This window comes from Ochotona curzoniae, unplaced genomic scaffold, assembly GCF_017591425.1.
Source record: "Ochotona curzoniae isolate NIBS_2020 unplaced genomic scaffold, NIBS_Ocur_1.0 contig_2321, whole genome shotgun sequence".
NCBI classification, from domain to species: domain Eukaryota; kingdom Metazoa; phylum Chordata; class Mammalia; order Lagomorpha; family Ochotonidae; genus Ochotona; species Ochotona curzoniae.
This window is the reverse complement of record NW_024465421.1, coordinates 5,447,277-5,516,988: the sequence shown is the minus strand read 5'-3', so window position 1 is coordinate 5,516,988 and position 69,712 is coordinate 5,447,277. Positions and strand designations below refer to the sequence as shown.

The 69,712-nt window shown below is 56.1% G+C and overlaps 1 protein-coding gene across 1 annotated transcript; it reads left to right on the top strand.

The window, feature by feature from the left end:
- Positions 1-36,011: 36,011 nt before the first annotated feature.
- Positions 36,012-62,467, top strand: ELN (elastin). Its single transcript, XM_040973689.1, has 37 exons — positions 36,012-36,122; positions 41,333-41,395; positions 42,257-42,286; positions 42,741-42,773; positions 44,494-44,523; positions 45,516-45,542; positions 45,891-45,983; positions 46,142-46,246; positions 46,326-46,394; positions 47,078-47,125; positions 47,755-47,826; positions 48,097-48,126; positions 48,597-48,668; positions 49,291-49,332; positions 49,480-49,539; positions 49,829-49,879; positions 51,124-51,246; positions 51,333-51,392; positions 51,605-51,724; positions 52,163-52,216; positions 52,593-52,739; positions 52,928-52,969; positions 53,295-53,381; positions 54,482-54,544; positions 55,407-55,550; positions 55,653-55,706; positions 56,217-56,327; positions 56,986-57,024; positions 58,324-58,440; positions 58,563-58,619; positions 58,849-58,935; positions 59,388-59,426; positions 59,547-59,597; positions 60,007-60,051; positions 60,447-60,476; positions 60,711-60,761; positions 61,412-62,467. Exons 1-37 carry the CDS (start codon positions 36,038-36,040, stop codon positions 61,453-61,455), a joined length of 2,475 nt encoding a protein of 824 aa, XP_040829623.1. The 5' UTR covers positions 36,012-36,037; the 3' UTR covers positions 61,456-62,467.
- The last annotated feature ends 7,245 nt before the right edge of the window (positions 62,468-69,712 follow it).

Sequence of the window (69,712 nt, the reverse complement as noted above, 5' to 3'; positions counted from 1 at the left end):
ACAGCCAGGACATGAACCAGCACCCATATGAGATCCCAGCACTTGCAAGGTAAGGATTTTAGCCATTGTGCCATCACATCAGCCCCAAATTAACTAATTTTTAAAAAATAAATGTATCCCTGCCTCACACCACACACAAAAATTAATCACAGATGGGTCATACATGGAATCTTCAAAAGGTTCATGAAGAACATCATTTAAAAAAAAGAACTATGCATGAATTTCAACCCCCCCCCTTTTTTTTTAACCAAAATACACTTATCCTTGAATTCTATTTATCAGTGAACTTCTGGAAGCTTCTTCACAGCCTGAAAGTGAAGTCTAAAACCACAAAATTGAGAGAGGATCTTTATGACATTGGAGCAGGCAAAGATTTATTAATAAATGACATAAAATCAGTAACTACAAGAGGGAAAAAAAAGATCAAGGGAACTTTGTAAAAGTTTGAAACTTCTGCTTCCCCAAAGACGTGACTTGAGGGGAAATGAATTCATGGTACTGCAAGTGAGATCAAAGGGTGTTGAGTAGAGACTTCAGGAGGGAAGGGAAAGCAGTCTGTGTCTTAGCAAGGGCAAGAGTGGCATCACGTACACATTTTTTTTCAAAGAATAGGATTATGCACTCAAGATCCATGCATGTTATTATGGCAAATGATATCTTGCTATTAAAAAAAAGAGGGCACCAGCCTTGAGGTGCAATGGAGAAAACTGTCACATGTGACATCAGCATCCCATGCGGGTTTCCTGTTGCATATCCCACTGGAAGCCACAAGGCCAGGGATGCATGGTGAGACCATGGCTTGGAGCCAGCCTGCTGGGCCAGTGGGACAAAGATGCTGGGAGCAGAGGGTACAGAAAACCTGAGCCAGCATCACATCACACAATCACCAACAACAACCTCCAAAGGCGTGAATTTTGGTCCATTTCACCAAAGAGCAAGACAAAGCTTAAAAGTGCTTGAGGCCGTGCCCTGCTCTCACTTGTTCACCACGCCCCTGGGAGCAGCGTGGACATGACAGGTGGCATTCCTGGGTGATGGGTTCCGTGATCACCCCCCTCCTGAAAAGGTAGTTCTCGCCCACCGACGACCTCAGCTGTCTCTTCCCCAGGCTGGAGCCAGGGCCCTGGGCCAGTCTGACTCCTCTCTGAGGGGCTGGACAGCAGCCCATCACGTGGCCCGTGCTGACAGATTGGGTGTCTCCGGTGCGCCGGCGGCTGCCGCTAAGTGGCTTCCTGGCAGAGAGTCAGGGGTCACCTCATGGCCGACGCTCCGCTCAAAACAGCGCCAGCCCCTTTCGGGGGGTGCCTCCCACGCCTGTCGGCCAGTCTGAGACTATGTTCTCTTGCCTCGAGAATCATGGGAGGGGGTGTCAGGGGGAGCGGGGCGTCCTGTGTTTCTGTGTCTCACAGCTGATGCCATGTATGTGCCCACATATGTCACAATTGTGTCCACACTCTAGATTTCAGGCCCCTGGCACTGGAACCAAGACCTTGAACTTGTGCAAGTTCGTGCAGTGTGTCCCACCAAAGCCCAGCCACGGTTGAGGGGACTGTGGAGTCAAGGGACCTTCACAGGGTCTTCAGAGCCAGCTCCATCCCTGACGACAGGCTGGGGTCCTAGTCAAGTCAGCCTTCCCTTTCCTGGTGGGAGTAATGGAAAAGAGAGCCACACCAGGTCAATGTGGGCCACAGCGCCCCAGGCTCCATAAGGGATGTCCCCTGAGATGCAGGACCCTGGGCACGTGCTTCATTGGCAGGCTCATGAGTTGGCAGCTGGAAGGGGAGGGGTCTTAGCTACACATGATGAGCTGTAGGGTCCCATGGATCAGGATGTGGGCTTGAGATGGATTAGACGGCAGTACAGGTGATGTTGGGCCTGGATAGGAAGGTGGGTTGTGCAGTCAGGCCAGACTGCCCAGAAAGGACCAGCGGCTAGGGCTAGGGGGATGGGGTTGAGAAGAGGAAGCAACAGGAAGTTAGCAGCCATATGGTATATCAGGGTGAAGCAAGTTCAGCAGGTTTCAGGGAGAGAACCTGCCAGAGCCTGACTATGGGAGCGGAGCTGAGCCTGCCCTGGGTGTTGTAAAATGCAGATTCCAAGGCCTACAGCTCTTCCCTGTCCGTTGCATGGATGGTGAGGGAGGAGAGAAGCAGCCCATAGCAGATCAGCCAGGGTCAAGAGCAGTGTGCATAGGGCCAAAGGAGTCTGTTTTCTGAAGGTACCAGAGACCTGGAGCTGCCCACCCCACATCCTGTGTGTGCCAGGCTTCTAGCTCCAGGTCCTGCTGGTGGGCACTCTGGGTGATACTTCTCAGCTAGCAAAACCCCCTCCCTATCTTGACTTCCACCTCTACCCACTAAGCCTAAAGGGTCCTGTGATGCCCGAGCAGGCTGCCTGCCCTTCCCCTGCTGTGCCCCCAGCAGCAACAGCGATAGACACACTGGCTCTTTGTGGCTCTATGGAGGGCGATCCCCAGGTTGGTATGCAGGCGGGGGTCAGAAGCAGCGCCAGCCTTCCATCCGGCTGTGGGAGACGCCCGCCTGGGTTCCTGGGCTCATCAGAAAACCATTAGGAAAAAAGCTTGGCATGAGCAAGGAGGGCTGGTACTGGGGCAGTGAGGGAGAGGGCAGAGTCCAGGCACAAGCAATGCTCCCCACCGGAGGGGTCTGCTCTGGTACCCCGTGAGTTTGCACGTGGGCAAAGTGTCATCAGATTCTCCCAAAGCAAGAATTCCAGCTCAGGGAAGAGGAAGGGTGGGGGCTGCAGGAACAAGACCTCATTGCCCCAGTCTCAGGGCCAAGGGGCTTACAGACTGAAGCCCCAGGGAGCCAGTGCGCTTGGCCTGGGCTGAGCCCCCTCGGTGCCTGGCACAAGCTGAGGTTGGCAGGGCCAGGCCGGTCTCCTCCGGATTGCTCCTGGTGGGGCCGGCCGGCGGGCGCTGGGTGCGGCCGTTCATATCTTCCCCGTTACTTCATCCATGTTGCTTGCCCTGGTCCCTTGTTTATCTCACTGGGAACACGGCCCCGCTGGAAGCCGGGGCCAAGGGAAAGGCCAGCGCCTGGACAGCCTCCAGGAAGCCCAGCCCCACTTGCCCTGCTCTCCCCCAACCCCACGAACACCTAATCCTAAACCAGTCCCCCCGCCTCACTGCACCCCACCCCTCCAGCCTGAGTGTGCCCCAGCACTGCTGGCAGAGACCTGACAGCCCCCTCTGGCCTCGCTGGCTTCCAGGGAGGTGGGGAGTGCTCAAAAGACCCTGGTAAACAATAACAATCAAGGTCATTTCCTAAGGCACTGACCCTATGTTCCCTTCCTCCTCCCCTCCCCCAAGCTGGCCTCTGAGGTTCCTGCTGTGACCTGATATGTTACCATCTCCATGGAACCACTGCTGTGACCCCACCTCTGGATGGTGACCCCACTTCCCTCTGGCTGGCAGCTTGCATCTGGAGTTGTTTAAGTGGCGATCACTCCAGCGCTGGGGTGAAGAGGTGGCTTAGAGGAGACATTCTGGGACAGGTAGCATGGAGAGGGGATGCTGCTGAGTACAGGTGTGTAAGAATTTGCCAAGGTCGGGATCTAGGAGCCCTTGAGGACATGGGAACATTGGAGGGCTAGGGAGGCATGGCTTGAATGGCCCCCCAATTCAACTGCCAGTCAAGCCCGTCTGTCATGGAAGACCACACCCCCACCTTGCTTGGGTGAAGAAGGGTACACAGTGATTGTTAAGGAGACCTGACTGAATCCTTGTCCATAGCAATGAAGCCCAGATGCCCAAGGATCCCGGCATCCTGCAAGGAAGGGGTGGCCTGGTGGCTGCCACAAATAGAAACCAGGGTCCAGAGAAGGTGTGTGACCTGCCAAAGGTGACACAGTGGTGACCGGCAGAGCTGGGACCCAGCCTGGGTGACCAGGGAACCGGCAGGGCATTCTCCAAGGCCTTTGGCTGCCTGAGCGAGAACCTTCTCAGTTGGACCCTTGGGAGGCACCTGGAAGGGCTGGCGGCCCTGGATGGGGGTTGAATGGATTCAGCTTTGGGCCCTCCTCGAGGAACCTCAAGGCCTTCTTGTTCTCTTTCCTCTGTGACTCAGTTTTCCAGTCTGCAAAATGGGGCAGACAGGCCCAGTTCCAGGCCTGGAGCCCGGAGAAGGAATGAGGTCATAGTTATCTGGGGGCTGGAGCATCTTGGAAGGAAAGCAATGGACAAAGACAAGGGCTTATTGTCCCCCTTCCCGGCCCCCCGCCAGCGCCCGCCCCAAGTCCTCAGACAAGACCCACCCGGCCTACAAGGCCCCTGCGGTTGCCATGTGCCAGCAGTGGTGACTCAGTACTCAGTACTCCTGGCCCATGCATCCATCAGTCATCAAAGCTTAGGGGTGCTGCAGGGGGTCGGGGGTGGGGGCAGGCAGGAGATGGTTCCAGGGGAACCCTGGCTTGGGGATGGCACACTCAGACTGAAGTTTGTGGGAGGAGCCCATGTGACTTTGTCATTTACCTTATTGGGGGTAAGGGGGAGTCTTTAGAAGCATAATGTCAGATGGCAAGGGGGATGTCGCTGTCAGCCCAGGTCACAGAAGCCTGCTCCCACATCTCCCCCTTCCCACCCTCATGCTGGCTCACAGCTTGTGGATGGAGTGTGCTACAGTATTCTACAGAGAGAGGGTCTGGGGGTTGGGGGCTGCACCAGGGCACTGGGCAGAAGTAGGGAGATGGGGGGTGGGATCCTCTGCTTGCCCTCCTTATCTCCCCCACCCCTGTGGCCCTCCCCAGCTGTAGAGGACAAAAGTCGAGGTGGGTCCATCCCACTGCTGCCAGGCGTGGCTTCTTCTGGACAGCACAAGAAAGGGGACAAAAGATGGCACGGTCACTTTCACCACGTCATCATGGAGTTTTCCCACCCCAACATGGGGCTCTGGCCTGCATCAGCAAGGCAGGACCAGCCACAATTGGAACAAAACCCATTCCCAAGGTGGATCTGGCCTTCCTCCCCAAGCCTGATGCTCGTCTTCTCCCCATTGAGCCGTGTCCAGCTCAGGAAGTGGTGCCACCCTCCACCTAGCAGCTCAGGTCAGAAACACTGGGAGGCATCCTTGGCACCCCAGCTGCTGGCCACCCACCATCCCCACCGTGGCCAAGACCTATCAATCTGCCCTCCAAAGAAAACCCCACATCTACCTCTCTCACCGCCCCCCACCACAGGGGTCCACATTGCCACCATGCTCACCTGGTTGACAGCACAGCCACCTTCTCATCTTGGCTCTGTCCCATCCAGTCCCTCCTGAACCCACAGACCAGAAGGATCCTCTAGACAGTGATGGGGTTCCACGTTCCACCACCCTGACCCCCAGACCCAACTCCAGAACTTCATTCTGCATCCTCACTATCTTCTACCACATTCACCACCTCGTTGATACCCCTTCTTCTCCTGGATCAGCTCTCGGCTTGTAGTTCCCTGTTGCCTCCCTAGTCCACTTCCAGTCATCATTCCATATTAACCATCCAGGGCAGGACTCAAACACCAGGGCAAATGAGCAGTGGGAATCCCCACAGTAGTGGTTGTACATTAAGCCACCTTTGTCATCTTAGAGATAAACAGGTGGATGGGGAGGGAAGACTTCCTGTCACCACCCATTGTCAAAATGTGGAAACTGAGGCTGGAGAGCTCAGCTGTGCTGTTTGGTTAGGGCCCAGAGAGTAACAGGAACACATTGGGTGGTTCATGTCTGTCATGTGTCACTCTGTTCAATCCTTTGCTACATTTTATCCACCCCTGGAAGTCATCAGTTATAAGGTGGGTTAAAGTCAGACCACTGTACTACAACCTGTGGGGGCCATAGTCAGGTGTGGCAGGTTAAGCTGCCATCTACGACGCCAACATCCCATTTGGGCACCACTTTGGAATCCTCCACTCCCAATCCAGTTTTGCTCCACTTCCAATACAGTTCCCTTCTAACGCGCCTGGGAAAACAGTGGAGGATGGCCCAAGGGCTTGGGTCCCTGTCACTTGTGTGGGAGACCCGAGTGGAGTTCCAGGATCCTGGCTTCAGACTGGCTCAGCTCTGGCCATTGTAACCACTTGGGGAGCGAGCCAGCAGATGGAAGATATCTCTCTCTCTCTCTCCGTTTCTCCTTCTTCTTCTTCTTCTTCTTCTCTCTTCCTCCCCCTCCCTTCCTTTCTTTCTGTAACTCTACTGTCTCAGTTTCCAAGCTGGGAAAATCATGCTTCCAGAGAACTGGTGAAATACAGGATTTGAAAAGCATGCAGTCATTTGGACCCAATAGGAAACAGGACGGTTGGATTGCAGAGTGGGTCCGTGGAGCTCCAGGGAATAAGGCCTGCTCCTGGCCCTGGAAAGTTCAAGGTCACTGGAGGAAATGGGGCCAGGACCATGCCTTGTTGGGGAACATCTTGACTGAAGGAGTCAGGACTTCCATGGTCCCAAGGAGAGATCCCAGTTGGGATGGTGAGGGACAGATGGAATGCAGGTGTCAGCCAGGAAGAGTGGGGAGGAGGGCAGGTGGTCCCAAGAAGCACAGAGAGGCCCAGAACACACCTCTGCTTGTCGGGGGAGCAGCATGAAGCTGCCTGTGTTTGGATCAGAGGTGGGGAGAACAGCCCCCGGGGGTCCTAGGCAAACGAGGAGAGCTAGGGCTTTTTCCCTGTGGCTCCGGCACAGGACTTTCTTTGTGAGTTAGAAGGACCAACCCCAGGGCCACAAGGCCCCTTGCCAGCAACATGGACGGTCACCCGCCACCACCACCACACCCCGGCTGGCTTTCAGGGTAGGCAGCAGGGTGGAGTAGGGGGGGGCCTCCCCCAGCGTGGCTGCAAAGAACCCTGGGGAGCAGGCAGGGTGGAGGGCGGGCGGTGTCCCCAGCTCGGGCCTGGGAACGTCTGGGCTGGCTGGGAGCCGGCCGGCGACTGGTGAAAGGCCCACTTACCGTGACGGATGGGGGCCCTGTCAGGCCACGCCAATTAGGCAAGACGGAGTGCCAGGGCAGAGCTATAAATACCCTGGCCGCCGACTGGGCCAGGAGCGTGAAGCCTGGTGCTGGACAAGCAGCCGAAAATGTTCAGTTCAGACAGGATGGAGTTTTTGGGTTTTCAAAACATGTTCTGCCCTCCACGAAGATTGGGACATGGGGCAGCCACAGGGCTGGGGCCCAGGGCCTGGCGCGAGAGCTGATGAAGTCATTGGTCGGAGGGCGGGGTGGGAGGGGGAGTCCCTGAGCATAGGCCAGTATCCTTGAGGAGCCCCAAGGTCATGTGCGCTGGAAGTCCAGCTGGAGCCCAGCTCTGTACATGCTCTGAGGGGTGCCTGTGTCACACAAGGCTCTCATCATGCTGTCTGGGACTCACTGCCTGGCCAGGAGGCAGTAGCAGGGGAAGGGTCATCCAGCTGGACAGGGCATGGTACCTGCTGGGGCTAAGGGGCAGCTACCCCAGAAACCAGAGACGACCAGCTTTGTGCAAGGGCTCCTGAGGGACAAGGTTGGGGTCACTTTTAAAGGTGACCAGGAGATCCCAGAATGCTTCCAACTGGGACAAAGCTGGTAACAAAGGGAACATTTAAATGAGAAAGGAAAAACCAGGAACCACAGGGTGGTCTCCTGCAGCACCAGCATCCCTTATCATGGCTGAACCACTTCTGGTCCAGCTCCGTGTTAGTGCACTCAGGAAAGATGCAAAGTGCTTAGGCCCCTGCCACCCACATGGGAGACCCAGATGGAGCTCCAGGCCATTGGCTGGCATCCCATATGTACAGCAGTTCATGACCTGGTGGCTCTACTTCCCATCCAGCTCCCTGCTTGTGGCCTGGGAAAGCAGTCGAGGCAGGCCCAAAGCCTTGGGACCCTGCACCCACATGGGAGACCCAGAAGAAGTGCCTGGCTCCTGGCTCTGGATCAGCTCAGCTCCAGTCATTGCAGTTATTTGGGCAGTGAATCGGTGGATGGAAGATCTTTCTCTCTGTCTCTCCTTTCTGTATATTGACTTTGCAATAAAAATAAATAAATAAATCTTACAAAAATAAATAAGGGTGAAGCATTTGCCCTCCCTTCAAGCCAGCCATGGGAAGGGAATAAGGAAAATCCCAGGGTCTTTGGAATTGTATCATAAAATGATAATAATAAAAAGAAGTTTAAAAAAACCCGGAGGGGACACAGACTCCCTGGGGAAAGAAGCAGGAAGGGTGAGGGATTTTTATGGTACATAGGTAGGGAAGGAATGGAGGGGACAGGGCAGGACAGAGGGGACGGGACATGAGCACAGAGTTGCATTCCGTGGTTCTCTTCTCTTGACCCTAAGCAGCCCATCCCTGGGGCAAAGCTGAGGGCATGGGCGAAGGGAGAAAATGGTTCCCTGGGAACAAGTCTACTGAGGTCCCCTGGGTGCCAGGCATCACTCTCAGCCTTAATAGAGATCTCAGAGCCTGGTTGACCCACAAAGGGGCTTGCAAGGGCCTGGAGGCTGGAGCCGGCTGCTCTTACAGGAGACTAAAGGGCAGTTTGGGGACTGAATGGACAGGAGGGACAAGGCTGAAGTCAGCCCTCACTTCCCCAGAGTGTCAGATGATCATGCATCCTTCCATTCTGAACATGGGGACTTGGAGAGCAGGGTTGAGTTTCAGAGCAGCTGACAGCGTGAACCCTAAATCCCTGCTCAGAGCATGACCCCTCCCTTCAAACCCATTCAAGGGCCTGGTGCAGGGTTTCAGGATAAGAGATTGCAGGGACAACAGGGGCCAGAGTGGAGTGGCAGATTGAGAAGTGCTCCAGGCCCCTCTCTAAGCCAGTCTGGCTCTGTCTCAAGCCCTGTTGCCTTCAGGGCCTTCAGCTGTAATGTGTCTAGAGTGTAACAGCCGCTCGAAGAAGCCCACACCACACAGATAGCCAGGCTACGACCCCAACCCCAGCAGGTGTACACACGAACCTGAAAGCAACCTCTGTGTGAGTGGGAGTCTGTGCAGGTGCTTGGGGCCTGGGACAGGTGCATGGGGCCAGGAGCTATAAGGGTGTGAGTGTGTGTGGACAGTAAATCCAAGCACCAGTGATGCAACCATCATGTAGTGGATTGCATCTATTTCTCCATCTTCCAAGACTCGCACCCCTTCCAATGCCTATGACCCCCTTCTGCTCAGCTGGATGCTCCTGTGGCAGTGGGTCTCCCGGGGACCCCTCCTTCCTGCCCCTTTCTCCCTCAGCACCCATCACCCAGCCAAGTAGGACTTACCTTTCCTTATGCAATTTTTAAGGAATTATCATTATGACTAAGAACTTTAGAAATCTCCTTAGGATGTTTAAGGAACATGGACGAAGTCAAGAAAAAAAAATGAATAAATGCTTTTTCAGAGGGCAAAAAAGAATTTGGTTCCTTTCCTACCCACAGGTCTAGAATTTTATTCCTTATTTATATAAGCTTAAAGTTTATAATCTGTCTGGAGAGTGTTTAATGTTGCATATGAAGTGTTGGTTCATTTCCTCTCCCCCTGGGTTGTCCACCCTCCTATTTTCATGGAACTCATGCTTCATCCTGAGGTACATCTTGGAGATTCTTGGTTTTCACGTACAATTGCTGTTATGCCTTCTGTTCTGATGGCGCGTGTTTCTGATTTTGATCCTGTATCACACAATTAAATTATGGTTCCTTTAGATACATTTTATTGAACCATTTACAGTCCAAGAGTTAAAATTATAGGCTGTTATTTTTTGAAAGTGAGAATTAGAGAGAAGGAGAGAAGGGGAGAGATCTTCCATCTACTGATTCATTCTTTTAAGTGGCTGCAACTGCCAACACGGAATCCAAGAGCTTCTTCCAGGTCTCCCATGTAGGTAGAGGATTCCAAGGCTTTGGATCATCCTCTGCTGCTTTCCCAGGTGCATTAGTAGGGAGCTGGATGGGAAGTGGAGCATCTAGGACTTGAACCTGCTGCACCGCAACGCCAGCCCCTGACTGTGGGCTTTGAAGTCGGACTGATGATTTAAGACCTCTGCCACTTGATGAGTATGCAACCATGGGAGGGTTACCTCAAAGGTGCCCACCTGTAAAATGGGTTATGAGGAGGCCTACAAATACTAACTCTCCCCACAAGGTCAGAATGAACTCAGAACTAGATCCCAGAGTCAGGCTAGCAGAGGTGAAATATCAGCCTTACCACAGACAAAAAGGAGCTAGATGCCCGCTGCTAACACTGAACATCAGCGCTGTGTAGAAATGCTGGCCAATGCACTAGTGCAAGAAAAATAAATGAAAGGTGTGGGGATTGGACAAGCATGTCAAGAAGACACAAAGGCTGGCAGGGCGGGGCAGGGAGCATCCCCACACTCCACTCCCCTGTCTTAGGTGGCCCCAAGTTCCTGAACAAGCTGATGCCGGAGCCCCATCCTTCCCTCCACCCCTACCAGGCAAAGCCCACCTCATCAAATGACAAGATGGAGAGAGAGGGCAGCAGTGGCTTCTTCCAGATGCCCTGCAGAGGGGCAGCCTCCTGCTAGGGCCACAGTGGACGCAAGATCGCAGCAGGTGCCAGCGTCATCCTGTCTTAAGTTCTCTCCTCTCTATTCCTGAGATCCTAAAATCAGCATCCTTCCCGGGTCACTTGAAGAGGACATGTAAGATCATCATGTGGAGTTCTGAGAAGAGGGGGACATTATCCCAGCAGGTACTGGACTCCACATCCCATGCCAGGGAACCTGGCTTCCAGACCCAACTCTGTGAACAAACATGAATCCTGAGAGGCAGCAGGTCATGGCCAGCCACTTGGAGGACCAGCTGGAGCTCCTGGCTTCAGCCTGGTCCAACCCCACCTGATGCAGATTTTGGGGAGCAAACCAATGGATAGGAACTTTCTCTATTACCAAGACTGATACATATGATAGATGGTTAGATAGATAGATATGGATAGAGTGATAAACAAATAGAGTAAATGAAAATTATTTTTTAAAAAGACATCCTTACTCACCCAACTCCCCACCACCCCAGCAGGTGGTCCAGGCACGTTATAAGTGATGCCGGAGGAAGAGGGTGGGAAGAAACCCCAAAGCCCAAGCAGTAGGAAGATCTCACAGGAGCCGAGCTGACCCCACAGAGGGGTGAGGGGTTGCAAACAGGAAGGGAGTGGCAAGGTGGGTAGGGAGAGGCCCTGGAGGGAGAGTGGAAAGCACTCAGGGGCTGGGCACACGGGCCCTGTGGGAGCAGAAAGGGAGTGAGGGCGTGTGATGCTGTGCTGCAGCTGCTGGGGAGCTGTTCAACCTGCTGGGCTTAGGCAAGTGGCCTAAATGCAATTTGTATATCTAAAAGATGGTGGGGAGGCGTGGGGTACAGGAAGCAAGGGATCCCTGTGGTGGCAAGGCAGATGAAGCCACCCCTTGGCACTGTACAGGCGCCTGTATGGAAACACTGGTTTGAGTTCTAGCTACTCTGCTTCCCAATCCAGCCCCCAGTAATGTTCCTGGGAAAGCAGTGGAGGATGGTCCCAGCACGTGGGCTTCTACACCTGCATGGGAGACCCAGATGGAGTCCTTGATTCAGTCTGGCCCAATTCTGGCTGTTGTGACCACTTGGGGAGTGAACCAATAGATGGAAAGCACCCCCCCCTTTCTTTCTCTCTCTCACTCTCGCTCTTGTTCTCTCTCTATTGCTCTGCCTTTCAAACAAATAAAGTCTTGGAAAATAAAGGAAAGTACCAGTTTAGAAGAGGACTGGAGTGTCTGGGACAGACCAGGTGGGAGACCAGACACAGGCAGGTGGGTAGTGAGTGGGAGGCAGAGATGATGTGGTGGGGAGGTGACAAGGACAGTGGGGGTGGTACGTGGGTGACCACAGTGAGGAGGCAAGACGGCTGAAGCACAGTCTCAGGGCAGTCTGTGGCCAGGGGAACACGGCAGATGAGGATCACTCAAGGATTCACAGGGGAAGGTTTCTGGAACTGGCAACAGATAGCTGTGGGACAGGTGGCACGGCTCAAGTTTGCCAACTCAATCTGGGGACCAGAAAGGGCTTTGTCCAGAATGGGAGGCAGACAGTCAGGACCACTCCCTCATCCCCAGGGCCCTGTCTCTGGGTTCCGAGTGGAATCACTCAAAGTTCAAGGTGGGCTCTCTGTCTCTCCTCGGCTGCTCACCCTCCTGAGGATCTGTCCCAGCCCAGATTCTGTCTGAGAATTCTCTATTCCCAGGGACAATGGCATCCCTGAATTCTGTTCTCCCTCCAGCCGCACACACCCCTCGCCCCGCCACCAGCTCCCCATCCAGGGTGAGAATTCCGGCCACACATCCCTGTGATGTGGTCACGTTGGAAAAATGTTCATGGAGCACTCACGCTCCTTCGTGTTTCCTGCCTTCCCCAGGGCTGGATTCCTAGAAGACAGGAATTTATGGTGTGAGAGCTCCAGCCCCCGCAGCCCCGTGGCCAAGGTCAACAGCGTGCGGCGGGCAGTGTTGCCAAGCAGGAGGGGGAGCCGCCGCTCGGGATGCTTGTTGCGCACAAAACCAAAATCCTTGTATTAAAAGAAAGAAAGAAAGAAAGAAAAACTCTCCCTAAAGTTCCCAACTTGGGAACTCAAACAAGGTCACAAGGTCACCCTGAAACTCTGGGGTCCCCTCTGCGAAACTGCCTGGAGGCCCTCGGACCCTCCAAAGATCTGCGGCTGAGGCCCACCACCCAGGCTCAGATCTGATCACGAGATGTAATGGGCAGGGCACCCACCTAGGGGAAGTCAAGTCCCACCTTTGCCCCCAAAGCCCCCTTATAGGGGGGCTACATCCCCATGGCTAGCCATTGAACATCCTGACTGCATCCCCTCCCCAACACACATACACGCACTGACTCCTGTCACGCAGGCTCTGAAGTTTCAGGTCTGTTGCAGTAAGATGTGGCCTGGCAATAGCTTCTTGAAGGTCTGGGAGGTTCCATCAGCTAAGGGAGTCAGGGAGATGCTCGGACATCACAGGGGGTTCAGATACAGAGGAAGACAACCCCGACCTGAGCCCAGGTCAGCAGCCTCATGGTCACCCATGCACCTGACCCTGCGTGCACCCAAGAGGGAAGAATGAGGCAGAGGGAGTGGTGGAGGACAGGCTGGGCGAGTGGAGAAGCTGTGGGTCCCCTGAGGACAGAGTGACTGCCATGGCAGGGAGTGGAGAGGAGACGAGGGAAGGACCATGGCCCAAGAGAGCTGTGACCTGAAAAGGTGTCCAGAGTTCATGGGCGGACATGCAGGCAGGGCCGGGAGGGGCCCTCCAGCTCAGCCAGCGGCATGTGCAAAGGCCCCGAGTGTTTAGACCTTGCTAAGACTTTTCATATAAATAAATTCTCAAACCCAAAGTGTGTGGTGGTGGCGGGGGAGAAAAGGAGGAAAAAAAAAAAAAAAAGGCTCTGGCAAACCACACGTCTGGATTTCTTGCTCAGAAAATGAAGCCCTGGCTTGCACAGGAGTGCAAGGCCTCATGCATGCCACATCCCTGCCACTCCAACCCCAAGCGCACCCCACAAGAAGGCCTGTCCCCTTTGCCCATGTCCTTACCCTCCTCACCAACCTCCCCCTCCACCTGCTGCCTCTTCTCTCTGAGACACCTGCTGTTCCTCCCTGCCCCCACCTCCCGGCTTCCCTCCTACCCAGACCCAAGAACCAGCTCCTACTCAGCCTTGATCTCGTGTTTGGGGTTGGGGAGCAGAGGATGGGGGTGCAGCCCATGGCGGAAGAGAGGCTCTGAGTTCTCTGTTCTCTGACTTATATATGCACAGATTTTTAAACCTCTGTTGGCCCCCAAGTGCCCAGCCCTTACAAAGACACACACACACACACACACACACACACACACACACCCCTTATCTTCGGGGAGTCTGGGGACAGCCCAACACCCCCTCAATGCATACCTGAACCAGCAGGCATTTGTCTCCACCTACTTTCAGCTTTTTATCCAAAGGAGGCTTCTCGGGACGCATCCAAGTCACCAGCAGCATTTCCCATGCCGTTTGGCACCATGGTGAGGCGTGACCTGAGGCCAAGCACTTTGACCCCAGGGCAGTTGATCCAATCACCACACAGATGATCACTGAGGACCCCTGAAAGGGTAGTCCATACAGCAGGGAAACGCGGAAATCAGGAGTGGTTCACATGCTGGGGCAGGATGGAGCAGAAGGCTTCTGATTTCATCACACCTCCTGGCCTGGCGCAAGGTTCAAGACACTAGCGAATACTATACTTCCAGAACTTTCCATTCCATTGTTGGGATCCTGATGAATCTTGAGTAACAGAAACTCCAGGAAGTGACATCATCATCCTATGGTCTCGTGTGTCCTCTGGGCCTCCCCACGGGCAGTGTCTCCGGTGTGCTTGGCATGTGCGTGCTTTCCATTCCGTGCAGATCCCCGGGACCACAGCAGGTACAGAGTTTCCTTCTGGGGGTGATGGCCACATCCGGGAGCTGTGTCATGGTCATCATGATGGCCTGACATGGCTAGTGTGCCAAGGGCTTCCATGCTGGTTCATGGGGATGGCAACTTAGCACCTTGGTTTAGATGCCATAGGGGACACCCACATCCCCTATTGGAGTGCCTGTGTTCAAGTCTCAGTTTTGCTCCTAGTTCTAACTTCCTGTTCATGCACACTGCAGGAGCCAGCAGTTGACGGCTGAAGTATTTGAACCCCTGACACCTACCAGGGAGACCTGGGCTGGGTTCCTCGTCCATGGCTGCAGTTCGGTACAAGCCTCATAGCTGCAGGTGAGAGCTCTGTCTGTCTTTCTCTCTCAAATAATTACTGTTTAAAAATCGCAAACCGACATTGGTGGTGCAGCAAGTTAAGCCACTGCCTGTGATGTCGGCATTCCACATCAAAGTTCTGGTTCCAGTCCTGGATGCTCCACTCCTGATCCAGCTCCCTACTCACACACCTGGGAAAGCAGTGAAGGATGGACCAAGTGTCTGGGTCTCTGATGCCCAATGTAGGAGATCCAGATAGGGTTCCAGGCTCTCAGTTTCAGCCCGGCCCCTCCCCAGCAGGTGTGGCCATTTGGGGAATGAACCAGCAGATGGAAGTGCATGCTCTCCCTCTCTCATCTACCTTTCAAATAAAAAAAGAAGTCTTTTTTTTTTTTTAATTCCAAATTCATTCCCTAGTATGTCACTTTGTTGTGGCAAACCTAACTGAACAGAAATTTCTAATTCCAACAGTTTATCTTTAAGGACCCTAATAAGTTTACTATAAACTTTATAGAGCAGACTAAAAATCTACGCACGGCACAGTGAGTTTGGAAGCGAGTGTGCCGGGGTGCTCGTCCGACCAGCATCGGCACTCAGTGCATAGTCACAAGAAGACTAACAGGGCGCCATGAGTGCAAGCACAGAGACCCAGCAGGTGCATGCGGTAAATGGCCCAATGAGAAGTGGAGTCAAGCAAATGACAGCGGTACAGGGAGAGAGGGGTTGCAGATGGGTTTCCTCGAGGAAAGAACCCTTTAACCCAGTTTCTGAGAAACAGAGTCTGCTATCCAGAAAGGCCGCCGCTGCGGGAGCCAGGACAGACTGTGGCCAAGCAGTTGGTGACGGAGAAAAGTCTCCAAGTGCACAGGCCGTGGCCCCCAGCCTTATCCCAGAGGAAGTGGTGTTTCCTTCAGGATACGGCCCACGGCCCTGCCCACCTATGACTCATGGGCCACCCTCCGGCTCCCGGGGCTGGCAGCCTGGCCCGCCCTTCCCGTGGGTACCCAGAAGGGAACAGCAGGCAGTGTCTACCTTACCTCACCCTTGGCCACAGACATGAGGTCAGGGCCGGGAGACAGCAGTGGGTCAGGGAGAGGTCAAAGGCTGCAGCACTTTTTTGCAGGCAAAGAGGGTGGGAAATGAGGCAGACCCACACTGGCCGCCCCCCATACTGGGTTCACAGCCTCAGGCAATGGCTGAGGGAGGGGAATGGCGACAGGTGGCACCCTGGGCTCCTGAGAATCTATTCATGTCCCTTGTTGTTCCAGAACCTTCTCCTAAAGATCCGAAGGCTCCTTAGGGCCAGGTTCTTGCAGCCAAAACCCGTAGGACCCAGAGGAGAAATAACACACAGAGATGTATGCACACACAGGCACACACACAGATACACACATGCACACAGAGATATAGAAACAGATATACACGTGTGCACACATATAAACACAGAGATACATGCATGTATGCATGCGTACACAGATACACGCATAGATACAGATACCAACACAGAGATATACACACAGATATAAATACACAAATATACACATGTATACAGATATAGATACACCCAGAGATGCACACGCAAACACACAGGCAGACACATGTACACACATACAAATATACCTAGACGCACACAAATACACACACAAATACATGAACGCACATATACACACAGTTACACACACGTATGGATACACACATAAGCCTAATTCAGATGTTCACAGAAGCTGGGACTGAAAGATAAGCTGGGGCGGCTCTTTATCTCAGAGGGTGGGACCCCTGCAGTTCCTAGCAGAGTGCTTGGTTCGAATTCCGGCTCTTCTGTTCCTTGTTCCATCTCCCTGCTCATGTGCACCTGACAGGCAGCGGGTGATGGCTCAGGCACATGGGTCCCTGTCACCCCCAAGGAAGAGTCAGATGGAGTTCCAGGCTCATGGAGATCCTGCTGTTAAAGGCAATCGGGCTGAGAACCATCAAACAGAACTCTCTCTTTCTCATTCTCTCTCTCTCTCTGACTTTTAAACACAATGGGAAAATGTTAGAAAATTTGGGGGCAAAAAGTTAAATCTGTAATTGGTCTCTTACTGTATGTATTCTCTACCAACCTGAGAGGATTTATTTACTTCTATTTGAAAGGCAGGTTTTTACAGAGACAGAAGGAAAGAGATCTTTCAGCACTGGCTCACTCCCCAAATGGCCTAAAACGGAATGCCAGGAGCTTCTTCAAGGTCTCCCATGTGGGTGCATGGGCTCAAGGACTCGGGCCATTCTCGGCTGCTTGCCCAGGCCATACACAGGAAGCTGGATGGGAAGTGGAGCAGCCAGAACTCAACTCGGAGTCCACATGGGATACTGACTGGCGTACAGGGTGGAAGATGAACCTGTTATCCCACCAGGCATCATCTACCATCTTTTTGAAGACCAATTGTACACGCGGATTTCAACATCTTTACACCAGAATCAACACGTGTCTTTCCATTTCTTTGCACAGACTTCTTTTTCAAAAGACTATTTTTATACGTCTGAAGGGCAGAGCTAACGGAGAGAGGGGAAGGACAGAGCCCACCTGCTGATTCACTCCCAGATGTCCACAAGGGTCAGAGATGGGCCAGGCTAAAAGCCAGGAGTCAATCCAGGTCTCCCACATGAGTACAGGGGCTCAAGCACTTGGGCCATCCTCCACTGCTTTCCCAGGCCACCAGCAAGAGGCAGGATTGGAAGTGGAGCAACCAGCACTCAAACCACACCCCTACTAGGCTGCTGGTGCTGCAGGTGGCAGATATAGCCACTGTGCCAGAGCAGTGGCGCCTTACACTGGCTTTCTAAAGAGCCTTCGCCCACGTTTCTTACCTCCGCTGCAACAAGGCACACGGGCCGACTTGGCAGTCTAGATCCCAGATGATGTGTGGCGGGCTACATGCCTCCCCCGTCCAGTCTCAGTGAATCAGATGTAACTTTTCACTAGCAGAAAGCGCCCAGGCTGACAGCACCATGATCCCCCTAGCCGACTTGGCCAGGCCTTCCAAGATCCCTTAAAAGCCTTGCCGCCCGAGCCCCCTCTAGCCGCCTGGTCTCTGACTCTTCTCACCACAGATTAGCCCTGCCTGTTTCTGAGCCTGTTGTAAACAGCACTCATGCGGGTGTGGACACTCTCACGTCTCAGGCCCACCAGCGCTGGGGCACACAGCTGACAGTGTATATGAGAGATTCTTTGAGTTTGGGCAGGCTGCACCCTACGCACAAGCCCCACCTGACCCCTGCCCTACTTTCACTGCACCGGCTCCTTGCCATCTCAGGAGGGTGGGGTTCTCTGAGGCTGCACGCTCTGTGCCCTTGACACTGGTCAGTGGGAAAGAGAGGAGAGGCCAGATAGACCAGATAGAATTCCCTGGGGTCTCTCTGGGAACACACAATGGAAGATCAAGTTCAGGAATAGCCCAGCCCCGGGGGATAGCCACAGTCCCCTTGCTGGCAGGGAGAGGAGGTGTCTCCATCCAGGGCCCTGGCAGAAGGATGTTGAGTGGCAAGAGCAGGACAGGTGGGGACAGAGACTCTGCCTTTGACACCCAGACTATCTTCTGGTCTTCTAGTTTTGTCCCACGAAGAATGCAGTTACAGCTCCCTGGACCCCTGCCCGCCCCCCCCCCCCACACACACACACCCTCCTCCCCAAGCCCCAGGTCTGTGCCGGGACTGGGGACGGGCGGGGATTGGGGAATAACTGAGGTCATGTGCCATCATCAAGTGCCCCTCCTCTCCTGTCCCTTTGAATCACACCTGCCTCCTCCCGTGAAGCCCCTGGAGACCCCACCCCTGCCCCCAAGCCCTGTCTCAGCCCCTCAGGGAGCCTCACAGTAGCCAGAACCTGTGTTCTTCCTTGGAGAGAGAGGACAGCCCACCTGGAGGGTCGGGGGAGATGCCCACACCGGGTCACCTGCTCCACGGTCAGGAGCTCCTAAGAAGATCTCAGGCAGCCACTCTCCCTCTACCACCCCAGGAACCCCACCCAGCCACCCACCGATGCCCGCCCTTTCTCTGCCTCCCAAACTGGGTGGTACCCAGGATAGGGTGGCAAGAACAGAGAGGCGTTGGGGAGCGGCCGACTGATTTACGAGGCAAGTGGTGATGGGACCACTTGGCAAGGTGGGCACGAAGGACAGACCCTTGGAGATAAGAGCCCCAGAAGTATGTGGGCCACGTAAACAGTGGTAGGGTGGGGGCAGGGATGTGGCGGCTCCCCATTCCCCATCCCGTACCAGCCAGAAACACTGGAGCCCCAGCAGAATGGACCCTTCTGTGGCCCCTCGTTGTTGCCTCCATGCCCCAGGCTTGGCTGCAGCTCCTGGGAGACCCCCATACCGGCCGCACAGGAGCTCAACCCGGCATGCCTGCCCAGGGCTGTCCTTGACTCCCAGCCTTCCTTCCCTTCCTGGGGCCAGGCTACCCTCAGTCCTGTGCTGCCACCTTCCTAGTGTGTGATTTTTAAGGAAGGCCTCCTGCTGCCTTCCCAGCCACATCCCAGGCCCCGAGCCTGGACTGAGCCCTTGCCTGGCCCTCCTCCTCCTCCTAGGCCTCTCATGGCCCTCTCAAGTGCAGCCTGCTGACCCCCTCTGCACACCCACCAAGGGCACCCAACTCTTCTCACCACCTCTGGGCCTTTGTGCACTCAAGATCTCCGCCACCTCCCCCAGATCCTGCCCTGCTCTGGTTTGCTAGCAAACTCCTATTCAACCTTCAAAACCCATGACATAGGTGCCCTTCTGTCTCCCCAACACAGAGAAGAGGGTTTCTCTGTACTCCTACAGCCTCCCCGACACTCAGCACCTCAGCTGTAGGACTCAGCATCCCCCGCCCCCTGAGTCTGCCCTCCTTATTCTACAAGGCAAAGAGGAATGTTCTAGAAGGCAGAGGCATTAGATAGGTCCCCTTGGGGTTCCCAAGGGACTTTGGGACTTTGGGCTAAGAAGGCCCAGAAAGTTCAAGGTTCAAGCATCCTTTTTTTTCACAGAGGCCTTGCAGGAACAGGAGAAAGATCAGATGACAGCATAATTTCCACCTCAGCTTCCCCCTCCCCCATCAAATGCAGCTGCTACAGCCTACCCACCCCACCCCCAGCCTAGTTCACCAGGGCCCCAGGTGTGTCCCCTGTGCTGTGAGGCACCCTGGGCAGACACGGCTGGTACGCACAACCTCTGCCACCAGCACAGGTCAAGCCAGAGGATAGGCTTGCTGGCACCCAGCAGGGCATCCTGACCAAGCCTGCCCAGCCAGGGCAAGGTCTGTGATGCCCCAGACCAGGGGCTGTATGACCCCTTAGGTAGGATCACAGCAGTTGTTCCCAGGGGAATAGAGAGAGAGAGAGGGGGGCGGGCTGAAGGATCTTGGACAGGAAAAAGAGCCACAAGGCCAGCTGGGGACACAGGCAAGGCCAGCTCTGACCACCCATACAGGGGGGGACGCAGCCAGATTCCCACACATAGCCACACTATGATGTCCCTAACAGGCATGCACCCTCAAGGACCAGGTGCCCATGAGAGCGGAGTTCCTGGCCCCTGCAGACAGCCATGCCGCCCTCCTCACCACCCTGCCCCAGGCTTGCACTGGCTCTGGTTGAAGCCTGCGTTGTCCCCGTAACACATCCCTGGCTGCTCTGGAGTGTGCTGTTGGATCATGGTGAGCAGTAGTCTGCACAGCCAGCCACATGCTTGGGCAGCTGCCAGAGTCCCAGGTCCCTGCTAGCACCACCTGCCTGGGAAATCAGGCCTAGAAACAATTCTAAGACTAGGATTGCTGAGGGTGGAGTACGAAAGAAGGATGTGCAAGATGCCCAAGTTTTGGGTCACAGTTTTGGGTAGCCGGCTGGGACTACAGATCCACCTGCCAGCCACTTCCGGATGTGTCAGCCGTGGAAGGTTCCAGAGAGAGCAACAATAGGTCTGGGTAGGCAGGGAAGATGGGAAGGGGCAGGAGGCTGTCCGAAGCAGAGATAGTCAGGAAACCGGTGCCTCCAGCCCCAATCCAGGCCCCTCACCTGCCCCACAGGGGTTAACCGTAGCTCTCCAGGTCTTGTCTGTTTCCAATTTGCATGCGGTGATGGACACAGCTTCAGGATTTGTACATTTCCTTCCACAGTTCTGGGCTGGCGCCCAGGGCAGGAACCACTGAGAATGTCAAGGCCAGCAGTCCAGGGATGGAGCGTAAGGAGGTCCCCTGAAAGGCTGCACTCCTGCACTGCCTGGATCTCAGGGCAAGGTCACGGGTTAGGTCCCCTTCTATGCAGAGATAGAGATGCTCCAAGCAACAGCCTGGAGCCCAGGAGTAAATCAGAGTCCATGAGACGGCCCCAGGGCACCTGGCCTCGGCCAAATCACATTTCCAAGGCGGCCACTTCACAGGAGGGGCACGCATCATCTGGAGGTCAGAGATTCAGGGTCCTGCCCCTCTCTCTGAGGGCCCCACATCTCTCCACCACGGGGGAACGGGTGCAATCTCTGACCTCCGAATCCAGGATGACAAACCCTCAGCAAACCCCAGGGCCCAGGTGCAGCTGCCCTCGGCTTCAAGGCCTCAGGTGGGAGTTCAGGAGAGAGGCTGGGTGGCCCTCTGGATGTCTCAGCCCTCCAGTTCTGCCCCGTGTCCAGCACGTTTGCCTTGGCCTACTTCACATCCATACTGGTGGAAGCTGGAGGGCCTGGAACTGGTCACATCCGGCCCAGCCGTCTAAACAGGCCCGAGGTCCCGGTGCTCATCGAGCCCAAGGGGAGCCCAAAATAACATGTGAGTCAGTGTGTCCCAGCAGACACCCCCCCACACACACACACACACAAACACACACGGCCAGGTCTCAGGGAAGAGGCTGCAGGAGCCCAGGCAGAAGACCAGTCCAGGTCAGGCAGCCAGCTTGCTCAGGAAGGTGTCCAGCACTGCTCAGGGGGCAGAGTGACCACCAGAGGTAAGGGGGGAGGCCGAGAGAGCAGGGGAAAGAAGGGGTGGTCCTGCTACAGCTGGGATAAGGAGGATGCTCTATGGCCAAGGCCCAGCAGAGGGTGAAGCAGGGGGCTAGGGCAGCCAGAAGGAACCCCAGACCCAACCTCGCCCCAGCAATGGTAGGGTTTGGATTTTGTTGCATTAAGACAGAAGTGGCAGAAACACCCCACCTGGGGAGGGGGCGGCAGAAGCCCCTTTGCAGGGGCAGGAGGAAACCCCAGGTGAGCACCAAGATGATCCCAGCCGCAGCCACACACGTCCTTTCCCACCCATCCCTCCAGGGATGCCCAGGCATCTGACAAAGGGTCAGAGACAAGCCCAAGGCCACTGGCACCCAGCAGTCCCACCTGTGCAGGATTCAGAACTTGGCCTCAACTGGGCCCCAGGGAACTGGAGGTCGTGAGACCTGGGCCTGGCCCAGGCTGCCCAGTCAGTGTCCCCATGTTCCCAGCTGGTGACGCACGTCCATGCCCTTGCCCCCCGACCATCACCACCACCAAGTTGCGATCCTGCCCTTGGTTTCCAGGCTGGGGGCAGGAGGACTGACACCTGAGCCCCCCACCGGCCGGTCTGCCTAATCTCCCAGCTTTCCTGAGAACAGCTCTGCTGATCTTGGCTGGGTGCCTCCACTGAGCCTGGCACGGCCTGGGCTTTGGCACTTACCCGTGAGTGAGTGAGGGCTTGGCGGCAGCCCAGCTGGGGTGGTGGACATGATTAAAACCTAGAACATGGGCCGAGGCGGCCGTGGGCCCAGCTGGGCCCTGGTCAACAGCTCTGTGGCCGGATTCGGCCCCTTCCTGGAGCCCCTCTTGTCCTGTGGAGTTTGGCATGCTACCACCTACCCCCTACCCAGCCTTCCAGGTCCAGGAAACCGGCAAACCCTACCCCTTTGCTGCTGGGGAACAAAGGAGGGCTTTGCTAGAGGGGAAAGGAGCAGAGAGCTGAGAGCAAAGGCCTGTTTGTCCCTCCTGAATCAGGCTGGCAGTCTCCATCACGTCCCTGGTGGAGTGTCAACCCCCAGGTTGGGTTGGGGGGGTCAGGGGGAGGTACAGGGTGGAGTTTTTCCCCCAGCCCCTCTCTCCAAGAGAAAACCTATGTTCCACTCTTTTATCTGCAAAATTCACTGAAGGAACCTTTCCTTTTTTATTTTAAACTTTTATTTATTTGAAAGTCAGTTACAAAGAGAGAAAAGAAAAAAAAATCTTCCATCTGCTGGTTCACTCCCCAAAGGCTTGCAATGCCTGGAGCTGGGCCAGGCCAAAGCCAGCAGTCAAACTTCTTCTGGGTCTTATATGGGTGCGGGGTTCCAAGCACTTGGGCCATCTTCTGCTGCCTTCCCAGACGCACGAGCAGGTAGCTGGGTTGGAAGTGAAGCAGCCAGGACTCAAACCCTCATGCATTGGGGATGCTGGTGTCGAAGGGTGTTGGCTTTACCTGTTATTCCACAGCACCGGACTCGGTGAACTTCTTTCCTGAGTTACCTGGAGAGAAACATTTCAGCCACAGAATCCCGGCATCCTGCTTACTTAGTGTGGGTTTTTAAAAAATTGTACTACCTACTCCAGATTCTGGAGCAAGGGAACCAGTCATCTTGCCAGGTAGAAAATGACCATCCCGTGAAATCACTGAGACAGTAATACTCTATTTTGAATATTGGAGTCAAAAGGAGTAATGCAGCACCCAGGGTAGATTCATCTAGGTCTCACCACTTACGTCCATCTCGATGTCCAGCACAGAGCCAGAAGTATGAGGATACTCCAAGATACTTGTGGAACATGAAATTAAAGGCATGCTTATTTTGTTACCAAAAAAAATTGAAATATATGCCACAATTTTCACACTATGCATTTCTCATAAACTTTTCAGACACCTTGTTAGAGGTATGCATTTCAAAATTTTTGCACCAAAGCATAAACTTCTCTTTTAGTTCCATTCTCCATCAGCTTTCTAATAACCCTATTTTAAATTTTCTTTGTAAATCCTGAGAAGCAGAAAGAACAAGGGCTTCCATCTGCTGGTTCACTCCCCCTCAGATGCTCACAATGGTCACACAACTGGGCTGGGGCCAAACCTGGGAGCTGGGGACTCCACCCAGCTCTCCTATGTGGGTGGCATCCACCCACGCCCACCTGCTGCCTCAGGGCCTGCCTGGAGTCCGAAGCCAGAGCTGGGACTGGAACAAAGGAGCTCAGAGAGGGGACACGGCTGTCATGTCCGCCAGCCTCAATGCCTCCTTCCTCCACTGACTTTCTGAAGCATCCCAGAGAGCAGGTGCTAAAACCTTATTTGCTACGTAAATGAATCAGTGCTCCTAGGTTCAACGACTGGGTTTCCAAACCATCTTTGTGATCATTTGCAAGCTGTGGAGCAGGACATGTCAACTCTATGTCAGATGAACCCTAATGAGGTGAGAGACTTGCAAGTAGACCAAGATCCTCATTTAAAGGCACAACTCCTACTAGATCAAGGTCCTTACACAGTTCCCACTTCTGGTTCCCAGGTAGGCATGACCAATCAACTGTGAGCCTCTCGTCTGCTGAGCCTGGATACACTCTGGCAAGGAACAGATCAGCAGGTTCCTTAGAGATTAGGAACCTCCTCCCACTGCCTCCCACCCACCCACCCACCCACTGCCAGGGTGACAAGGAGCAGGTGCACTTGTCCCACGCTGGCTAAGCAAAGAAACACCCGTAGAGAAGGCATGGAGGGAGAGGCGGGACCCAGCCGGCTGCCTGAATCCTGGAACAGGCTCTCAGAAACCACAGGCAGCTCAGGGTTTTCCTTAAGGGCCTGGAGGAAAGGCTGGGGCGGGGCCATGGGGACAGCCTGGACGGCTGGTGGCCCAAGAGGAGAGAGCTCCTTCCAAAAGCTCTGGGCGGGTGTGGGAAGTCAGGCTAAGCCCTGTGGCTGCTAAGGTTGCCAGGGCTCTGTGTCCACACAGATCCAGACCACGTGGGAAAGAACTCCGCAGCATCTCAGAGGAAACCCCAGAGGTCAACTCCGTCACCTCTGGGGACCCAACGGGCTTCTCGCCCCAGGACAGACAGAGCTCCAGCCGCCAGAGGGAAGACCAGTAAATTTGGCTTTGTTCAAATTAGGGACTTTTGTCCATCCAAATACACTCAGGGTTCACACACTTGGCACAGCAAGTAAAGCTGCTGTCTGCAACATTGGCATCCCAGATGAGTGCTGGTACGAGTCCCAGCTGCTCCACTTCCGATCCAGCTCCCTGCTAATGCCCCGGGAAAGAAGCAGGAAAAAAAAAATGGTCCCAGTGTTCGGGCCCCTGTGCCCACATGGGCAGCCTGGATAGAGTTCCAGGCTCTTGGTTTAAGCTTAGCCATTGTGGCCACTCAGGGAGTAAAGATAGAAGACTCTCTCTCTCTCTCTCTCTCTCTGTGCCAGCCTGCCTTTCCGCAAATAAAAAAATAGATATTTTTAAAGCACATTCAAGGGTTGACACCATAGCATAATAAGTTAAATCTCTGATTATGCCAACATCCAATTTGGGTACCAATTTGAGTCCCGGCTGCTCTGCTCCCCATCCAGCTCCCTGCTAATGTGCCTAGGAAAGCAGTGGAAGATGGCTCAAGTCCGTGGGCTCCTGCGCCCATTGGAGAGACCCGGAAAACCAGCTCAGCTCTGACCATTGCTGCCTTTTGGGGAGTGAATCCATAGATGGAAGATCTCTCTCTCTGTCTCTCCTCTCTCTGTAACTCTGTCTTTCCAGTAAAAATAAATATATATATTTTTAAATCATAAGAACAGCAGCCACAGAGTGAGAGATCTATCTAAGCATGCATATCAGACCACAGAAATGTATCTGCATGCATGAAGAATATTAATCAAGCTGAAAATATCCCATGAGCTGATTTTCCAAAATGGACCTGAGATGTAATGAGGCTCCCCTCAAATGAGGATATCCAGATGTAGGAAGGAGTCCATCATCGCCCGCATTCACCAGGGAAATTCAAGTTAAAAACAGAGTGCCTCAGCCCCACTCCCACCCAGGCCATTGTAAGTATTGGTGGAAGCACAACAACCAGAACTCTCTTATACAGAGGGTGGAAATGCAAAACAGTTCAATCACTATTAAAAAAAAAAAAAAAAAAAGCAAAACTGAGTGATGGGGCCTCAGAAAGCCAAATGCAGGGCTGGCATTGGGGTACAGCTGATGAATTCACTGTTTGGGAAACCCATAGCCTGCATCGGGGCACCTTTTGTGATCCCAGTGGCTCCACTTCTGATCCAGCTTCCTGCTGACGTGCACCCTGAGAGGCAGCAGGCGATGGCCCGAGTGCCCGGGGCCCTGCCACCCACGTGGCAGATCTGGTGGAGTTCTTGACTCCTGGCTCCCACCTGGCAATTGTGGACACTCAAGGCAAAGAGTTCAAAATAGAGTTACCGCAGTCAGGGCACAGTCATGAGCCATAACTAGCACAGCGAGGTAATGATGTCATCACCCTACAGGTCAGAGGTCAAGTTCAAGGTGCTCTGGCAGTAGACTTTAGCATATCTTGGACAGTAGAGGTCCCAATGTCAGAACTCACAGCCCAGTCAAGCACCATCACAAGACAATGTCACTTAAAACAAGAAAATGTCTTTGGGGCAAAATAAAGTCCATAGATAGTTCTTTTTTTTTTTTTCCATCAGACATTATTTTTTTTCCCATAGACTTCTAGAAGATCCTCTTGTTTGTATCAATTCAAAGTTTGGGGACCAAAATAAACTTACATTTTAATTCCATGTTCAATGAAGTTCTTTTTTGTTTTTCAAATTTATTTTATCTTTATTGGAAAGTCAGATTTACAGAGAGAAGCAGACACAGAAAGATCTTCCATCCACTGGTTTGCTCCCCGGGTGGCTGAAATGGCCAGAGTTGAGATGATCCAAAGCCAGGAGCCAGGAGCCTCTTCTGGGTCCCCCACACAGGTGCAGGATCCCAAGGCTTTGGCTGTCCTCAACTGCTTTCCCAGGCCACAAGCAGGGAGCTAGATGGGAAGCAAGGCAGCTGGGACATGAATTGGCGCCCATATGGGATCCCGGCACATGCTAGGCAAGGACTTTAACCACTAGGCTACCACGCTGGACCCTGTTCTCCTTTTAAAATATGGAGTTGAGTTAGCAATTGGGTGAACAGTTATTTTTTTTTTTTCTTTTTCTGTTTTGTTTTGATTGAAAGGCAGAGCAACTGAGAGAGATTGAAAGAGAGAAAAGAGTGGTTTCATCAGCTGGTTCACTCCTCAAATGGCCACAAACTGCCTGAGCTGGGCCAGGCTGAAGCCAGGAGCCAGGAATTCCATCCAGGTCTCCAACATGGGTGCAGGAACCCAAGCACTTGGGCTATCCTCTGTCGCTTTGCCAGGGGGCATTAGTAGGAGTTGGATCAGAAGTGGAGCAGCTGGGACACTATACCAGCATGCTGATGAGGGCTGCCAGCACCACGAGCAGTGGCTTAACCCCAGAGATGTTTCCTGGTAAGTCAATAGAAGCCACACACAGACAGCAGACATCCCCAGGTACAGGGATCCCTCCCAGGTTCCTGCACTGTGAGGGGCAGAGGGTACTATAGGGCCAACCGTGCAGGTGATCTGGTGATTTCAATTACCGAGCAGGTTCAAGGCAGCAGGAGGGGGCACGGAGACCACCACCACCCCCATTCCCATGGGCTCCAATGGCGGGGGAGGGGGCACCTTGGGGAGCAGAATCAAGGGCCTCAGAGAACAGGCAGGAAGGCTAAAGGTGGGAGAGAGAAAGCAAGCGCCAGACCCGGGTAAAGAAGGGGACGGGTGGAGAAGACATGGAGAGTGGTTGGAAGCCGCCCTCTGCCCTGGGATGTCTTCCGGCCCAGGCTGTGCTAAGGCTGGGGTCACGGTGGGGAGGCCAAGGCAGCTCAAGCCCCCCAAGGGTATCCGCAACACTAAGGGCCAGCCCCAGAGATTTGCTGTATCCCCATCTTCCTCCCCCTCCCTTCCCCCCAGGGTCCACCCTCAACTTGGGTTAAGGAGCACCTGCCTGTCTCAACTATGCTATTTCCTGGCTATGGAATTTTGGGAAAGGAGCTCTACCTTGGTTTACCCTTTTGTAAAGCAGAAGGGGGGATGTTTTAAAAGATAGGTGTTAGGGCCGGTGCCATGGCATTGTAGGCTAAACCTCCGCCTGTGGCACCAGCATCCCATATGGGTGCTGGCTTGAATCCCAGCTGTTCCACTTCCAATCCTGCTAAGGCACCTGGGAAAGCAGCAGAGAATGGCCCAAGTTCTTGGGTCCCTGCACTGGAGGAAGCTCCTGGCTCCCAGCTGCAGCTCAGCCCAATCCTGGCCATTACAGCCATTTGGAGAGTAAACCAGTGGCTGGAAGATCTCTCTCTCTCTCTTTGTCTCTCTTCCCCCTCAGTAAACTTACCTTTCAAATAAAAATCAAATAAGACTTACAAATCTTGCAATCATTTAAAACATTTTTGAAGATACATTTTGAATAAGTTGCATAGAATGGAATTAAATGATACTTTTATTCTGCTGCAAAAGGAAATTTGAAAGCCAGGCACATGAGGGGTCTTCTGTATCATGATTAAAAGTTACATACGCATTGACAGAAAATTGGACTCAGCAGGGGAGCTGGGACTTGAACCCAGGCACTCAGGGTGAGGGATTCAGGTGACCACCACAACAAGTGCCCATCTCTTTTGGACCTTATCTTGGTGCCCAGTAGGACAATCGCTCAGTGTAATGCACACACACATGCTCATGCACATGCATGCACACGCATGTACCAGCACACGTGTCAACAGGTGAGCAAAGGTGCAAGATCCAGAGCCGGACTGGGCCATGTGCACTACACTCACTCACACAGGTGTCTCTTGGCTTCCCATGTCCCGATCCACCCATGGAAAAGTGGCATTGAACCCGCCCTGTGAAGCACCAGGCACTGTCCCAGGGACAGCAGGGATGGGCAGAGCGCCTGGCACTAGCCCAGGGAAAAGATCAGAACTCAGAATTTGGAATTTTAGGATACAGGTCATTGGGGTGAAAGGTCGTGGGCTCACACAGTCACTGAAGCAGGGCTGCCGGAAGTTAGGACCTGCACTGCTCCTCTGGGTTCTAGGCCATTCTGCTGCATGGTCATGCACGTCATATCATCTTTTTGTGTTTTTTTGTTGTTTTTGTTTTTGTTTTTTTACTTTTAATGTTCACATAGTTGACCAGAAGGCATGCCCATGAGGGCCACAGAATAGGGTGAAGAGGGTTGTGGTATGGGGGAAGGTGGGTGGCACAAATGCTTCTAATTTTTCTTTTCTTTCCTTTTCTCCTGTTTCAGGGAGGTGGGGGAGTGAGGAAGACGGAGGGGGCTGCAATTGAGGAGGCCCAGTTCCAATACATGCGCTCCAAGGTCAGACCACAAACCCTAGGATCCTCCAAGAGTTTTGAGTTCAGTGGTCCAGTTGGAAAGTCCCCCAAGAAACACCACCTGGAATGACCCCAGACCTCTTGTATGTGCTAGCGAGTACAGGGTCCAGTTCAGTCCACCTCCCATATCAGCCTACGCACACACTGGTGATTGTAATTGCCTGGTCAGTTCCATCCCTTCTTCTCTTAAAATGCTACTCCCAAGGTCAGTGTTGTAGTGGAGTGGAGACCTGCCACCTACAGCCCATCCCATATACACATGGGTTCACATCCCAGTTGCTCCACTTCCCATCCAGTTTCCTGCTTGTGGCCTTGGAAAGCAGCCGAGGATGGCCCAAAGCCTTGGGTCCCTGCACCCATGTGGGATACCCAGATGAAGCTGCTGGTTCCTGGCTTCAGCTTAGCTCAGTCCTGGCTGTTGCTGTCATCTGGGGAGTGAAAGATGGAAGAATTTGTGTGTGTGTGTGTCCCTCACTTTCAAAATAGATAAACAAATCTTTTTAAAAAAAAAAAATACTATTCCTAACCGACTAAACTAATTTAACTAATTTCCCACTCTCACTACTGGGTCACAGCCTACAATTTGCAAAGTGCTGTTGAGCAGAAAGGGGTCTTCATGGGTTGAGCATAAAGGGGTCTTCATGGGTTGAGGGGGACAGTCTGTGAACCCCCTAGGCAGCAGCCGTTGGGGGAAGGAGGCTGAAGGGCACAGAGCCGGGTGTCTTCCTCTCGCTCTGATAGAAGGAAAAGCATCTCAGCTCTGACATCCCCTCTTCCGGGAAGCCTTCCTGACTGCCTAGAGGATCTGGCCCTTCCATGCCTGGGACTGCAGGAACCATCAGCACCCACTCCCTGGGCCCTGTACTCCAACCCCAAGCCTAGCAACCAGCTCAGGAATGCGGACCACCCCAGGCCTAGCAGGAGCCCCTGGCCCAGCCTTGCCAGCCTGGCAACTGCCCTGCCCTCCCCTGCCCGTCCCGTGGCACCTGCCTGGCGCCACAGGGATCAGGCCGGCGGAGGGTTCCGGGCATGGGTGAAGGGCTCTGCCCAGGGCGGGGAGCCGAAAAACGTGGTGTGGGGATGGATACGGGCAAAACCCACGGAGGAAGAGAACTCCCCGCCCGGCAGTTCCCCCTCCGCCTCAGGCTCTTGGAAGGTCTCCTGGGCACGGCCTGGCTGCTGGCTGGAGCTGGGGGAAGCCAAGAGATAAGGGTGGAGAGAACCAGGGCAGCTGTGCCCAGCAGCCCTAAAAACCAGCTCATTCAGCTTCAGGCTCTCTGGCGTGCATGGCCCATGGTCCCCACCCCAGGGAACTTCAACTATTCAGGCCATGAACAAGTGCAACCAAAGGGAGGGAGCAAAATCCCCCAGGAGCTGCTGATGGCCCCAGTGCCTTTGAACGACCTTGTGCAGAACCTGTCTGACTCCTATAGGAACAGAAGGCTTAGGGAGTGAGGATTCCATGTGTGTAGCCACACACACACACCACCCACTTCCCTTCCCACCCCCATCTAGCATGCATCTCCAACCTGGACTCCCCCAACCAAGAAAGACTTCCACAGTCTCTGGGTCCCAGGAACAGGCAGACAGGGGGTGAGGAGGGCTCAGAAAGAAGCCTGGCTCGGAATTCAACTACTGCCTGTCCAAGTGACAGGAGCTTCGCTCCAAAGTCACTCTTTCTCTCTCTCTCTCTTTTTTTTCTCTCTCTCTCTGGCCAGCCAAGCGTGCAGACAGGGCTCCTAACCCCTGTGTTTATAAACCAGGATAATAATATCCCCCCATGGAGGACGGAGCTGGGCTGTGTAAACTGTCAAGTGCCAAGCAAATGAGACGCGTGTTCTGGATTCCTCCAGCTAGGGTCCCATGGGGCGGGGTGGGTGCCCAGAGCGCTACAGCCTGAGCTGTGTGTACCCCCCACCCCCACCCCACAGCCCCAGACGGCAGCAGACGGCCCATGAGCCGATGTGGGAACAGCCTCCGGGGGCACCTTCCAGCCCCCCGGCTCCCACCAGTGACCCAGACTGATAAATGATTCAGACACACAAACATACGCTCGCCCCCCGGGCTGGGGGCAAGAGCAGCCTTGCCAAGAGGCTGCTGGGTCAGACGCAGGGAACTAGGGGGGAGCCAAGGCACCCCAGTTGGTGGGCAGCCAGCAAGGGTGGGGAGGCAAGGCCCCCCCCCCTGCACCCACTCCTATGCCTCAAGCATTTTTCTTGCCTGGGCAGAGTCACACACCCTGTGCAGCACTTGCTGAAGACCCCTGCCCATGGCAGAGTGGCAATCTTTTCTTTGAAATCTAAAAGGCAAAGAGACAGAGACTGGCTAGGGCTTTCATCCATCCATTGGTTCACTCCCTCAAAGACCCACAATGGCTGAGGCTGAGCCAGTCTGAAAACCAGAAGCTGGGGACTCAAACCTGGGATTCCCAGGGCCAGCGCAATGGCTCAATTGGCTAATCCTCCACCTACAAACACCAGCATCCTATATAAGCGCTGGTTTATGTTCTGGCTGTTCCACCTCCTATCCAGCTCCCTGTTTGTGGCCTAGAAAAGCAGTCAAGAGTGGCCCCAAAGCCTTGGGACCCTGCATCCACGTGGGAGACCCGGAAGAAGCACCTGGCTCCCTGGTTCAGCTCTAGTCATTGCAACCCTTTGGGAAGTGAGCCAGTGAATGAACAATCTTTCTGCAGACTTGCCTTTCTAATACAATTAAATATATATCTATATATATATATATATATATTTTTTTTTAAATCTGGACTCCCATGAACCCAGATACTCGAGCCATCCCCCACTGCCTCCCAACGTGCTGCCTTAGCAAGACATCAGGAACCAATGTCAGCACTTGAACTCAGATCCTCCCACATGGAATGTGGGCATTTTGGGCATTGTCCTAGCTGCGGTGCCAAACTCAGGCCCCTACGGTTTCAAGCTTAAAGGCCTGTCTCCAGAGGTGTTAAGTGACACTTTCTGGGGTTCACACTGTCCATGTGATGCCCCCTCCCAGCCTGAGAGCTGCCCGCACTCAGTCAACTCCCATCCTCCCCCTCACACAACGCCTAAGCCTGGTGTTCTCTTGGGCTGATCCTGACTCTGTGAAACAGCGAGGTGCAGCCAATGCCGTCTCCCCAGGGAGGAGTCGTACACCTGTGTCCACACAGACCCCACCCCACCCCTCCTGACCCGCCAATACCACCATCACTGCCACCACCCGCTAGAAGGGTGCCCAGCTATGCGCAGAGGAGCACAAACAGCGGGAGCTCCTGCATCCGTTTCCAGTGGGGCTGTCGGCTCAGCGGTGGGGTCTGCCAGGGGAAGCACAGGCAGCGATGGCTGCCCTCCTTGGCTTGTCCCTTGTACAAGGGCCAGGCCTCTCCTAGAGGCCCTTTCCCGTCAGTCCCCCTCTCTCCCTCCCAAAGATGTCCCTTCTCATTTGAACTTGAACTGCTCTACCTGGAGTCTACGTAAATGGGGTTGGAGCCACCCTGGGGTGCTCCTCATGGGCTCCCGAGGCCACGTGTGGCTTCGGAGCCTTCACAGTAACCAGTCAGTTTGGAGGCACACTCTCTGTATAAAAACACACAGACTATCTCATATCAGGGGCGCATTGATAGTGGATTGAAATGCTGTTTTACTGGCTGGAATTCCTCTATGACATGTGTGTGTGTACATGTGTGTACATGTGTGTTTCTATGCGGCTGCGGGAGATCTGAAAAGCAGAAGAGAGTAAGATTCTGCTTTTGATGTCCACAGCTGGAACAGATGGATGGGGTGCGGGAGGGGGAGGGGAGGCACACGCAGGGGCCCCTTTCTCAGCCTGGCCACTGAGGCCCCCCCGCCAAAAAAAACCCTACACCTCCCAGACCTCAGTACAGCCCCCATGAGGAATTCCTGTTCCCCTATTCGTGCACCCTGGAACCCATTCATTACCCTCGCTCACACTCAAGTGTAAGTGACTGACAGCCAACACCTGCCAGGCACAACAAGGGAGTTGCCCATCTGGCTGACCCGGTTCCTGGTGACCTCATTCCTCCCACCAGCCCAGGGAGACCCAGGGAGGCCCCGGGCCATAGTACCTCCTGTACTCGGTGGGTCATGGGAGCAGATGTGGGCCAGAAAGAAAGCAGACTCACTCCTCACTCTGTCACTTCCCATCCCATCTCTCACCAGGACCCTAGTGAGTAGCCATCCCTGTGCTGACTGCCCTGGCATTACTAACCTCCACAACTAGGTCTGGGACGAGGCTGGGCATGGACGAGCGCCTCCAAATGCCAGAGGAGGCGGCAGTTGGGGGAGCACAGCCCCAAGAAGCTCTCTCTGATGGCAGCTGTGGGACCCCATTACCTAGGAGGCCAGGCACCTGCTGATGCCCCACCCCCAGGGGCCACCCTCTGGCACTTGCTCAGCCATGTGGGGACACAGCCTCAAGGCGTAGCACACCAGCAGGTGCCTGAGTAAACCAACAAAGGAACAACCCAAATCCTGATCCTGACAGGTCTGTATTGCCCCCTTGAGAAACTGCCCACTGCATCTGATTCGGAATCGAGGCTCCCTCTGACAGAGAGATGTCCAAAGTCTCATTAGCCACCAAGGGTCCAAGCCTCTAAGGAAAGAGAGTGTGGGATCCCCGGATGATGGGGTGCTGGCCCTGGAGAGGGGAGAGGCCTGGTCGGGCAGCCTCCAGCCTTTTCTTGCGGCTGCCACCCGCCCTCCTCGCCCCAGGCCACCTCTCCTGGATCTCCCACAGTTAAACCCTCTCCCGCTGGCTTCAGCCTCTCTCCTGATCCTGGAATTAATAAAGACGGAGCAGACTGCGGTTTCTGAGTCTGAGAGCCAGTTCCTACCCACGTCACTGCCCCAGGAGGAGTGGGGCCCAGCTGTACTGTCCCCCTCCCCCAGTACCTTCTTCCTTTCTCACTTTCTGGCGGTGAGGGGTGGGGAGGGACACAGACGCTCCCCTTTCCTCCCCTCCCCGAGCAGGTACATCAAGACTTAGACCCTGCCCCTGAACAGCCCTTAGCACGAAGGTCTTGCCTTAGTGGGAGACCTTTAGCCCCAGCCCTCCATACATTCCATCATCCAGCCCCTCTCCAAAGCACCACCCACTCCAAATGAACACAAAGTGGCTGAGCAAGCACAACTTCTAGAAACTTCTCTCAGCCTCTACCCAATCTTCCAAAAATCTGCCCAAATGTAAGGAGAGAGAGAGTGTCGGGGTTCCAAGGTGGACCCCAAGAAGAGAGCGAGACTGCTAGCCACTCTGCAGACAGGAGCGGCGCTGGCTACAGCAGGGTCAGCACAAAGAGACGCCAACACCTGCCGACTGTGGCTGATGAGGCAGACACAGCCTCCTGGGTGGGAGCATCCTCTGCAATGCCCAGGAAGCTGGGGCCCTGCTAGGACCCTTCTAGGAAACACTAGAGTTAACATTTAGCTCTGCATCCACTGGAGTCCAGTGCCTGCCCCCTGACCTCACCACCCCTGGCCAGACAGGCAACCCAGGGGGCTTTGTGCAAGGAAAGACCCAGGGGGTTTCCATACTCTCCACTTTATGGATTTTTACTGGCCGTGCCCTAGGGCTATTTGCTTCTCCTGTGCTCTTCCCCATTTGCAGGGGTAGGGATGAATGTGATTCACCTGTCTCTACTTTCATTCCCGCACCCCCCCCCACCCCCCCCCCCAAAAAAAAAAAACTCTAGGAAGACCCGACCTGCTCCTAGCTACAGGCTGTGGCCAGCATCCTGCTCCAGTTCTTGCTTGCATCGCCGTGTGGGCTGTCTCGGCGCAGGCCGCCCTCTTCTGGCCACCGGTGGTATGGCACCCCACGCGTTCCCCAAGCCCGGCAGAGGGAGATTCTGGGGTTCAGTATTGAGACAGGTGGTGGCCCAGGGGCAAAGAGGAAGAAGAGAAGATGGGGCCGTCCCTATGTCCCTGTGTTCCTAGGGTGCTTGGGCTACAGACAGAGCAACCTGCACAGTCCCTGATTTGGGCAGACACGCTCCGTGCACAATGCAGCCCAGTGTGTTGGGGTCCCCACGCGGCCTTCGTTTGCGAACTGCACCCCTGGTCTGCATTGACAATGACTCAAAACCTGGCCAAGCCCTTCTCCCCAGCTTCAGGCAGAAGGCTCTGCTCTTGTCACGTGCAGAATGGAAAAGCCCCAGAGTAGATCAACAGTCTCCCATCCCCACAGGCTCCTGACCACCCTCAAGGGGCCCCCAACCCCATCCCACCTTCCAGAACATTTTGCCTCCAGCCCCTTGACCTCTGCAGACATTGGCACCAAACCCCAGACCTTGCCCAGCGTCTCTCCCGCCCTGTCTGCTTCTGGCCAGACCTGGTCCAGGGGCCGGGGAGTCGGGGGGGGGGGGGGGGATTGGTGATGGAGGGATTGTTGGGGAGTCAAGAGGATTGGGGTGGGGGCTGAGGCCCGGGACAGCTGGCCCGTGTCCCCATGCTGGGCCTGGGGCCCAGCCGGAGGGGCGGGGGCCTGGCCACTCGGGCCTTGGCTGGGGCTGGATTTTTTGGCCGAGGCTGCCGGCCCTCCCTCCTGCTTCCTGTCCCGAAGGCTGTCCTGGCAGAGGCCCCCTCGCACTTTCTAGCGGGAATGGGGCCAGCAGCAAGAACAGGCATAGAGGGAGAGAGATGCGGAAAGTGTGTGTGTGTGTGTGTGTGTGTGTGTGTGTGTGTACACGGGGTGGGGGGGGAGGGAAAAAGCCCAAATCCCAGGCAGACCCAGCCCGGGAGGCTCGCAAGCCGGGCCTTTCATAATTGCCCCCTCCCCGTGGCCCCCTCCCCCCCAGCCTCCCCCTCCTGCCGCCCTCCCGCCCTCCTTCCCTCCCTCCCTCCCTCCCTCCCTCCTTCCCTCACAGCCGACCAGGCAGCAATTACGCTTTGGGGATAAAACGAGGCGTGGAGAGCAGACCGGGGCATTTCTCCCCGAGATGGCGGGTCTGCCGGCTGCAGCGGCCCCAAGGCCCACGCTCCTGTTCTTCCTACTCTCGCTTCTCCACCCCTCGCAGCCTGGAGGTAAGGTTCCCCCGCGGGGAGGAACGCACCATCCATCCTTGTCCGGGGTTCATCAGAGCCCCTGCACAACCCACCCTTCCCGCTCTGGCTAGGACCTATCGTCACCCTTCGTGGCAACCCCGGGCACCCCACTGCCCCTGGGTCCCTGGGAACTGCCTTCCTATGGGAGCGAGCTGTGCTGACGAAGAACCTGTCAGAGACACAACTACTCAGGCTGGCGCCAGCCCATGCCACACACAGAGACCCTTCCCACAGAGGGACCAGGGTCTGCAGACACCAGCTGTTTGCACACCTGTGGACCACCCCCCGCCCCGACCCCGGGGGGCAAGGGAGCCGGCTGTGAGACCCTTCAGCCACCGTGAACTGTGTGCCCTTAGCTGGATCCTTGTCACCTGGGATGTCAGGCTGGGGAAGGTCAGGGTGAAGTTTATGATGGGATGGCAGGTGGGAAAGCAGCTGCCACAGCTCCTGCGTGTATGTGTGTGTGGATGAATGAGTGTGCACATGCTTGGATGTGTCACAGCTCAGGAAGGATGTGGCCGATGGGCTGGCTGCAGGTGGAGACAACTGTCACCGCGAGGCAGGTGGATGTGTGCGTGCCTCGGGGAGTGATGGTTGGGAGAATCTGCCGTCGACAGCCATGCAGGCGGGAGGGAGCTAGTTCCAGGGCTGTCCATTCCACCTGCATGGGAGAGAGAAGAGCCGCAGGGCGGGGCAGCTGCCTCCGAAGGGGTCCTGAGTGCTGCCAATGGTGGGGGCTGCCATGGAACCTCTGGGCATGGTTGAACCCATCTGGATGGACTGTGTCCTGGTACCACTGCTTATGAACTTTCAGGGCATCCCACCAGCACCATGGGACTGCCATTAGGTAAACCTGGCAGGGAGGCACTGACTCTAGAGCCATCCCTCAGATGGCCTGGGTAGAGCCTGGTCCCCCTGCCGGGAGTCCTCCCTGCTACAACACCAGCCCTCCAGTCAGGGGGCTCAGGGAGGGCTGCAGGACCCCCGCCAGAGGGCTGGCCGAAGGCAACAGCTGTTTTTAGTGACACCAACCAGCTGGTCCAGCTGCAAGGAGCTGGGGGAGCTTCCTGTGCGGGCTCCAACTCCTGGACCTGGGTGGGACCAAAGGACATGGGCACAAACAGCCACTCCCTCACCCCAGGCGAAGAGGACCCCCAGGCACCTGCCCAGCCTCTTCCCCAACTGGTACTTCCAGCTGTGAAGGGTCGCAGGAGTCCCACGGCTCAGCAGGATTAGCTGCACTTGGCAAGTGAGGAAACTGAGGCAGCCTGGGGTTAGGGTCTGCCAGCCATCTGCCCTGGAAGAAAGATAGAGGGCTTCAGGGGTGCCAGGATGCTGGGACAACAGGTTGGGAGGGAAAGGGCGGGCCTGGGGCTGAGTCGGCTGGGTCCCTCGGGGACATGGGCAGTGTTCATACACCCAGTGTCACCTGCCCCATATGGCTGGAGAAATTGGGTTCCGAGGACAGGGGCTACTGACTCGACAGAGTCCCCTGGGGTCTCTGCATTAGAAGCCCCTGTCCCAGGAGGCCTGGGTGTTGCAGGCACCTGCGTCACTCCCCCACCCCACCCTAGTCACCCTCCCACTCCCCCTTTCCTCCCCCTGCCAGCTGTCCTGAAACAGTCCAGCTCCTCCTCCCCACCCCTCTGCTCCGTGACGTGGGTGTCTCACGAGTGGGCAAGCTTTCAGTTCCAAGGCTGGGGGCGGGGTGGGGGAGGTTGTGAAGTGCAGTGACGCAGATAGCTGCTTCGACAGCAAGAGACATTAGAACAGGTAGCCTTCTCTCTGCTCCCCACCACACCCCAGGTCAGCACTAGAAAGCAACAATCTGGATGCCCCATGGTAGGAGCTACCTAAGGCAACACTGACCAATGCCCTCGCCCCACCTCACCGCCACGGGCCACAGCCCACCCCAGAGGAGGCCTGCCCTTCCCCCCTACACACACACACCTCACTGCCACGGGCCACAGCCCACCCCAGAGGAGACCTGCCCTTCCCCCCCCCACCTCACCACCACTGGCCACAGCCCACCCCAGAGGAGACCTGCCCTGCGGTTTAGTTTTGTTTTCTTCTTGCTTTTTTTTTTTTTAACTCCTTAGTGATTGGCAATCCAACAAGTGCTGGTTTAGGGTCTGAACCCCTCTCATCCCACCCTCAATGCATCTGGCAGGAAAGCAAACCAGCACCCCTCCCCCCGCAACTCTCCCCCTTACGGAAGGGGACAGAGCCACACAATGTCCTTCATGCCAGGATGCGCTGTTTTTGAAAACCCCCTGGCAGGCATCTCCATGCAGCCACGTCCGTCCGTCCGGCTACATGCGGTCTTATCTGCTTGGCCACACTGGTCCCTGTCCTGTGGCCGGGGGGCGGGGCGGGGGAGGGGGGAGTGGGCGATGGGTGGAGGAGGGGCGAGAGAACCTCTGCTAAGGCTGACATTACTCCCCTTCTCCTCTCTCCTTTTCCTGCTGGCTGGCAGCTGGTTCCCAAACAGGCTTCTCCCAGATCCACAGCCCCTTGGGGCCAGAGGGACCTGCATGTGGCTGGGCTGAGCCGCAGGTTCCAGAGCCAAACCCTTCATCTCCCTGGCCCTCAGTATCTCTGGCTACAAAACTAAGATCAACGCCCCTTCCCTCCACCACCACCCCCGCCCCGCCCTGCCCTCCCCTCATGCACCTCCCAGGGCCGGTGGAAGGTTCCAGCAATGTCATGCCTGCCAAAAATGCATCAGATCAGAGGACCGTGGGAATGCTTTTTTGAAAAAAAAAAATCTGTATCCTCTTATTCAGAATTTGCTAACCAGCGTTGCTGGATCCTGGGCAATGAGCAGACATTTCCAAAGTTTAATTCTCCCTGGGGTTACTCACTCCATGTTTTGTCTGTCAGGAGGGGTTGGCCCAAATAATAAAAGCCATGAAGAAAGCCAACAAGACGGGGAGAGGAGACCTTGAGGAGTCTCCCTTCCCCCTCAAGAAACTTGGGAGGGCCTCCCAGCGGGCATTTTTACTTCTCTGGGGGTTGTCATTGGCTGGCAGGTGGGACTCCCAGCACATGCAGAAGGAACAGGTGGAGCAGAACCCTGCAAGGTTGCTCCTGACCCGTGGCAAGAGTGGATCGCGAGCAGACACAGGAGGGAGGCTTGCAGAGAGCTGAGGATGGAGACTGCAAGATGCAAAGTGACCAGAGACCAGCTCCACCCCGGGCCGGTGCTGGTGCTGCTGGTGTTGGTAGAACAAGCCAAACCCACATAAAACAAGACAAGGGAGAGTTTCAGGCCAACTGCCCTGGGCCAGCTGAGCAGCACAGGCCGGGAGAGCTGGGAGTCTGCACTCAGCTGGGCTGCACTGGGCGGGCCAGCTGAGCCAAGAGGCCAGGGCATTTAAATGCAGGCAGTAGACATGGCTGGAGCCTGGGAGAAGAGAGACCTGGGATGTGGGGAGGAGGGGAATAGTCTGGCTTGCAACCGTTTCTGCCCCCATTTGCAGTACTGTCATGCTGAGGCCCTATTGGGGCTTAAGCGATGGAGAATCGTCCTTCTCTGGAAAGTGGGGGTGCAGGGTGGCCTAGCCACAGGGGGTTATGGGAGGGAAGCAAGAAGACCCCTCCACCAAGGGCAGATGAGGATGGAGCAGCTCAGATCTAGTTCCCCAGGCGAGCTCCCTACTTCTCCTCTCCCTTACCACCACCCCCCCCCCCAGCATCTACGGAGCACCTACTGTATACATGGCCCCCAGGGGCCGTGTACCCTGCAATGATGTGGGAGCAGAAACCAAATGGCAAGCCCAAGGTCACACAGGTGGCAAAGCTGGGCTCTGACATCCAAGGGGTCTCCCCACTCTGCTCTCCTAGCACCTGCCACTGTGTTTTCCCTTGACCCTGCAGCTGAAAAAGGAGGAAGGGGCTGCAGGGGGAGCCCTCAAGGGAGAGAGAGTGAGACACAGGGGTGGGGGCTCGGGGGAGAAGGAGAGAGAGAGAGAGGAGAGAGAGAGAGAACTGCAGACAGCTAGACCGGGCTCTGGCCCCAGGCTGCAGCCGCTCCAGGCAGGCCCTGTGTGAACTTGGCAGCTGATGACAGAGCCACCGCCCGGAGCCCCAAACCTCATCCAGATTGCTAGCACACGGCTGGCCTGAGACTGAGCTCCCTGGGGAAGGCCAGAGAAGGGGGTGGCGCCGAGACTTTGGCACCGGTGAGGCCATGACAGCCTGGTCATACACCAGTTCTGTGGCGAGGCCTAATCGGGCAGTGTCGTCAGGCTAGGGAGGCTGGCCATTTGGCTGCCAGGCGTCCCTGGGCGCAGGGCACAGCTGCAGCTGCTCCAACGCTCCGCTGCCAGGGCACACGCGCAACCACCACCCCCCCCAAACACACACACACACACACACACGCCTCCTCCTCCTCCTCCTCCTCCTCCTCGGCAGGCCGGAGCTGGTCGGCAGAGCCACGGGTTCTGGACAAGGGACTTGCGGCCTCAAGGTCGGGATGCAGGGCCTCCTCTGTCGCCATGACAACGACGCAAGCCGGCCTGAGTCTGGGGCCAGCATGGCAGGCATTCCTCCCCTCCCCCAGGGAAAGCTCCCTTGGTGCAGAAAGCTGAACTCATGACCTTGGCCAGGACGTCCCGTGACCTTGGCCAGTGACTTAGGAAACTATTCACTTTGCTCATTCATGGCTGCCCCCCCGACTGGGGCCGCCCCCCACTGCACAGCACCTCCCAAGACAGCTGGCGGGTAGGTGGCAAGGGAGGAGGATCAGACGGCCAGCACCCCCACCCTGCAGCGGCGAGGGCGCTGACCCACGGCTCCTAGCAAGCAGTGTGAAAAGGACTGCTCCACGGGTCCCAGCTGCGTTTCCTTACCACGCATGCTCTCGCAACCCAGCCTGCCCTCCCTGCTCTGTGGGGCCTGCTCCTGCTGTTCACAGCCTGGTGCTCACACCTAAACTGAAACAGGACCTTCCCCGCCCCCTCCCCACCCTACCAGACTCAGAGGTTCCAATCCAGGTCACGCCCCCTACGCCCTCTCTCAGCCTGAGTTAAGATTGGGAGACTAAATCCTCACCCGTCCCATCGTGCACGGGGCGGGGGGGGGGGGGGGGCGTCGCTTTGGGAAAACAGCCACTTTGGCCAACAGCCACCTGGGCCAGCACCCGCTGGGCTGGGCCTGATGGAGGATTCATTTCACTTTCCTTCCAGGGGTGCCAGGAGCTGTCCCTGGAGGGATCCCTGGTGCAGTTCCCGGAGGAGTCTTCTATCCAGGTAACACAGCTGAGGTTCCCCCAAGTCAGGACTGGGTTCCCATCACTGCAAAAAACACCGCTGAGGACCTGCCCATCCGCTCCTCCTGCCCCACCGCCTTTCTTTAAAATATTTATTTTATCTGAAAGGCAGAGTTCCAGAGAGAGCTCTTCCATCCACTGGTTCACTCTCCAAGTGGTGGCAATTGCCAGGGTTGGATCTGTCCAAAGCCAGGAGACGAAAGAAGAGAAAAAGGACAGTTGGCCCCAAGGCCCGTGGGAGGGTTGCTTGCAAAACAAATATATATGCACCTGCTCGTTTACCTTTCAAACTAGAAACCCAATGCACAGAGTGGGTGCAGTCAAGTTCCCCGTGGGATGGCAGGCACCTTGTGCTGACAGGCCATACGGTGTTTGTTAAGAAAATAGAACACTGGTGCAGAGAGAGACCCCCTGTCGGCCAGTAGGGGGAACAAAGTGTCAGAGCAATGTCAAAAGGGTGGAGGCGGGGAGGGGGAGGGGAGGAAGAGAGAGAGAGAGAGAGAGAGAGAGGGAGAAGGAGGTCTTTGGGTTTTTTTTTTTCTTTTGTACAAAAAAAATAAAGCCTAATATTTGTAAGTCAATTTTTTAAAAAATCAGAAGTCAGACTTAGTATTTGGCCATTCAGAACTGATGGGAAGGTTCTGCCACCCGCACCCATACCCCGCCCCCAGGCATGCAGACAGGGCCGGGGACCCAGGAAGACGGTTGGAACTACAGAAGCTCCTGGACGTTAGGGCTTACTCGAAGGCGCGTAGTTAAGGCAGTGATGATGGGACTGTGGGTGGAAGGACAGGGTACTTTGCTGCCAGGGTACTTACTGACGGTTATCTCTGTAACACAGGAGCTGGTGTCGGAGGCCTGGGAGGAGGAGGTGAGTTGAGATCCAACTCCACGGAGTTTGAGTGTCCCCTCCTGTTAGCCTACCCACATCCTCAGACCTGAGAAACCCCAAACCCCTCCCCACCTTGTAGGCAGGGCAGGGGGGAGGCTCACTGCACACCGAGTATCCCAATGGGATTGAGGACTAAGAAGTGCCTGTATGCACCTGCCTCCTCTTACGGTTCTCTGAGCCAGGTGGGGTGGGGGGGGGGGGAACACACGGAGCCTTGCTTCCCTCTGAGGCTGGGAAATCGGGGCTCAGCAAGTGCAACCCCCCCACCCACCCCTCCAGAACAGAGGCAGAACTGGCCGAACTCCCTGGCAGCTCTAGTGGGTGGGCCTTGGGATGTGGGACCCCATCCCCCCCCAACACTCACGGGTCTACCCAGTGGAATAGAGCCGGCAGGCTGTGACTCCCTGTTCACCACCATCTCTTTCCTCTGCAGCGCTGGGGCCTGGAGGCAAGCCACCCAAGACAGGTAAGAGCCAGACAGGGAAGAAGGTCTGACCGGGGGGGACTCCCAAGGAAGATGGGGTCTACAGAGCAGAGCTGGGAGCACAGCCAGGGACCCCAGGCAGCAGGAGCAGGGAGGAAGGTGTGGCCAGGGACAGCCACCAGGAAGCAGAAGCCCACAGAAGGAGGCGCTGGCATGGGTAGGGGAAGGGGGCGGTTCCAATGCCCTCTGTCCTATGGCACATACCCAGGTACGTGGAGACCTGCCAAACAGCCCTGGTGTAGAGACAGAAATGAGGAGTGACAGTCTCCCAGTCCTCATGCTTACAAAATGGCACGCTGGTGGGAGGGGAGTGGAGGGGTTCAGACTTCAAACTCTACCCATCCACCCCTGGACAGTCCTGACCTTGACATTCATCAAAGCCTTTTCCTTCAGCACTGCTTCCAGTGAGCCCTGACCTCCACCCAGCTCCAAGCCCAGACTAAGCACTGCCCCCTGGCCCCAGTCCCCTCCCAGCTGTGTCCAATCCAGGGTGCTTACTGGTAAGGAGGTGCAGCTGGATCAATGTGGGCCTCGCCCCATGGTGCTGGGATCTACCACCAGGGATCCCACCCCACGCCTACCCCGCGCTGTGTTGCAAGCAGAAGCATCCCGGGGAAGGCAGGGAGTGGGTCCCAGGGGAGGGCGGAGCCCTGCTAGACAAGGAGCAGGTGGGGAAAATGGCGTCTCCTGCGTGACCTGATCCACATGTGGCTTTGACGCCACCCCCCAAGCCCTGGCTCCCAGGCCCCAGGGGCTGGGACGCGTGTTCCGTGTCCAACAGCTCTTACGAAATCCTGGTGGCCGATGATCCAAGTGCAAATGAATCCACAAGACCCAGAGTCCACCCATCCCACCCCCCCTTACCCCTGCAATGAAAGCCCTTCTAGGTTGTGAAACCCTGGGGCTGAGGCCAGTGGGGGCAGGCCAGGAGCTGGGCGCATGGGCAAAGGCCAGGCTCATGGCTCATTGCTGCCCTTCCTACAGGCTTGGGATTCCTAACCCAAACTCTGATAGTAGGCCCGATGCTTTTCATAGTGAAAGATTCCAATTAGACTTCAGAAAGAACTTCCAATTCAGCAGAAGGAATAGACCAAGAATAAATGAATATCTTCCCCCAGCCTCTGCAAAGCTTCTGTGACCTTGCATAGGTCATCTTTAAGCCTCAGGCCTTAGCAGGGTGCCCCCCACCTACCCACCCACTCATATCCGGGCTGCAGGTCTGACCCCAGGGCGGGACGGAATGGGGGCACAGACAGCAAGTGTCATGCTTGGGAACAATTAATCCCTCTGCTGTGGTGATAGTGGGTGGGTGGCCTGGCAGCTGCTCTTGCACACATGGGTGCCCCAGGCCAGCCCCACCCTGCCTCAGCTCTCAGCGGGGGACTGGGCAACTGGCACTCCCCACCCCCCCAATCCCTGCACAGTGCCAGCTGGAGGCCAGCTGCCCTGCAAGAGGAGAGGAGAGGGGCACGAGCCAGGGCAAGAAGGAGCCGGCGGGGATCCACTGGGTCCTGGCAGGTAGTATGCACTAGAAGCTTTCTGCCCCCAGGCCCACAGCTTACCGCAAAGCTAGGATACAGACTGGGGTGACATCGGCCACTGCTTCCCAAGGAACATGAATGACAGCAGCAAGATGGGAACCCAGAACTTGGTACTCAGAACTGGGGTACTCAATGCCTCCTGTTCTCTCTTCCTTTGCCAGGTGCTGGTGCCCTCGGAGCATTTGGAGCAGGTGAGCTGGGGGTTGCAGGGGGGCAGGCAGAGTGGAACAGGCACAGCTACAGCCAGCAGAGGAGGGGGCTGTGCTGGGAGCAGGACCACCAGAATGGGACCCAAGGCAGAAGACCCCAGAGTGGCTGTTAAGCTTCCCTTTCTCTCCTGCCCCCTAAGGCCTGGCTCAGCCTCCTTCCTCTTCCCCTATGATCTGTGTCCTCTCTCCCCTGTCCCTCTGTGAACAGGAAAGGGCTTCACTGTGTCCCCTGCCTGCGCTGGGAATTCAGGGAAATGGGCTTGGGAGAAGCCACCGACAGAGCCAGGAAAGCCCAAACCCGGAGTTAGAGCCGCCCCCCACCCCCAACTCCACTTATAGTCAAAGCCACAGAAACAGGAGGGGACCATGCCCAGCCACCTCCTGGGAGTGCCCAGGACACTCGATGTTCAGGGCCAGGAGAGAGACAGAGAGAGAATGAATTCTGGGACTCAGGACCCTGGCATTTGCAAGAGAAAGTATCATCTAACTGGAAACCAACCTGGCGTGGTTGTGAATTTCAAATTGGTCTCTCATCCATCCAGGCCACAGCCACCATGGAATGCCTCCTGGTGGGAGTCAAAGGGGGGAAGGGGGTGGGGAGAAGACATGATTGGGCCCAGATGTGGCCAGAAGGATCCATGAATCTTATCATCATTGTAGCAGAGATGCCTGGACTTCGGGGCAGGCAGGGCAGATGGTGGTGGGGGTGGTAGGGAGTAGCGGGGCACAGACAGGGCTTCCAGACATGGACACAGGGGATGGGACCGAGTCAGGAGACACCTGCCAGGAAGCAGTGGGGGCGGGCAGGGCAGGCCCAGAGCTGGTGAAGGAGTGGTACCCCGTAGGTGCCCAGGAAACAGGTGGATCTGAGCAGCCAAGGCTTTGGGACCAGCCTGGCTGCCGTCCCACCTCGTCACACGCAGGGAGGAGGCACACGCTTGCTTCTCCTGACCTGCACTTGTCTCCTTCCGCAGTTCCCGGAGGTGTTGGCCCTGGAGCAGGTTAGTATTGACCTTGACCCTTCTACAGGATATCACTGTGGGAGCCAGTGCCCACGTCTTGTCCAGGAGGAGAACCGTCAGGGGACAAGAAGCCAGGCCACACAGGCTGTGCCCCAGAACACTGATGTGACATGACCCTCCCACCACAGTGACCAGGGCTGGAGGGAGGTGGCCTTAGGAGCTACTGTAGGGCTAGGGGTCTAGTGCCCTGAATGTAGCCCCACCCAGCCCTCAAGCCCTACCCAGAGCATCATGGGAGTGTAGAATATGCTTCCTGGGGGGTCCAGGGGCTCAAGACCCTCCCAGGGTGTGACAGCTCAGTGTCTCATCTGCTCTTTTCTTCCACAGGGCTGGGGGCCTTCCCCGCAGGTGGCTATCCAGGAGCCCTGGTGCCCGGTGGAGTAGCAGGTGCGGCTGCAGCCTATAAGGCCGCCAAGGCCGGTAAGTGGTACTCCTTGGAGCAGGCTGCTTCAGTCCCTAAAGGCTCAGAGAGGAAGAAGCCAACTACTTCATCTGGATGGTAGCCAGCCCAGGGCCATGCTTTATCCCCGCTGTGTCCTGCACCATCCCTTAGCCCTCCCACTTTTGTGGTTCTGTAGGTGCTGGGCTGGGCGGTGTCGGAGGGCTTGGTGGCGTTGGTGGTGTTGGCGGCGTTGGTGGCGTTGGTGGCGTTGGTGGCGTCGGTGGCTTAGGAGTGTCCACAGGTATGGTGGCTAGCCCTACCTGGGGGCAGGCTGCTAGCCCAGGTTGGAGCCAGCTCTGATGACATTACTTCCTTTTTAGGTGCGGTGGTACCTCAGGTCGGAGCCGGAGTTGGAGTTGGAGCTGGAGGGAAACCCGGGAAAGTGCCAGGTCAGTACAGGGGGTGGTTAGAAATTATTGGGGTGGGAGGGCAGAAAGGAAGGACCAGAGCCTCCTGTGGCCCTGGGGTGGTGGGAAAAAGGACATGCCCCAGGGGCTGCAGCAGGACAGGGCAGATAGCCAGGTCCAAAGCACAGGTGCTTGTATCTGTCAAATGAGGCCAAGAAGGGACTAGGCCTCTCCGGGTCCTTCTCCCAGCATCTTGGAGCAAACAGAGACAGGCCCGGGGGTGGGGTGGGAGTGGGGTCAGGCTATGGGGGATATAGATGGGGAAACAGAGGCAGCGTCAGAGTGGATGGCCCCCCTGCTAACCACAGCATCTTCCAGTCTCACATCTGGAGCTCATTGGCCCACCCCAAGCCCTTTAGGAAGTGATTTCAAGTCCCCACAGCGGGAGGGGACATCTGGAAGCTGTTAGCTGGAGGTGGGCTGGCCGAGGCCCATGTAAACAGGCTCCAGGAGACGGAGATAGATCCATTGCACCAGAGGGCCAGCCGATGCCTTCGGGAGCTTGGCAGAGGCCAGCCGCGGCCACCCCACATTTTTGTCCCCAATTATCCCCAGTGGGCACAGGGGCTCCTGGGGTAGAATAGGGCTGGAATGACCATGCAGGGGTCCTCAGAGGCTGAGCCACTGTTCACAGCCTCTCCTCCTCCTCTTCTTCCTCCGTGCAGGTGTGGGGCTCCCAGGTGTATATCCTGGTGGAGTACTTCCAGGCACAGGTGAGAGCGGGGACAAAAAGAGGAGCATAATTTGGGGGACCAGGGGTGGGGGTGGGGGTGGGGAAGCAGCTCTGGTCAATCTCCCTGGGGTCATGTCCCTCGGCCCTACCCAAAGCAGAGGCCACCAGAGGCTCCAGGTCATGGCCAAGCCTCAGGCTCATGGACATGAAGTCCCGGTCATCTGTCATGCTTGCCCCAGCCCCACCCAAGCCCCGACCCTGGGGGGGCTTCCCAACCCAAGACGGGTGCCCAAGGACAGAACAAGTTCTCAGTGCAGCTAGCTGTTTCCTAAATGCTATGAGTCACTGGGGTGCACTCCTCCCCACCCCACCTGACCCCTTGCAGGGTACCCTGCCGGACAGCCAGGACCTGCCCCCACCACCCAACTCATGACCTTCTGAATTCCCCCAAAAGCCCACATTCAGACCGCTGCACAGGATTTGTCGACACTCAGGCCTCATCTCCTCACTCTCTGGCCCAGCCCGAAGTGCTGGAAGGTTGGGGGCGACAGGCCAAAGGAGCCCTGCCCATCTTTGATCAGTGTTGAAGGAAGTCAGCTGTGGGACCCATGGCAGGGGTGGAGACCTTCACACCCTCATCATGGGACTCCCTTCTCTCTGCTCCCCCAGGAACTCGCTTCCCTGGAGTTGGGGTGCTCCCTGGAGTTCCCACGGGCACTGGAGTCAAGCCCAAGGCCCCAGGTATGCAGATGCAGCTGGCTGTGCTGGGACAGTCCACTAACAAAGAGGAGTAGGCTGCCGGGATTTGCTGGGCTGGGGGTCCTTCAGTGACAGCGGTGTACCCGTTGCACCCTGGGCTTGGCTCCCCTGGCCAGAGGTCCCAGAGCCCGTGTCAGGGCAGTGGAAGCCAGGCAACCCCGGAGCACAGGCCCTCCATGTGCCACCTGCCACCAGCCTCCGTAGGCCACGTCCTGAGCCCCAAAATTCAGCTCTTTTTTTTTTCCTTTGCAGGTGCAGGAGGAGCTTTTGCTGGAATCCCAGGTGAGTCAGGCAACCCCCCAGGTGGGGGTGGGAGGAGGAAGAACAGACAGGAACCCTTATCTGGGGCTGAGCCCTCTGGGTTCCATCCAGCTCTCAGCTCCCCTCAAGCCCACTGCTCCAGGGCTGGACTTGGCTTCCAAACCGAGTAGCACCCAACTTCAGACCTATGCTCCCTGTCCAATCAGCACTTCCACCCCCAAAATGTGAAGCAGCCCACATGACCCAGAAAACCTATCGGTCACTCCCACCTCCCCCACCTCCTAGGGCAGAGAAAGCCCTGCAGCTTCCTGGCGGAAGTGGCCCATGTCCTGGGGTTTGCTCAGCTGGAGAGGTCCACCAGTCTGGATGTTTAGGGGAGCCCATTTGGTCAGAGCAGAAGCTGTATGCAGGAAGAGGTGGAGGGCTTAGAAGAGGGGGTACGCTGCAGGTTGCAGGAGGGGGCTCTAAGCTTGCTTTCTTGGTTTCTTCAGGGGTTGGACCCTTTGGGGGCCAGCAGCCTGGAGTCCCACTGGGGTACCCCATCAAAGCCCCCAAGCTGCCAGGTAAGTCAGAAGGAGGCTTCAAGAGGCACTGAGGGGCCAGTCTGGGGCAGAGGGGTGCTGAGAAGGGCACAGGTGTCTGAGGGGGTATGAGGAAGCCTGCATATTGAAGTGACTTCTTGTCACCTACGTAAGAGAGCAGGGGAGGTCTGTCCTGCAGATGGGCGGCTCACAAGCACACACACACACATGCTTCTGGGCACACATCCACACATGCAAGCACACAGCACATCCATGCGAGCACATGCATGCACACATCTATGGACACACATGTACACGGCCACAAAGATCCATAACTCTGCTAGGCAGGCATTCGTGTAGCTAATAAGAAACACACTCCACTGGAAAGACCCCCGTGACATCTACCACCACTGCCATCTCCACTTCTGCTTCCTCAATCAGCTCAGCCTGGTGCTGCCTAACTGGGGAGGACCAGAGAAAGCTACTCAGCGCCGGGGCCATGGGGTGGCTTGAAGGTGTAGGGGGCGGCTGTGTTCTCCTGTGAGGTGCTTGTAGCCTTGGGTGCGGGGGGGCGTCTCTGACTCAATCCCTGTGGGGGAAACCCCACAAGGCCTGGGGTGGCCATGGAGCAGCCCTTGAGGTCCTCTGCCCTTTCTGCATTTAGGTGGCTATGGACTACCCTACAGCACTGGAAAACTTCCCTATGGTAAGTGAGTACAGCCCTTCTGGGGGAGAGGAGGCTTCCAGACTTTCCATTTTCACTCTGTCTGGGGGTATAGCATGGTGGGCAGGGAGGGAGGGCAGCAGCAGTCAAGTCTAGATGATGACCCTCCTGGGCACCTCTGTTTTGCAGGTTATGGCCCCGGAGGAGTGGCAGGTGCAGGGGGCAAGGCTGGCTACCCGACAGGCACAGGTAAGAAAACCTCACCTTCTCTGGCTCTAGAGGTGCCCAAGGTGATCTGGTCCCTCCAGAAAGCAGGTCAACCCCTACTCCATCCCTACCCAACCACATGCAGACCCTGGTCTGAGCCTAAAGCTGGTGCCAGGTGGGCATGTCTCTGTCAGCCTCTGCTCCGCCCACCCCCCCAGCTCACTCATGCCTGAGTGGTTTGCCTGGAACTGGGACAGGTGGGCTCTGGGGTGGCAGGGAGCACTGTTTGCTGAGTCTCTCCCCTGTCTCCTCTCTCTTCCCCCACCCCCAGGAGTTGGTTCCCAGGCTGCAGCCGCAGCTGCAGCCAAAGCAGCTAAGTACGGTGAGTATTCTGAATGCCTCGCTCCCAGCCTTCCCATCCTCACTGCCCGGAGACAACCAACCCTTGTTTATCCAGCTCTGTCAACGTCCTCGCTCCAAACATCCACCACCCATCCACCTTCCCATGTATCCATCCTCTCCTTTCTACCCCTTTCTCTACCCTTCCTCAGTTACCCAGCTAGCCAGCCTTCCCTTCCATCCATCCATCCCTCCACACCTGTATCAGCCCCTCTCTCTTCTGTCTTCCCCATCCACCCATCCATCCTTCCTCTCTCTGTCCCCCTCCTCACCCCTCCCTCCCTTCATCCATCTTCCTTCCCTCTCTCTAGCCCCTTCCCAACTCACACCCTGAAGGTCAAGGGTGCTTGAGAGCTCTCTGGAGAAGGGAGTCACCTCCATGGGCTGTCCCTGGGACAGCAACATTAGACCCAAGGCTGCAAATACAGACAGGGCTTACTACTGGAACAGAAGGGTGGAACCCTTGGAGGCACACATTCCACAGCGGTTAGAAAGATAATTTTAGGTGGCACATATACAAGCACTTAAAAAAAAAAAAAACCAACTTAATAGTGATGTATCAATTTAATGTGTCCCATAAAAAGTTGAAGTTGTGCCTGGAGCCCACAATTCCTTGGAGAGTATGTCAGTGGGTGCAGAGGGTGGAGTGGACACCCTCGGCGACCCCACCCAGCTGTGGGGGAAGGGTCGGCTAGCAGCAAGGGAGCCCATCCTGAAGCTGGTGCTAGTCTCTGCCCCTCCTCCCAGCCCCAGGCTTCCAGGCCCTGGGGCTCCACAGGAATGCAGGAGCAAGAGAACAGGCAGCTAGGGGCTGCCAGCGCCAGGCGGCCAGGCACTTGGATTACAAACTTGGCAGAGTCCTCGGAACATGGAGAGGATGGCTCAAACATTCCTTCAGGGGCCTCTCTGGCCCGGGGAGCAGCCAGCTTGCGGTTTCTCAGTATGTGGCAGCGATTAGAACCGGGATTTGTCTGAAAACATCCAAGTCTCTCTTAATGAGCGTGTTGAAACGGACACTCCGGGGAGGCCAGTCCAGGAAGAATAGGGGTTGGGGAGAAGGAGGGCGGGTAGTGTGTGCGTGCCTTTCCCAAGCACACCCCAGTTGCTGACACCTGGAACTCCTTTTCCGGACGAGGTTGGCTTGGTGCTGGCTAGAACGCCAACAGCCCAGTAGTCCTCCTGACTGGCCCTCAGAGGACGCCACATTGAGTGTCCGCATCACCGCAGGTGCTGCAGGAGCCGGAGTCATCCCGGGTGTCGGAGGCGTTCCCGGTGTCGGAGTGGGCGGAGTTCCTGGCGTCGGAGTGGGCGGAGTCCCTGGTGCAATTCCTGGGATTGGTGGTATCGCAGGTAGTTTGGGTGGGTGCCAGGCGGGGCTGGGATGTCCCTGAGAAGCCACAGGGCAAGGACCTCACCCACTGGCCTTGTCTTTCTAGGGGTTGGGACTCCTGCTGCTGCGGCTGCTGCGAAGGCAGCCGCGAAGGCAGCCAAGTATGGTGAGTGTGAGACCGGGGATTAGGGCCAACCTACCCTTTGTGTGGCCCTGGAAAGAGCCCAGACCTACTGGGCTGGCATGACTTTGTCCTTGTCCACCTCCGGAGCCTCCCCACCTCATCCCATCCTGCCCATCCCCAACCCCTCCGTGCCTTGGAGTCACTTGATAGGGCCTGGCAGGTGTGGGCCAAAACTGTGTTTTTTTCTTCTATAGGAGCTGCTGGAGGCTTAGTACCTGGTGGACCAGGAGGTCGGGTCCCAGGTGCTGGGATCCCAGGGGTTGGAATTCCAGGGGCTGGGATCCCAGGCATTGCAGGTGTACCAGGTGTGCCAGGTGTACCAGGCGTGCCAGGTGAGCTGGGCAATATGTATATGTGTGTGTGTGAAAGGGGGGGGGACAACTGGATGGTCAGGTAGGCGGATGAGCAAACAAATTGATGGATGAGGAAGTGGGTTGGTGTGTCAGTACATAGCAAATGGATAGATAGAAGGATGGATGGGCAGATGGGTGGGTAAGTGGGCAGCTACCCGGGTTCATTGATGGGCAGAGTTAGATGATTGGGTGGGTGGATTGAGGGCTAGGGATGACGGACAGACGTGGAAGTGAGTCAGGGTGGATGGAGACAAGACAAGTGGGCAACTCTGTGTGGGCTCCATAAAGAGAAAGGTGATAGAGTGGCAGACAGGTGGGTCGGCGGAGGGAGACAGAGCCTCTGTCCTCGATTCCTCCCTGAATATTTGCACCACACCCTCCCCCCTTGTGTCTCTGCAGGGGCCGTGTCACAACCTGCAGCTGCTAAAGCAGCCGCTAAGGCAGCCAAATATGGTAAGTGCCAGCTAGAAGTCCTGCCCTGCCCTGCCCTGCCCTTTCCTTGCCAACCCCAGAGGACAAGGGCAGAGTTGGGACTTGCACCTGCTGGACCCAAGGACAGTGACAGACAGTTTCAGGACGGCATCCCTAGGGAGGACAGTAACCCTGACCCTCCTTGTCCTGTCCAGAGCCTTCTCAGGTGTGAGCCCTCCTTACAGCCACCATGGAGTGCTTTCCCATGTGCTCAGAGAAGACAGCAAGGATTCCTGGAGGAGGCTGCTCAGGGTCCCGGCATCCCCTGCCTTCCTGCCAAAGACCATCCCCCCTTACCCAAGTGCCCTCCCAGTCTCCTTCACTCAGGTCCTTCCCACGGGACCCTCTTTCCTCCCAGGAGCCGGTGTCGGAGTGGGAGGCATCCCCACCTATGGGGTGGGTGCCGGGGGCTTTCCTGGCTATGGCGTTGGAGTGGGTGGAGTTCCTGGAGTCCCTGGAGTCCCTGGAGTCCCTGGAGTCCCTGGAGTCCCTGGAGCTGTTTCCCGTGAGCCTGGGGAACCCTTGGCAGAGGGAGGGATGGCCTCTTCTATCCCTGCCCCCCACTGCGAGGCGGCGGGCGGGCTGGGGGGTGGGGGCGGATGGCATCCAACAGGGACTACAGGGGGTAGAAAGAATGATAGGCCCTTCCCAGCAGGGTCTCTGAGGGTCCTTATCTTCCTTGCTCCTTAACAGCAGCCGCCCAAGCCGCAGCTGCAGCCAAAGCTGCTAAGTATGGTGAGTGCCTCACCCCTGCCCATCCCCTAAACCTTGCTCCCCTAGGACCCCCAGCCCCTAGCGACTCCCTACTGCAGGTTCCCAGGGCTCCAAGAGCCTGGGTAAGATCACTAGGCCCTGGTCCTCCCATCTCCTACTTCCCAAAACCACACTTGGCTCTCCTGCCCATTCAGTTGCCCCTGGGTAAGGTCATTGGCACTTTGCTTATTGCCCCAGCCCTGCTCTTCCTGCCCCCACCCTTAACATCATCCCCTCCCAAGACGTGGGGACCAGGAGGGGCATCACTGGACACAGTTCCCTCCTCCCCCCCCCTCTGCTGCCCCAGGTGCTGCAGGAGCCGGAGCCCTGGGAGGGCTGGTGCCAGGTGCTGGAGGCGTAGTACCAGGGTTGCCAGGCACTGGAGGGCTGCCAGGTGAGTCCTGATCCCAATGGGATGTGGCTGTGGTCAGCGGCAAATGAGAGGCATGGGGAAGGCTGGGGTCTTGGGGCGGGGGAGGGGCACCTGCTGCCTGCCGTGGGAGAAGCCCTCCCTAGCTTGAGTGGCTGGGAGCCTGAATCCAAGGTCCCCACCCTGTGGTTGGAGGGGCTCCTGTTCCCCAAGGGAAAGGAGGGAAGTAGGGAACCCTCACCTTTTGATGGCACTGTACCTGTTGGAGGCCAGACGGCCAGCGAGATGAAGGGACCAGGACAGTCAGGCATGACCTTGCACGTCTTTAAACTTTCCCATCAGAAGTTTTTTTCTTCGGCATTTCTTTTTCCTGGAAAGAAAAAAAAAAATTCCCCCCTTTAAGTCATTTCCTGAACTAGGATAGCACTTTAGCCATTTTCATTGGCTTGTTATTTGAAAGGCAAAGAGAGAAAGGGTGGGAGAGAGAAGATCTTTTCTTTTGTTTGTTCACTTCCTGCCCCTCAAATGCCTACAACAGTCAGGGCTGGACCAGCCCAAACCAGGACCCCCAAAAAGCAGCCTGGGTCTTGAGCCATCACCTGCTGCCTTTCCAGGGCACACCTTAGCAAGAAACTAGGAAAGAAAGCAGAGGTGGGACTTGAACCTGGGCCCTCCTGTGTGGGATGCATCCCAACCAGCATCTTCAGCTGCTACACCAAACCCTGCCCGTGGTTCACTGATCTCTCAGACTGGGTTTAAGACATGTGCCTTCTGCCCTCCTCCAACCACAGCTTCTGGCTCCTTTCTGCCACAGCCCAGGGCTGGAAATTCACAGGATTAGTCAGAGGCACATCCTACCTGTGCAAGGAAGGCAAGGGGGGTGGTGGCCAGGAGCCAGGTGGTATCCCTCTGAGCTGGGCCTGGAACCCGGGGCACCTGTGCCAAATTGGGATGCCACACACTTCTTTCTTTGCCTCCCATGTGCAGGATGAGCATATAGAGAGACTTCTGGGAGGGGCTGGTTGCCTAAAAATGGGTTCTGGAAGGGCTTTCCATGATGAGGAAGAGCAAGGAGAGCGGGGGCCCTGGGGCTGCTTCCCCATCCCCTGTCCTCCCACTTCCAGGAGCTGGGACCCCAGCAGCAGCTGCTGCAGCTGCCAAAGCCGCCGCCAAGGCTGCCCAGTATGGTAAGTGGCTCCATGCCCCCACCACTAGCTGCACCTGCTGCCTGCAGCCCCAGCTCTGGGGTCTGCCACATTCTGGGCCATGGCTTTCCTGATTGGTCCAGGTCACCTTGAGGGGTGTGATGGGAGTTGCAAAATGAAGAGATGCCTTGAGGAGCCCGCACTCCACTTCCCAATGCCCCGTCCCCCTACTCCATCCAATGAGGCAGCCCTCCTCCAGACCTGCTGCTGGGCTCCCAAACCAGCAACTACAACACTTCCTGTACCCTCAGAAAGTTATCTAGGCTCAGCTTCATCCAGGAAACTGGGTGGGAGGTGGATGCCCCAAGACCAAGTTCTCAGGCAACCTGTCCCGTAACTGTAGCTCAGACCTTGGGCTACGAGCTTTGGCCTTGGGGACCTGGCAGCAAGACAGTGCCAAGTGCAATCTCACCAGCCGCCACCCTCCCCAAACTCCAGTGCCCAACTATCTTAGGAAGCTGGGGCTATTGTTCCCATTGTACAGATGTGCAAACTGAGGTCCCCACAGCTTATCTTGGCTACCCACAGCCACATGGCTCAGGGATGGTGGAGCGGGAATTTGAACCCATGCCCAGCTGCCTGGCAAAACGTCCTCTCCTACCTGCCTCTGCCTCCTCTCCCCTGGAGTGGCCACGGGATCCTGGTCCCTCCAGATGTTAAGAGCTTCTGAACTCGTCCCTGCCTCAGATTAGGCTGGAGGAAGTGAAGCCTGATTCAAGGTCACTTAGCCAGTCTGGACCAACCCAACCCTCCTGACTCCCAGCCCTGTGCTCTACACAGATGTCAGCTTCTCCTCTCCCTGGCTGGGCCTTACTGATGGACCTGGCTCTTCTTGCTGTGGCAGGGGTCGGCGGTGTTCCTGGCGGTGTTCCTGGCGGTGTTCCTGGTGGTGTTCCTGGTGGCATTGTTCCTGGCGGTGTTCCTGGTGGTGTTCCTGGTGGCATTGCTATCAGCCCCGGTGTTGGCGTTGGCGTGGGAGGAATTCCTGGTGAGCCACAGGGGTGAGAAGGCTTGGGGGGGGGGGGTCCCCTGAGAAATCCCTTGTGGATGCCATGGGTCACCCGCTCTCCCTGTCCTCCCCCACGAGCAGGAACCCCGGCTGTGGCTAAATCAGCTGCCAAAGCGGCTGCCAAGGCTCAGTACCGTGAGTGTCCTGTCTCCTTCACCCTCCAGCCTCCCTCCTCCCCAGCCTGCAAGGGGCCCCATGGATTTACAGCTTCTTAGCCCTGCCCTGCAACTGACCTGCATCCCCCTCTCCTCCCAGCAAGGCAGCACGTAGAGGAGCTAGAAGTACATTTATGGGGCAGCCAGCCCAGGTTTGGATCCTGGATCCTGCCTTAGCCAAGTGGGCCCATACTCGGATGTCACACGCAGGTGGCATACTTGCACAAGCTGAGGAAGGGCAAGAGATGTGCCTGGGTAGCGTCCACAGTGGGTGGCCCCCAGTGCCTGCCTGGGGAGGAACTGGACAGGGTGGGTTAGTAGGGATCCAGTGGAGAAAAGGGAGTAATCAAGCCTGGAGGGGTGAGGGGGACACAAAGCCAAGGGCAGGCAGGGACCCTTTCCCTTGGGGTCTGAGTCCTCTCTGCAGAACAAGAGTGGTGGTCCCCTCTGTTGCCTGCAGATGCCACTGCAACCACCTGTCTCTTTGTAGGGGCTGCTGCCGGGCTGGGTGCAGGCGTTCCCGGATTTGGTGCTGGTGCTGGCATTCCTGGATTCGGGGCAGGTGCTGGCGTTCCTGGATTCGGGGCAGGGGCAGGTGCAGGTGAGGGACAGGTGCAGAAACTGTCCCCAGAATTCAAAGCAAGGAGATGCCCTTCTGTTCCTCCTCCTGTGCCGCCCCACCTCCACCTTACCATCTTGGGGGTGCATAGTGAATCCCCTGTTATTTTTTTTCCTGAGCAGAGACAACTTGGGTTACAGAGGGGAGAGGCAGGCCAGGGGACACCTAGCTGCCAGATTTTGGGGTATCTGCCTCCTCAGTGGAAGGGTAACTGGTTCCAAACTCAGCCCAAGCCCACCTGACACACAGGGAAGAAAGGTGGGCTCCCGAGGGTTAGGGTGGGCTGGTCCAGTACCCCTGCAGTCATTCTCTGTGGCCAGGGGTCTTCTGAGACTTCTAGCTCGTTACCTTGTGGTCATCTGGCCCTGCCCAGCCACAAGGAGGCTGCACTGGGTGTCCAGGGGACATTGGGGGTTGCGAACAGTGAATAGAAGGAACTGGGAGCTCTGGTGAAGGAGTGGGGAACACTGTCTCTGGCACCTCCAGGGTCGGGGAGTCACTGCTTCTTCAGGGCTTGGAGAAATCGGGAGGGCTTCTTGGAGGAGGCAGCAGAGCTCCCCCCCCCTCCATCCTGCTCCCAAGGGCATGGAGCTCAACTGCTGCTGTCTCCCCTCCCTCCCTCCTTTTGCTTTTTTCCCAGTACCTGGATCTCTGGCCGCAGCTAAGGCAGCGAAATACGGTAAGTGCACCTGCCCCTGACCCTGGCCACCTGAGGTCCCCTTGCCTCACCCCCTGAAGGCACCAGCAGGCTTGGTTAAGACAGGAAAGAGGTGTTGACAAGACATTGCTGGGACCACTAAATGCCTGCAGCACCTCCAACCCCAGTGGCAGCCCAAAGAGTGCCCCCCACACCCACACACACCATCCTTACAGTCTGCAAACCCATTACCTACTCACCATGACCCTGGCAAGAGCCCGGGACTAGCCCAGTGTCCTGGCCGTGGGTGCTTCCCAGCAGCCTGGCTGTGCCCGCCCACCCGCCAGTTCCAGGACGTGGCAGACCTGCTGCTTCTCTACGTGGCACTCCAGCAGCCCAGCCTGGCCAGCCCTGTGCCCATTTACGGCCCCCACATTCCAGGGATCGGCCAAGCAGTCCGCCTGGTCCACTTGGGGCCAGTTTTTTCCACCTTGGAAAATCCCGCCCTCCCCATCCCCTCACCCCTCTGGCCGCCAGGAATCCACCGGCCCCCTCTCGGCTTCCTTGCTGGGCTGCTGGGCTGCCAGGCCTGAGTCACCAGAGGCTGCCAGGGAAGCTCCATGGTGTGGTACAACATGCCAACAGCTGAGCTGGCTTCTGCCTGCTGGACCTCACACCCTCCGCTTACCCTCTGCTGGGCCCCAACCTCCTCCGTAAAGTGACAGTTGGGACAATCCTGCCTTCTCCCCTCACCATGCACCATAAATATGCTAAACAGCAAAGCAGAGGGGGGTATTTTGGTGCAACAGTTACCAAAGATGCAGCCTGGGATTCTCCCATTCCATGTCTGAGTTCCCCGGGGTTCAAATCCCCACCCCTCTTCCCATCCAGCTTCCTGCTAATGTGCATCCTGGGCAGGGGAGGGTAGCAGGTGACGGCTCAAGTGTTTGGTCCCTAGCGTCCCCATGAGAGACCCGGATGGAGTCTGGACTGAATTAGTTGGGGACTGAATTAAAGAAACAGAAGATTTCTCTCTCTCTCTCTCTCTCTCTCTCTCTCTCTCTCTCTCTTTGGCTCACTCTGTCACTCTGCCTTTCTAATACATTTTTCGTGGACCCTTAGAACCTTGAGTGACCCCACTGAGGGTAGGCTGTCAGGTTCATGGTCATGGGGACACGCAGCAGCTGTGCGCTCAGTCAAGGCCTTGAACCTGGCAGAGGTCAGGCCTGGTGTGTCTCCTGCTGCTGCTTTGGTCACCTGCGCTGCCTTAGCCCTCTGTCCTCAGGGTAGGGGAATGCCTCCTTCCAAGTAAGAGACTGACCTTTAACCCTGGTTCTGCAGGTGGTGTTCCTGGTGGCATTCCTGGCGGTGTCCCTGGCGGCGTTCCTGGCGGTGTCCCTGGCGTTCTTGGCGTACCTGGTGGCCTTGGTGGAGCGGGTGTCCCAGGCGGTGTAGCAGGTGCATTGAAGTGCCACCCCTATGCTAGAGAAGGCTGGGCAGGGCTGAGGGGGTGGGACCAGGGTAAGGCAGGGGCAGGGAAGGAGGAGAACCCCCACAAAGCTGTTGCTTGTCCCCAATAGGTGGGCCTGCCGCAGCAGCTGCCGCAGCCAAAGCTGCAGCCAAGGCCGCCCAGTATGGTGAGTACCTCATGCTGAATGCTGGATGTGGGGGATGATGTGAGGGGGGAGGGACTGCCCAGCTCTGGAGTTGGGTGGGGGACCCTCTACCATCTCCAGGATTCCCTGCTGGCCCTTTGACACCCTCAGAAATCCAGGAAAATCCACCCAGGTCCCACCTGGGTCATGGGCTAAACACCTGTTCCCTTGCATGGCCAGTGAAGATTAACACACAGGACTCTCTCCACAGGCTTAGGGGGACCTGGCGGGCTGGGAGCTGGTGGCCTTGGAGCCGGAGGGCTTGGAGCCGGTGGAATTGCCCCAGGAGGTTTGGGAGGTGAGGCTGCCCAGAGGATTTGTGAGCCACACTGGGTACCGTGTGAGAAAGATGAGATGGAGCCATAGCGAGCACCTTCCCTTCCCTTCCCACCAGCCTCCAACCCAACACAGCTTCCTGCAGCTGCCCCCTCCAGCCTCTAGAGGGCGCTCGAGCAAGCAGCAGTCAGGGACCCAACTCCACCTGACCATCCAGCAGGTGCAAGTGGATGGGAACCCCTTGTCCAGAATAGAGGATTCACCACGCCCGGGTGCCTGACTTAAATCACCCACTAGGCTTGTTCCCATCTGCACCTGAGAGCAGACACACAGTAGGGCCTTCCTAGAGATCCCTTAGGAAGACGGGTGGGTGAAAGCGCAGGACGGCTCCGTAGGCGACTGGAGGCAGAAGACAGGGCCTGGCTGAGGGCAGGAGGGGACGTTCCTGAGTGCTGCCTGTGTCCCTCTCCATAGGTGTGTCCCCAGCTGCAGCTGCTAAGGCAGCCAAATATGGTGAGTCCGCCCACACCCCCACCCGGACTTGCAGTGACCCCCACAACCTGGAGTAGCAGACCAGGCCCTTCCACTATGCTTTGTCTTGACCCCGCTGCCCCCCATCTTCCCTCCTTCCAGGTACTGCTGGCATTGGAGGTGTCCTTGGAGCCACCAGGCCATTCCCAGGAGGTAAGGGCCGGCTCTGCCTTGCAGTCCTTGGCTTTGCTGGGGCCTATAGAGGCTCCAGTTGCAGGCCTGCAGCATCAGAGGCTCCTGGAAACCCAAAGTTGACAGGGGGAGGTGGAGGTGCGCTTCCAGAACACCAGGACCTGGGTTCGAATCCTAGCCTTGCTCCTGACTTGAGTTTCTTTGCTGGCATGAACCCTGAGTGGTAGCAGGTGGCAGCTACCAAGCCCCTACTACCTGTGTGGGAGATCTAGATGGTGTTACCGGCTCCTGGCTTCCAATCAGGTGCAGCCCCTGGCTGCTGTGCTGTGGGCATGTGGAGATCAAGGGTCAACCAGATGGGAAAACTCCCATGGTCCGTGTGGCCTTGCACTGGTCCCGCCCCACATCAGCCCCTCTCTCCTCTCCACAGGAGTTGCTGCACGGCCTGGCTTTGGATTGTCTCCCATCTTTCCAGGTACGCCTTATGCCACTGCCATCCCCATTCTTTTCCCCACCCCCACCCCCACCACCTCCTCTCCTGCTCCAAAGGGCTGAGCCAGCACCCAGGGGTGAACCCCACGAGCCAGCTGACCCAACACTTTCCCTTCCATGCCCTGCTTTCCTAAAACCCAGGGGAGGGGGACTGACAGGGAAGGGAGGGGGCTCAGGAGGACTAGAGACTGTCCCAAGGTCACACAATGAGCTGAGGGCTCTGAAGAAAAGCCCCGCTTGCCCTGCCTTCACCCAGGCTGTCCTGGAGGGCTTGCTGGGCATACCCTACCTCCTCCTCCCTTCCTTACACCCTACCCCCACCCCACTCCCGCTGATGCGTGGGCGGGCAGACTCAGAGCCATTCCCTTTACCTTGCAGCTGGCGGTGCTGGAGGCCTGGGAGTTGGTGGTAAGTGTGCATCTCAGGCCTAGACGGACCTGTTTGCGAGCAGCAGGGCCTAGAGCTTCCTCCTTGGGGAGCGGGGAGAGTCCTGTTAGATGCACAGCCAGAGGCCAGTGGGCGTGGAGCTGGTCCTGCATGGAGCCCTGGGTTGAGGGGAGCACTTAGAGCAGCAAGTTCAGCCTTTGGGACCCAGAAGCCAGGCCCCGTCCCCACCCACGACTGTCCCCCTCCCCTCTACAGGCAAGCCACCCAAGCCTTACGGAGGGGCCCTGGGGGCCCTGGGATACCAAGGTGAGTGGAGTCCCCCAGCCCCTGGGAGAAGCACGGGCCAGGAGTGGGGGACAAAGATGAAGGCAAAGGGGACACGGTCCCCCAGCCCAGGGACTGGGAGGGAGTTGAGATGTTGAGGACAGCTGGATGGTGCTCCCGCACCCCTCCCCTGCACCTAAGGCTTCCACCTCCAGCATTTAGAGAGCAGGTGCAGGCCTGGCCCTCGTCTCCTGCCATCCTGCTCCCACTGGCTGCCACCAGGTGGTGGTAATGAGCCACATCTGCCCCTGGATTCTAGCTCAGTGCATCAGCTAGCCCCCTGGCCCTCTCTCTGGGCCTCCATTTACTTACCTATGGCCTCCTCCCCTTTACGAGCCCACCCTTCTCCCGAAGACACTGCCGTTCCCTCACTAGTGGTTTGCTGGTGGAGGATTGGGGCTGCTCTGTGCCAGTCTCTAGAAGGCTTCCGGCAACCGTGTCCACTCCTGGTCCTTCCCCAACCCCGCCTTCTCCTCTCTGCACCCCATTCCCAGTCTTTTGTCCAGCAGGCAAGGGTAGGTCAGAGGTGGGCTTCTCAAGGCACCCTTGGTCACAGTAGGCAGGCAGGGCTCCTAACGGCCCACACCCCCTTCCACACCCCCTCAATGACCTGCTGCCCCTCCCACGCCCAGGTGGGGCTTGCCTGGGGAAATCTTGTGGCCGGAAGAGGAAGTGAGCCTCCCGGGACCCCTGACTTGCGACCTCATCAACGTTGGTGCTACTGCTTGGTGGAGAATGTAAACCCTTCCGTGACCCCACTCCGTCCATCCCCTCTCCCACCTTCTCCTCCTCCCCACCCCGGGAGGGGCCGGGCAGGGCCAGGGCCAGGGCGGCCTTGGGAACCCACAGGGCAAGGAAAGCAAGAGAGCTGGAAACCCCACAACCCCCGCACCAGGAGGGCCCCGATCCCCCCACTTCAGAGGCCAGCCCCTTCCCACCCAGGAGCTCCCCCTTACACACATCTTTACACAGTCTCCATCTCCAGGGGAACATGGTGCTACGTACACGCTGGTGCTTATTCATCTTTCTGGGAGGAGGGAGGAGGGAAGGGCTGCCCTGCCCCCCCCAGAGGACCCTCATCCCTTAGGGGCTCCTCTGAAGATGGTGCCGACACGTCCGGGACAGTCCCACCTCTCCCCGCCCACTGGGTCCAGTTGGTTCCCATGCACCTTAAGCCTCAGACCTGGATTCGGCCACACGGTTCCTGTCTCCCTTCCCCCAGGAGGGGGCCCCTACCCGCCCATCAGTGATGGCTGAGCCCCACTTCCAGGGTGCCTTCAGGTTAGAAAAGCCTTCTTCCCCGGGGATCAGCTCCCTTGCTCGAGCGGAACCATCCATCCATCAGTTCATCCTCATCCCCCCCAAATTGAGTGACCAGTGAGTGCCGTTAGCTGGCTGGGCACCCCCCCAAAACCTCCCTCACTCACACCCTGGCCAAGCCATCCTGGTGGCCCATGTCCTGCCTCCACCCTAACTACCTGCCCCCTACACCAGCCCAGGGTGTGTGTGCGGGCGGTGGGGGCAGCGGGAGGTTCCCCATCCCCCGAGCTGGGTCTCCCACACGCAGTACTGTATGCCCGGTCCCGCCCTCGAGCCACTGTACTCCCCAGCATGCCCAGCCCCCACCCCAACCCTCTCTTGGTGTCTCGCTGTGATAGATCAATAAATATTTTATTTTTTGTCCTGGATATTTGAGGATGATGTTTCATTGCCAGTGACACCCTCTTTGGGTTTTATGTTTTGTGTTTTCTTGCACGCACGCACACACACACACAAAAATACTGTTCTCTTTAATCTACGAGGGGAAGAGGGAGGATGTAGTGGGTGGGGGAGGGGGAAGATTGTATTCCCAAGAAAAAGCTCACTTTAATCACTCTGATGCCAGTCTGAAAGAGCAAGCTTTCATTTTTTTAAAGATTTATATTTATTGGAAGGGCAGATGATACAGAGAGAGATCTTCCATCCAGTGGTTCACTATCCCAAGTGGCTGCCATGGCTAAAGCTGAGCCAATCCGAAGCCAGGAGCCAGGGTGAGGGGCTTTCTTGGAAAAGACCTTACAGTGCTGAGGGTCAAGGATGTGGGAAGGACAGGGAGCCTGGGGGAGTGGAGTTCCCGGATATCCACAAGGGGGCGCTGTTGTGATGGTGGTGAGGGTGATGCGGTGGAAGAGTCAAGGGGCAGGTGCACAGCCCACGTGGCAGTGACTGGCTGTGAGTCCCAGGTCCCCTGCTTCCCATCCAGCTGCCAGCCAGTGTGCACCCTGGGAAGCAGCAGGTGGGACCTGGGTCCCTGGCACCCACGTGAGAGACCCAGATAGAATTCCTGACTCCTGGCTTCAGCCTGGAGCAGCCATAGTTGGTGTTGGCCACTGGGGAATGGACCAAGCGGATGTGTGTGTGATAACTACTTTTCAAATAAATTATTATTATTATTGTAATGAGAACCTTTCTGAATCACTTGTAGCTCCCCCAAGCCACCTTGCAGCAGAATCTGCTGTGTTCCCAGTCAATGTTCGGAAACCAGGGAACTCCACAGAAAGCTTCTTCTCTCACCACTCCAAGGCCAGGCACCCAAGATCACCCTGCTGGCAGGGGTGTCCCTTGTGAGGTTTTACTCCTTAGTGCTGGGTGGCCATCTTGTCCCTGTGTCCCTATCTCCGTGTGTGCCGTGCTTTGTCCTTTTCCTATCCTAAGGAGCCCAGCCATACAGGAATGGCCTCATTGTCAGGAAGTGACATCTACGCATACAGCTGCTCTGAGCTATGGAGGCGAACACATCACGTGGGAACTTTCCAGAAACATGACCCAGGCCAGAAGTGTCACTTCCACGGGGAAATGTTTTTGTTTGTTTGTTTGTTTGTTTGTTGGGGGGGGGAGTCAGATACACAGAGAGGAGAGACAGAAAGATCTTCCATCAGCTGGTTCACTTCCCAAGGAGCCACAACGGCCAGAACTAAGCAATCCAAAGGAGACAGGAGCCTCCTCCGGATCTCTCACACAAGTACAGGATCCCAAGGCTTTGGGCCATCCTCAGCTGCTTTCTCGGGTCACAAATAGGGAGCTGGATAAGAAGTGGAGCAGCCAGGATACAAACCAGCACCCATATGGGATCCCTGCACATGCAAGCTGAGGAGTTTAGCCATTAGGCTACTGTGCCAGGCACTAATTTCTTTTTAACTAAAAAAAAAAAAAAATGTTATGTATTTGAAGGCAGAGCTGCACGGAGAGATCTTCCATTCACTGGTTCACTCCTCAAATGACTCTACCAAACAGGGCTGGGCCAAGCTGAAGCCAGCAGTCAGGAGCTTCTTCAGGGTCTCTCACGCATGTGCAGGACCCAAGCACCTGCATCATTTGCTGCTGCTGATGGTCCAGGAAGGTTAGCAGAGAGCTGGATCAGAGCGAAGTAGCTGCGACATGCCTGTATGGAACGCCAGCGTCACAGCTGGCAGGTGTCACTGCTATGTCACAGCACAGGCCTCCTACAAGTCTGATTTAACCAAGGATCTTCAGATCAAAAGGTCATCTGGGGCCCGGCGCAGTGGCGCAAGTGGTTAAGGTCCTCACCTTGCATGCCCGGGAACCCATATGGGCGCCAGTTCTATCCCGGCAGCCCCGCTTCCCTTCCAGCTCCCTGCCTGTGGCCCGGGAGAGTGGTCGAGGATGGCCCAGGGCTTTGGGACCCTGCACCCATATGGGAGACCCGGAGGAGGCTCCTGGCTTCGGACCGGCATAGTACCGGCCGTTACGCTCACTTGGGGAGTGAATCATCGGACGGAAGACCTTCCTCTCTGTCTCTCCTCTCTGCATATCCGCCTTTCCAATAAAAAAATAATAAAAATCAATCTTAAAAAAAAATAAAAAAAAGGTCATCTGGATGAACCCTAAATGCCACCACAAGGACCCTTACAAGAAACCAGAAGAGGGGCCGTTGCTGTGGCATACTGGGATAACAATGCCACCTGTCAAGCCAGCATCCCAAACAGTAGCCAGTTCATGTGCCAGCTCTTCCACTTCCCATCCAGCTCCCTGCTAAAGAGCCTGGGAAGGCAGCGGAAGATGGCCCAAGTGCTTGGGTGCCCTGCACACCACATGGGAGACCCACATAGAGTTGTAGACTTCTGCCTTCAGTCTGGCCCGGCCCCAACTGCTGCAGCCATTTGAAGAGTAAACCAACAGATGGAAGATTTTTGCACTCCTTGTATCTCTGTCTCCGTAACTCAACTTTTCGAATACACAAATAAATCTTTAAAAAAAAGAGAGAAGAAAAAGAAGAAGCTAGAGGAGGTATTTGCCAACCAACTGGCAAATCTAGACCAAATCAGCAAATTCCTAGAAACACACAACCTACTGAGGCTGAATCCTAAAGAAACAGAACATCTAAACTTATCAATAATGAGTAAGGAGCTGAATCCATCATAGGAAGTCTCCCACCGAAAGGCAGGCCCAGGACCAGATGGCGTCAGTGGCGAATTCTGCCAAACATTTCAAGAATTAACCCCGCTCTTCCCACAGCTCATCTGAAAGCTGGAGAAGCAGAACTCAGCCCGTCTCCTTCTGCCAGGCCAGCAGTACCCTAAGTTCAAACCAGGCTGGGACACAGGGTAAATGCAGGCCCATCCCAAACCACAGGACAGATCGGAGCAAAAGTCCTGAACAAAGTACTATCAACGCTAATTCAGCAGCAGGTGGAAAGGACGATACCCCGAAGGAGAAGTTCTTCCCAGAATGCAATTGTGATCGACCTCATCAAGCCTGTAATTATCAGAATGAATCGAATGAAAGACCAAAACCGCATGATCATCCCAACTGGTGTAAAAAAAAAAAACAAGTTAGGCCATGAACCCATCTCGGCATCAAAACTCTCCACATGGTAGAAAGGCAATTTTTTTAAGGTTTTTTAATTTTATATCAGAAAGTCAGATATACAGAGAGGCGGAGAGACAGAGAGGAAGATCTTCCGTCCCTTGATTCCACAAGAGCCAGTGCTGAGCCGATCCGAAGCCAGGAACCCAGAGCCTCTTCCAAGTCTCCCACGTGGGGTCAGGGTGCCAAGGCTTTGGGCCGTCTTCAACTGCTTTCCCAGGCCACAAGCAGGGACCTGGATGGGAAACGGGGTGGCCTGGATTAAACCAGCACCCATATGGAATCCTGGCGCATGCAAGATGAGGACTTTAGTCACTAGGTTACCGCGCCAGGCCCTAAGGTTTTATTTTTATTAGAAATGCAGATTTACAGAGATAGGGAAAGACAGCAACACAGAACTCTTCCATCTGCTGGTTCACTCCCCAAACGGCTGTCATGCCGGAGCTGAGCCGACCCCAAGCCAAGAGCATCTTCCAGATCTTCCAGATCGTTGGGCCCCCTCTGCTTCCCATTCAGCTCCCTGCTTGTGGCCTGGGAAAGCAGTCAAGGACGGCCCAAAGCCTTGGGACCCTGCACCTGCATGGGAGACTTGAAGGAAGTTCCTGTCTCCTGGCTTCAGATAGGTGCGGCACTGGCCGTTGCGGTCACTTGGAGAGTGACTCATCGGACGAAAGATCTTCCTCTCTGTCTCTCTTCCTCTCTATATATATCTGACTTTGCAATAAAAATAGATAAAATCTTTAAAGAAAAAAAAAAAGAAAGAAAGAAAGATTTTACAGAGAGAAGGAGAGACACAGACAGAGGTCTTCCATCTGCTGGTTCACTCCCCGAATGGCTGTAGCTCAGCCTATCAAGAATCAGGAGCCAGGAGCTTCTTCCGGGTCTCCCATGTGGGTGCAGGATCCCAAGGCTTTGGGCCATCCTCTGCTGCTTTCCCAGGCCACAAGCAGGGAGCTGGACGGGAAGTGAAGCAGCTGGGACCTCAACTAGTACCCATATGAGATCCCACTGCTTGCAACGTGAGGATTTAGCCTTTGAGTCATCACGCCTGGCCCTGCCTGTTGCCTCTTTGACTCTGTTGAGCACAAGTTTTTACATTTGCTCATTTGTTTGTATTTTTCTTTGGTTGCCTGGGTGTTTTGGTGTCATCTCCCAAAAAAAGCCTTGCCAAGTTCCAAGTCATGGCAACTTCCTGCTGTGTCTTCTTTCAGGAGGCTCATGCTCCGGGGACTTGGGGTTTAGCTCTTTAATCTCTTCTGTTGTAGATGGAGAAGACTGAGTTTGGTCCTTCTGCACGTGTGGATGTGCATTTTCTCCAAGTGCGAGTGTGGCTGAAATGTCCTTTCCCAGTGAGCGGTCTTGGCAAGCTCCTTAAAGGTCACTTAGCCCTGGACAACGCGTTCTTTGTCCTTCTGCCTTGGTCTATCGGCTGCCTTGCCAATTACACACTGTTTTAATTACTGTAGCTTTGAAGCAAGATTTGAAATCGGGAAGTATGATAAGTCCACTGACGTACTTCTTCTTTTTCTTTTTCTAAGATTTATCTTGAAAGATTGGTTCTTATGCTTATTTGAAAAGCAGTTAGAGAGAAGGAAGAAGAGACAGAGAAAGATCTTCCATCCGCTGCTGCTTCACTGCCCAAGTGGCTGCAATGGCCAGAGCTGAGCTGACCCGAGGCCAGGAGCCAGGAACTTCTCCCCAGTTTCCCACGTGGAGTGCAGGATCCCAAGAACTTGGTCTATCCTCCAGGTCTCCCACTTGGGTGCAGGATCCCAAGGCTTTGGGCCGTCCTTGACTGCTTTCCCAGGCCACAAGCAGGGAGCTGGACGGGAAGCAGGGTTGCCAGAGTTAGAACCGGCGCCCATATGCGATCCCATCGCATTCAAGGCGAGGACTTTAGCTGCTAGACCATTGCATCAGGCCCTCAAATCTGCCTTTTTAATAAAAAATAAATCTTTGGAAACACACAGACAGAAAGAGGAAGAAAATAAGAGCTGTTGAGAATGAGGATGAAAGATTAGCACCTCTGGGCTGTGACTGTGGAATGGTAATATAGTGTGGCCAGTATGGAAAACAGGAGGAAAGTTCTCAGACAGTAAAAACAGAGCCACCACGTGATATAACAGTCTCTTTCCAGAAGATCTGAAAACAGGGTCCAAGAGGGCCTCGCCCGCCCACGCCCACCCACGCCCACCGCGGCAGGATGCACAGGAAGCTGAGAGGCGAGAGAAATCCAGCTGCTTGTGTGTGATGTAGCAAACCGACCGACAGGAAAACAATCCAGTCCCGCACAGCAGCATGCAAGTGTCTCGGGTGATGTCACAGTGACATCACAGTGACGTCACACTGCGGCACTGGACCTTGACCTGGTTCCTCAGGTCATCAAAGCCACAGAAGCAGAATGTGGAGTGGCTTGTGAGAGCAGGCACCAGGGAGTTGTCTGACAAGCAGATACAGTGTCAGAGCAGCGAGATCAAAGAGCCCTGGAGGGCCTGGTGCAATAGCGCCTACAGCTAAAATCCTCACCTTGAATGCCCAGGATCCCATATGGGCGCTGGTTCTAATCCTGGCAGCTCCATTTCCCATCCAGCTCCCTGCTTGTGGCCTGGAAAAGCAGTGGAGGACAGCCCAAAGCCCTGGGATCCTGAACCCACATGGGAGACCTGGAAAAGGCTCCTGGCTTCGGATTGGCTCTGCTCCAGCCGTTGCGGCCACTTTAGGAGTGAACCATCTGGCAGAAAATCTTCTCTGTCTCTCTTCCTCTCTGTACATCTGACTTTGCAATAAAAATTAAATAAATCATTAAAAAAGAAAAGTAGCATTAAATCAGTAGCTCTAATCAGGTGAGTCAGTATGATGAAGAGACCACCCCAAGGATGACAATGATAAATAAAGGTAAGTATTGGGATCACCAGGGACCTGACCACGGCAAGGCATTTGGCCTTGCACTTGGAAAGACCACACCAGACCCCTGGCTCCCACTCCTGACCTCACGGGAGGCCTCAGGACTTGGGTTTCCCAAAAAGGGAGGCCTGGATTGTCTTCCTGGCTCTGGGCTTCGGTCCCAGCTAAAGTTGTTTCATGTGTTTGGCGACTGGACCAACAAAGGAAGGATTTCTCTTCCCCTATGGCTCTGCGTTTCAAAGAAAGAAATCTTAGAACAGCAGCAGCCATGCCATTTCAACAAAAGTGACCGCAGAAGGAAGGAATAAGGAAGAAGTGGCAGCAAAGTCAGGTGTATGGATTTCTTTATCTTTTATTTTTATTTGAAAGCCAGAGTTACAAAGAAGAAAGAGAGAGATCTTTCATTCACTGGTTCACTCCCCAAATGGCTGCAAAAGCCAGAGCTGGCTCAATCCAAAGTTGGAAAGGCACCAGCTTCTTCTGGATCTCTCATGGGGTTGCAGGGTACCAAGGGGCTTGGGCCATCCTCCACTGCTTTCCACAGGCCATAAGCACGGAGCGAAATGGGAAGTGAAGAACAGCCAAGACTTGAACCAGTGCCCATGTAGGATGCTGGCACTGCAGGTGGAGGCACAGCTTGCTATGCCACAGTGCCAGCCCCAGGGTGTATGTTTTTAGAGAACAAGGGACTCTGACCACAAGCTCATATACCCTGGAATATACCCTGGAGGGTCAACAGTGGGAAGCAGGGGTGAGCCTAGAGAGGCAGACAGGAGAGCAGAAAGGAATCCTGGATGTGTTCCTGCCTAGAGCCTGTGGATATGCGAGGAGGCAGTGAACTTGGCCTGAACTGGAAAGATGATGCGGTCATTTTACTGAGCTGAGAAACCCCTGGGGAGCAGCCAACCCGGGCACAGAGCAAGAGCTGCAGCCCGGAGGTGCCCTCTGCCAGCCAGCCAAGGAGGAACGCCAGCCAGGAGTCTGCGGACTCAATGAAAGGTCCCAGGAGTCACACCCACCCCCGTGTCTGGGTCAGGTCCCTCAGAGTGGCCGAGGAGGAGGCAGGCCAGGGCTGACTGATGGCAGAGACAGGCAGGGCCAATCTGCAGCAGCTTGGAGCTTTTGATGGCTGCAGTAGCAGGTGCCGCTGCATCCCACGGCAG

Excerpts from the sequence above, each read along its gene's own strand:
- ELN (XM_040973689.1), top strand. The coding sequence starts at position 36,038 with ATGGCGGGTCTGCCGGCTGCAGCGGCCCCAAGGCCCACGCTCCTGTTC. Across the intron at positions 42,774-44,493 it reads AGGCAAGCCACCCAAGACAG|GTGCTGGTGCCCTCGGAGCA; the intron begins GTAAGAGCCAGA and ends TTCCTTTGCCAG. Across the intron at positions 54,545-55,406 it reads CGCCAAGGCTGCCCAGTATG|GGGTCGGCGGTGTTCCTGGC; the intron begins GTAAGTGGCTCC and ends TTGCTGTGGCAG.